Source organism: Sorex fumeus, unplaced genomic scaffold (assembly GCF_029834395.1).
Source record: "Sorex fumeus unplaced genomic scaffold, SorFum_2.1 ptg000232l, whole genome shotgun sequence".
In the NCBI taxonomy this organism is placed as follows: domain Eukaryota; kingdom Metazoa; phylum Chordata; class Mammalia; order Eulipotyphla; family Soricidae; genus Sorex; species Sorex fumeus.
This window is the reverse complement of record NW_026606289.1, coordinates 674,126-740,661: the sequence shown is the minus strand read 5'-3', so window position 1 is coordinate 740,661 and position 66,536 is coordinate 674,126. Positions and strand designations below refer to the sequence as shown.

The 66,536-nt window shown below is 58.8% G+C and overlaps 5 protein-coding genes across 10 annotated transcripts; 3 read left to right on the top strand and 2 right to left on the bottom strand.

Annotated features, from left to right (window-relative positions):
* The first annotated feature begins 12,683 nt into the window (after positions 1–12,683).
* PLXNB3 (plexin B3) lies at positions 12,684–24,001 on the top strand. Of its 3 annotated transcripts, none has more exons than XM_056108675.1 (36): positions 12,695–12,801; positions 14,011–14,069; positions 14,995–16,047; positions 16,205–16,384; positions 16,498–16,626; positions 16,708–16,808; positions 16,897–17,029; positions 17,108–17,264; positions 17,338–17,446; positions 17,519–17,633; positions 17,719–17,844; positions 17,922–18,038; positions 18,171–18,264; positions 18,342–18,511; positions 18,589–18,740; positions 18,836–18,941; positions 19,196–19,326; positions 19,505–19,681; positions 19,765–19,960; positions 20,039–20,278; positions 20,371–20,532; positions 20,642–20,793; positions 20,884–20,984; positions 21,056–21,279; positions 21,367–21,545; positions 21,620–21,686; positions 21,771–22,089; positions 22,181–22,284; positions 22,369–22,462; positions 22,548–22,726; positions 22,823–22,983; positions 23,095–23,242; positions 23,320–23,384; positions 23,449–23,524; positions 23,612–23,686; positions 23,787–24,001. In XM_056108675.1, the coding sequence occupies exons 3-36, from the start codon at positions 15,016–15,018 to the stop codon at positions 23,889–23,891; spliced, it is 5,676 nt and encodes a 1,891-aa protein (XP_055964650.1). In that variant the 5' UTR covers positions 12,695–12,801; positions 14,011–14,069; positions 14,995–15,015; the 3' UTR covers positions 23,892–24,001. The 3 variants fall into 3 exon arrangements, with proteins under 3 accessions (XP_055964652.1, XP_055964650.1, XP_055964651.1); XM_056108676.1 differs by having other exon boundaries at positions 12,703–12,801; positions 14,028–14,069; XM_056108677.1 differs by lacking the exon at positions 14,011–14,069 and having other exon boundaries at positions 12,684–12,801.
* Positions 24,002–25,964: 1,963 nt separating this feature from the next.
* SRPK3 (SRSF protein kinase 3) lies at positions 25,965–29,467 on the top strand. The gene is made up of 15 exons (XM_056108690.1): positions 25,965–26,287; positions 26,360–26,466; positions 26,555–26,663; positions 26,750–26,837; positions 26,977–27,064; positions 27,432–27,538; positions 27,609–27,774; positions 27,867–27,892; positions 27,990–28,134; positions 28,222–28,434; positions 28,515–28,615; positions 28,709–28,816; positions 28,894–28,963; positions 29,048–29,140; positions 29,229–29,467. Exons 1-15 carry the CDS (start codon positions 25,992–25,994, stop codon positions 29,411–29,413), a joined length of 1,902 nt encoding a protein of 633 aa, XP_055964665.1. The 5' UTR covers positions 25,965–25,991; the 3' UTR covers positions 29,414–29,467.
* Positions 29,468–29,582: 115 nt separating this feature from the next.
* On the bottom strand, positions 29,583–36,665 carry IDH3G (isocitrate dehydrogenase (NAD(+)) 3 non-catalytic subunit gamma). Its single transcript, XM_056108716.1, has 13 exons — positions 36,502–36,665; positions 34,308–34,346; positions 34,074–34,085; positions 33,797–33,894; positions 33,567–33,679; positions 31,581–31,641; positions 31,358–31,490; positions 31,127–31,260; positions 30,937–31,039; positions 30,703–30,849; positions 29,948–30,042; positions 29,818–29,878; positions 29,583–29,732 (listed from the first exon to the last, which is right to left on the bottom strand). The coding sequence occupies exons 1-13, from the start codon at positions 36,580–36,582 to the stop codon at positions 29,634–29,636; spliced, it is 1,176 nt and encodes a 391-aa protein (XP_055964691.1). The 5' UTR covers positions 36,583–36,665; the 3' UTR covers positions 29,583–29,633.
* Positions 36,666–36,742: 77 nt separating this feature from the next.
* SSR4 (signal sequence receptor subunit 4) lies at positions 36,743–38,915 on the top strand. Its single transcript, XM_056108713.1, has 6 exons — positions 36,743–36,997; positions 37,786–37,904; positions 38,224–38,298; positions 38,381–38,470; positions 38,553–38,618; positions 38,724–38,915. The coding sequence occupies exons 1-6, from the start codon at positions 36,931–36,933 to the stop codon at positions 38,826–38,828; spliced, it is 522 nt and encodes a 173-aa protein (XP_055964688.1). The 5' UTR covers positions 36,743–36,930; the 3' UTR covers positions 38,829–38,915.
* A 1,593-nt stretch (positions 38,916–40,508) lies between these two features.
* Positions 40,509–63,270, bottom strand: PDZD4 (PDZ domain containing 4). 4 transcript variants are annotated; one of them, XM_056108684.1, is made up of 8 exons: positions 62,835–63,270; positions 44,927–45,180; positions 44,023–44,113; positions 43,497–43,595; positions 43,123–43,185; positions 42,911–43,012; positions 42,561–42,671; positions 40,509–42,476 (listed from the first exon to the last, which is right to left on the bottom strand). In XM_056108684.1, exons 1-8 carry the CDS (start codon positions 62,892–62,894, stop codon positions 40,935–40,937), a joined length of 2,322 nt encoding a protein of 773 aa, XP_055964659.1. In that variant the 5' UTR covers positions 62,895–63,270; the 3' UTR covers positions 40,509–40,934. The 4 variants fall into 4 exon arrangements, with proteins under 4 accessions (XP_055964659.1, XP_055964658.1, XP_055964660.1 ...); XM_056108683.1 differs by having other exon boundaries at positions 44,023–44,221; positions 44,945–45,180; XM_056108685.1 differs by having other exon boundaries at positions 44,945–45,180.
* Between the last annotated feature and the right edge of the window lie 3,266 nt (positions 63,271–66,536).

Sequence of the window (66,536 nt, the reverse complement as noted above, 5' to 3'; positions counted from 1 at the left end):
ACCCTCAAAAACAGAAAGGAAAAAAATTGTGTGTTTTCGGAAATTATCCTACAAAAAATGAACTCTGTGCCTGGATAGCACTGGGGGTGTCAGATTAAGCCAAGTAAGTGAGAGGGGGAAAGACAAATGCCGGCTGTTCTCCCTCATCTATGGGGTACAGAGGACCGAGATGGGGGTGGAAGGGACTGAAGGATAGCCAAACTTGGCCGTGGGTTAGAGGACTAAGGAGGCCAAGAAATTGGGGAATGAAAGTGAGGTGATGAGGTGAACCACAGGTAGACAAGGTCATGGGTCGAGGATCATAAATATCATAACAAATGGGTTTGCTAAGGAGCTGGACGGGGTGAGGGAGGGGGCCTCGTGCCATTGGTGATGAGTTTGGAGCTGAAAATTGTAAACCCCAAATTCTAACAGGACAGAATATGAGAACGAGTGCCTAACCCTTAATACTCAGTTATTTAAATCTTAGAAGAATAACAGAGCACAGCATCGGATTTGGCAATGACTTCACCGAAGTGACAACAAAGGCTCAGGCAAGCGTGAACGCACGGGAGCGGGAGCTACTTACTAAGGGCCTGAGTGTGGCTTCGCGTGAGGGGGTTCATCCCCAGGGTCCCAGCGCCACAAACACCGAAACACACAAAAGGGACCATATCACATGGAAAACCTTCTGCAGCTTCCAAGTCAATCAGCAGAGTGAAAAACACACCTCTGAAGTGAGAGAAAATAACTGCCCATTGATGAGGGGCGGAGCCCTGCCCACACTCCAGACGGGCATCGCCAGACAGCTGCCTGCCCAGAGCCAGCTGGGTCAGGGTGACCTGACATGAGCGAGGAGTGCATTTAGGCCCGCCTGTGGGGGAATCATCGGCTCCCTTGGTAACCTTGGTAACCTGGGACCCATCTCCGAATGCGTTTGTGATCTCGAGGTCATGCAGTACAGGCTTTGCGAAATATCCTGCTTGAGAATTCTGCTTCTGTCTTCTGCCGGCTGCCTTCAAATTCCCCGGCCCCCATCAGATATGCTAGAAAACCCCGACCTCGCCTTTGTTCAGGGCCGAGTCTTTGGAACAATGTGGGAGACCATGCCTCTTACAAAAATCAGCCCTGAGGTGGTTTCTTAGAATATGATTGGGCAAGCAACCATGCAGCCAGGAAAGGCGAGAATAGATAAGGTGGGCAAGAATAGTATAAAACAGCTTAGGGCCTTTTAAATGTACAGGGCCATGTGGGCAAGAATAGGGTAGGAAACCGCCATCCTTTCCTGCCTTCAGGGCGGCTGCTGATTGGCTGTGTGAGATAGCCTCTGTCCTCCATGTCCTCTCTGGATGTTGAGGTGCTCCGTCACTGTCCTTAATGTCTCTGGCTCATACATGGGGAGCCAGGCTGGGGAGCGACATCGTACTGAACAACCAACCAACCAGCCTGTCAGCTCACTTGAGGCTTCCCAGGTGGCCCCAAAGCTTGGACAGTCCTGGTGTGTGTGTCGCCTCATGTGTCTGCCTCGTTCCCGGCCACTGACTCCTGCCTGCTGGATTGAGGTTCAAGGTGCTGATTGGCTTTAAGTGAGCAAGAGCTCTGCGGGTTGGCTGGTCTCAATACAACAGTCCTCCAGGGCCGCAGAGAGAGCACAGTAGGTAGGGTGCTTGCCTTGTGCAGGGCTGACCCAGGTTTGCTCCCTGGGATCCCATTTGTCCCCTGAGCACTGAAGAATGATACCTGAGCACAGAGGCAGGAGTGACTCCTGAGAACTGCTGGGTATGCCTCCCCCTCAATAAAAAGAAAATTGAGTCCTCTCACTTCTCAGAGCATGCCACTTGGTTTCTCGCTGGTTCGCAGTGAGAACTTCCACGACACAGAGTATATCTAATATGGGAACACTCTCCTGAACAAAGAACTAACGCTCACAAGGAAAAATCAAGTAAGGGCCCGAAAGGCCCAGGAGTTCTTACCAGCAAGTGGGCAGGTGCTGGAAACAGAACTCAGGGCACACAAGCCTCTGGCTTGTAAAGCAGGTGCCAAGGAAAAGGTAGAAAGGATTAACACAGTACCATTTGTGGGTCAGAGAGATAGGACAGCAGGGAGGGCATGGGCCTTGCATGTGTCAACTGGGTTGCATCCCCGACACCCAATATGGTCCCCTGAGCCCCGTCAGGAGCGAACCCCAGTGTAGAGCCAGGAGTAAATCCTGAGCACCACCAGGTGTAGCCCCCAAGCAAATAAACAGAACCTCACATGGGGGTTGGAGAGAGGCCATGGTGAGTAAGGTGCATGTGTCACACGCAGTCAAGCCTAGTAGTTTGATCCCCAGTACCACATGCAGTCTCTGGAGCCCTGAGCACAGACCTAGGAGTGAGCCTTAAGCACTGCTCCGTGTGGCCTAAAAGCCAAAAAAAAGGAGGGACTGAGAGCTAGTACAGGGCTTAAACGAGCTTGCTTTACCTACAGCAAGAGGGTTAGATTCAACCCCCCCACCCCACACTTCACATGGTCCCCAAAGCACCACCAGGGGTCACCCTGAAACCCAGAGGCAGGAATAGTCCCTGAGCACTGCCGAGTGAGGCCCAAGCTCCCCCACCCTCTGCCATTCCAGTGGCACAAATGTCAAAGCGATTGAGCAGTGAGAAATCTATGGAGGGCGTGGCAGGAGGCCTTCAAACAAGGGCCTGCAGAAAGTGAATCTTCTGGTACTAATCTCAGCCACTCTTGGGGAAAAGGGAGCTCAGATAGAGAAGAGAGCACCAAATAAAGGAAGGGTGTTGGGAGGATCCTCCCAGGATGGGAGAAACATGCTGAAAGTAGACTATAGACCAAACATGATTGCCACTCAATGCCCCTTTTGCAAACCACAGCACCCAAAAGGAGAGAGAGAACAAGGGGAAATGCCCTGCCACAGAGGCAGGGTGGAATGGCGGGGGGGGGGGGGGGGATAGGGAATGGGAGGGATACTGGGATCCATGGTGGTGGAAAATGGGCACTGGTGGAGGGATGGGTACTTGATCATTGTATAATTGAAATCCAAGCACAAAAATTTGTAAGTCTACAACTGTACCTCATGGTGTTTCACTCATAAAAATTAAAAAAAAAAAAGAAAGTGAATCGTCTTGTCCTGGCTCAGTTACAAGGGAAAGGAAAGGAAGAAACGCTTACCAGCTCGCTGAGTTTACCCTAGAAAACAGGTTGCTTTCGCCAGAGAAGTCAATGATCATCACTTCCCCTTGAGCAGAGGAGAGAACAATGTTGTCCCAGCCACCCAGTGAGTACAATGGGAATTTCCCAGCCATGTAAAAGTAGCCACCGCCCTGAGAGCAAAGGCTGGTCAGGGACATTGAGATCGTGCCCACCCTCTGCTTCCGTTCAGGCATCCTGCCCAGTCTTTAAAAGAATATATCTCGGAGCCAGAGCCACAGTGCAGAGGAGAAGACTTGCATGCAGCCAACTTGGCTGGGATCGATCCCTGGCATCCCATATGGTCACCCGAGCACCACCAGGAGTGATTCCTGAGCACAGATCCAGGAGTAACTCCTGAGCATTGCCAAGTATGGCCCCCGAAACCAAAACAAAACAAAGAATAAATCTGGGCCAGAGAGATATATAGTAGGTAAGGCTACTTGTCTGGTATGCAGCCAACAGGGATTTGATCCCTGGCATCTCATATGGTCCCCTGAGCACAGCCAGGAGTGATTCCTGAGCAGAGACAGAGCCAGGAGTCAACCCTGAGCATTGCTGGGTATGGCCCAATCCCTGCTCCCTCCCCCCAATAAAAGAATAAAGCAGACTGTCATTACTGGCTGGTGATATTATTGTGCAAGGAGTAAACCCCTCATTTGCCCCCAGCTCACTCAGGGTCCCCCAAAGCATTTATTCACTTCATCATATCTCACAGAAAGAATACAACGACCTTCTCATTCTAGTTGTCTATCCACACAATACTCAAGAGTCATCTCTGTGAAAGAGGAGAAACTACAACTGGTCCTTCAGAAATCCAAAATATAATGAGAGGCTACTATGAACAATTTTATGCTCTTCAATTGCAGAACCTAGAAGAAACGGAGAGATTCTTAGAGTCATGTGATCTCCCAAAGCTGAACAAGGAGGAAGTAGAAAGCCTAAGCAGGCTAATTATAAGTAAGGAAATTGAAACAGTAATTAAGAATTCCCCCAAGAACAAAAGTCTCTGTCCAGATGGGTTCACTGGTGAGGTCTATCAAATCTTCAAAGATTTACTGCTTTACTCCTTAAGCTCTTCCAAAATACTGAAGACACAGGAATCCTTCCTAACACCTTCTAGGAAGCTGACATTACACTGATACCCAAAGCAGACAGAGACACTCCCAGAAAAAAAAAAACATTTTCAGGCCAGTTTCCCTGATGAATATCAATCCAAAAATCCTTAACAAAATCTTAGCTAACCAAATCCAACAACATAGCACAAAAAATCATACACCCTGATCAAGTGAGATTCATCCCAGGGATGCTAGGATGGCTCAACATATGCAAATCAGCTAACATAATATACTACATTACCTAAGCTCCTCGTACTCCAGCAACATTAATAAAGGGAAAGATAAAAATCATCATATGACCATATCAATTGATGCAGAAAAAGACTTTGACAAAATCTAACATCCATTCATAATTAAAACCCTCAAGAAAATAGGCATGGAAGGAACCTCAAGATAATAATGACCATCTATAACAGATGTAGGCCATCTAAAGCCTACAGTCAGTATTGTACTTAATGGTGAAAAACTTAAAAGAATTCCCTCTGAGATTAGGTACAAGGCAAAGACGTCCACTCTCTCCACTTATATTTAATATAATACTAGAAGTGCTGGCTACAGCAATCAGGGAAGAAAACAAATCAAAGGGATCCAGATTGGAAAAGAACTCAAATGACCACTATTTGTGGATGACATGTTTATATACACAGAAGATCCTAAAGAGTCCACAAAAAAACTACTAGAAACAATAAGCCAATACAGCAAAGTGGCAGGGTAAAAAGTCAATACACAGAAACCAGTCGCATTCTTACATGCAAACAATGAATCAGAGTCAGCTTAACAAAAGATATGGGAGATCTATACCATGATATCTTTAAATCACTTAGAAAAGAGGTAGAGGAAGACCTTAGGAAGTGGAAAAACATCCCATGCTCATGGATGGGAAGAATAATTATTACTAAAATGACTATCCTACCTAAGTTCTTATATAGGTAAAGTCAAGAGAATAAAAATCGCATTAACTCTCTTCTCAGATCGTAATGCTGTGAAAATAGAAGCTAACTACAAACAGAAACAGAGAAATAACTCAAACATCTGAATATTAGACGACTCACTACTGAACAACCAGTGGATCTGAGAAGACATCAGAGAGGAAATCAAAAGACTTCTGGAAACAAACAATAATGAGGGCACAAGCTACCAGAACTTGTGGGACAGAGCAAAAGTGATGTTAAGAGGAAAATCCATAACTATGAAAGCATTCATCAGGAGGGAATCAAGGGCACATATAAATAACTTAATAGCACAGCTTGAGAAACTGTAAAATAAACAACAAAAGGACCCCAAAGCAGGCAGGAGGAAAGAAATTATAAAACTTAAAGAAGAAATTAGTTAATTAGAATACAAAAAATTCAAATGAGTAACAAATAAGAGCCTGTTCTTTGAAAAAAGAGACAAGGTTGGTAAGCCACTAGCAAGACTCACAAAGAAAGAGAGAGAACCTTAATGAACTGAATCAGAAATGAAAGGGGGATGTCACAACAGATACCACAGAAATTCGAAGGATCATTAGAGATTACTTTGAAAATCTTTATGCCATGAAACGAGAGAATCTTGAAGAAATGGACAAATTCTTGCACTCCTGTAACTTTCCAAGGCTGAACTAAGACGATCTGGAATACCTGAACAGACCTATCACTTGATAGTATGGCACGGTATAGCACGGTCCTCCCGTTGTTCATCGATTTGCTCTACCCAGTAACGTCTCCATTGGACACTTTGTTGTTACTGTGTTTGGCATATCGAAATACCTCACGGTTAGTTTGCCAGGCTCTGCCGTGCGGGCGAGATACTCTCGGTAGCTTGCCGGGCTCTCCGAGAGGGGCGGAGGAATCGAACTCGGGTCGGCCATGTTGGCTGCGTGCAAGGCAAACGCCCTACCGCTCTGCTATCGCTCCAGCCCTTACTTGATAGTAAGGAAATTGAAATGGTAATCAAAAGTCTTCCAGAAACAAAAGCCCATGTGGATTTACTAGTGAGTTCTTCCAAACTTTTAAAGAAGACCTATTGCCAATCCTTTTTAGGCTTTCTCAGGAAATCGAAGAAACAGAAACAAATACTCTCAGTTTGTTTGAAGCAAACATCACCCTGATACCAAAAGCAGACGGAGACTGTACAAAAATAGGAGAATTACAGACTAATATCCCTGATGAATACAGATGCAAAGATCTTCGACAAAATACTAGCAAATAGAATCCAACAATTCATCAAAAACACCATACACCATGACCAAGTGGGATTCATCCCACATATGCAAGGATGGTTTAACATATGCAAGTCAATTAATGTGATGCTCCATATCAATACAAGAAAAATTAAATCCTATGATCATATCAATAGATGCAGAGAAAGTATTTGACAAGATCCAACACCCATTCGTGACAAAAAAAAAAAAACCCTCTCCATAAAATGGGAATTGAAGGAACTGTCCTCAACATAGTCAAAATCTTTGACCACAAACCCAAAGCAAGCACTATATTCAATGGGGAATAACTAAAATCTTCTCTCTTTTTTATAGTTGGCTTTTTTTTAAAGGGAGTCACACCCAACAATGCTCAGGGGTTACTCCTGGCTCTGTGCTCAGGAATTACTCCTGGCGGTGCTTGGGGGACCATATGGGATGCCAGGGATCGAACCCTGGTTGGCCACATACAAGGCAAATGCACTCCTCTCTGTACTATCACTTCGGCCCCAAATCCTTCCTCTTAAAACCAGGCACAAGACAAGGTCACCCACTCTTGCCACTTCGATTCAAAATAGTATTGGATGTGCTTGCCATAGCAATTAGGTAAGGAAAAGATCACAGGTATCCAGATAGGAGAGGCTTTCACTATTTCCAGATGATGTGATACTATGTTAAGAAAATCCTAAAGACTCTACGAAGTGGGTATGGTTGCACCAGCAGGTCAACCTGTACCCGCGGAGTGAGTGTATCAGCAGCCTGATGGTGCCTTCAGGTTTCCTGATACCCTCAAATTGCTGCTGTGCCTTTGGCCGAACCTCAACAACTTGGGGCCAAGTTTACCAAGAAATTAAACAGCCGAAAGTTAGGTATGTGGGAACCATGCCCACAAACCGCCTCGGGCTTCGCTATACAAACTCATTTACTGGTCTTATCTCAGAGACCCATAAATAAATCTTGAACTATATCAAAAGCCACAGTAAACCTCAGACCCACGCATGGCTGGACAGACTGGGGTGGGGCGGGTTAGTCTGGTACCCACCCAATCAGAACCCTGGAAGCCGCTTGCTTCCACAATCCAAAATCGCCACCATACCCCCATCGCCTGACTCAACCATCTCAGGACGGATCTCACCAAGATATAATCTGCTGAAAACTTGGGTATGCAGTTTTTGTGACTGAAATTTCCAGGTTTTCTCAGGGTCTGGATGGGCTACCTCTCCCCACTTTCCAATATTCCTGGAAGCACTGGCACCCCCACGAACCAACTCCAGCACCACCATGTGTAACCTCTACTACCGGTCTTGCTTCAGAAACCCATAAATAAATCTCGAAAGAGATCAAAAGCCTCAATTAATCTTGGACCTGTGCATGGCTGAACAGGCCAGGGTAAGAGGGGGGTGGGTTGTCCTGTGCCTGCCCAATCAGAGCCCCCAGCAGCTGCTTGTTTCCAGTCCCAAATCAACACCATACCCCCAGCTTGACTTCCAACATCTCAGGACAGACATCACCAAGATATAATCTGCTGAAAATTCTGGTATGCAGGTTTTGTGACTGAAATCTCCAGGCTTTTTCAGGGTCAGGATAGGCTACCTTCTTCCACTTCCCTTTATTTCTAAAAGCCTCGGTGGTCACATCCACACCCCAAATCGGCCACCAAATTGAAAAACTACTCCAGCCTTACTGTCCTGATAGAAATGCTGAATGCCCTGAACAAACACCATGACCTCATAGCACCTGTATTGCAAATTGTAATTCACAAAAGGAAAAGGAGAGAGAGAGAGAGAGAGAGAGAGAGAGAGAGAGAGAGAGAGAGCAAGAAGGAAAGTGCCTCCCATAGAGGGAGTCTGGGGAAGGAGGTGGGATGTTGGGGGATGGTGGTAGAAAAATGGGACAATGGGACATTGGTGGTGGGAAATGTATACTGGTGGAGGGATCAGTGCTAGATCATTGTATGACTGAAACACAATTATGAAAAGTTTTGTAATGGTCTATCTCACTGACATTCAATTTAAAAATATTTTTTAAAAGTAATGTGAAGTTCATGCCCAATTCAATCATTGACTATGGCTGAATAAATGACAGTACTCCTATATTAAAAAAAAGACTCTATGAAAAAGCTCCAGGAAACAATAGATTAGTACATTTAAATGGCAGGCTACAAAATTAACACGCGAAATTCCATGGCTTTCTTATATGCAAATAATAAAATAGAAGAGAGAGATTTAAAAGATGCCATTCACAACTGTGCCTCAGAGAATCAAGCACCTAGGAACCGGCTTAACTAAAGAGGTGAAAGGCCTATAGAAAGGAAACTACAAAACACTACTTTAAGAAATAAAAGAGGATACAAATGGAGACACATCCCCTGCTCATAGATTGGAGGATTAATATCGTCCAAATGACAATACTCCCCCAAACATTGTACAGGTCAATGTAGTTCCTATAAGAATACCCATGACACTTTTCAAAGAAATAGATGAAAAACTCCTGAAATTTATATGGAACAATAACATCCCCCTCCTCAGTAGCTAAAATAATCCTAAGGGGGAAAAATCAGACGGGAGGCATCTCTTCCCCCAACTTCAAACTGCACTACAAAGCGGTAGTAATTAAAACAGCATGGTACTGAAATAAGGAAAGACCTTCAGAGAATAGAAGAGAATAGAAAACTCAGAGGTAGACCCTACTGTATGTGGTCAGTTACTCTTCAATAAAGGAGTAAAATGTGAAGAGGGAACAGAAAAGCCTCTTCAACAAGTGGTGTTGGGAAAACTGGTTGACCACATATGAAAAAAGGACTCAGACCTCTTTCTAATGCCATGTGCAAAAATCAAATAAAAATGATTTAAAGATACAAATCCATAATTGCATAGAGGAAAACATAGGCAGAACTCTCCATGGCATCGAAGCTAGATGCATCTTTAAGTATGATATGCCACTGACCAAGCAAGTAGGAGCACATATAAACAAATGGGACTGCATTAAACTAAGAAGATTCTGCATCTCAAAGGAAATGCTAACCAGAATACAAAGACAGCCCACAGACTGGGAGAGATTGTTTGCCCACCATTAATCCAAAAAAGGGTAACTATCCAAGATACGCAAAGCATTGGTAGAACTCTACTAGAAAAAAACAACCAATCCTACCAAAACATGGGAAGAAGAGATGAACAGGAACTTCTGTGAAGAAGAAATACAAATGGTAAAAAAATACGAAAAAAATTCTCTGTATCGTTAGGGAAATGTAAATCAAAGCAATAATGAGCTATCCCCTCACACCACAGAGACTGGCACTCATCAAAAAGAACAACCAGTGCTGGTGAGGATGTGGGGGGAATGAACCTTCATTCACTGATGGTGGTTTATGTCGGTTGATACAGCCTTTTTCAAAGACCCAAAAAGAAAAAAAAACAGGAATTGAGCTTCCATATGACTCAGCAATTCCATTCCTGGGTAGATACCCCAAGAACCCAAAAGCACAAATCAGAGAAGACATCTGAACTCCTACGTTCATTGTGGCACTATATATGATAGTCAATATGTGGAAACAACCCAAATACCCATGAACAGAGGACTGGATAAAGAAGCTCTCATACATATACACAATGGAATAGTATACAGCCTTAAGAAAAGATAAAGTCATTCTATGTGCTGCAATGTGGAGAGGATAAGGAACAGACTCAGAATGATCTCTCTTCTATGTGGGATATGAAGAAACTTCGTAGGAAATATCAAATGCTCAATGACAATAGAAACAAAGAACAGGAGAACAGGTTTTCAGTAGGACGCTTGACCCTGGGGCCTGAGAGAGAGGGATACGGTAGGGAAGGGAACACTGGGATAATGGGGGAGGGGGAAAGTGCCTGCCCCAGAGACAGGCTAGGGGGTCAGAAGGCCTTGGGGCCAGCTCCATTGCAAAGCCCAGGCTTTTACCTGCCAGTACCTCCCTGCTTGCCCCCTGCCATGGACAAATGTGTGTAAGCACCACAACCACATACGCTCCACGTCTGGTCTTCACAACAACCACAAAAGGGAGGGGAGGGTGGAATCCACTTTTTACAAAGAATAAAGTCCGTTGTGGTTTTAGATACCAGCAACCCAGGGAGGCAAATTTCAAAGCATACTCATAATGGCGTGAAAGCAGATGCATCTGCTTTCTGATGCTTCTAACCAACAAAGTGCGTGTTCTTTTGGGGAAAATGCAGTGAAAGGATCTTAATAATTAGATGGTGTACTCATAAATGAAGAAACTCAATATTTTCGAGATGGCTAATCTCCAAAGTGAACCAAAAGTCAACAGACTCGCCCATCTATGGCTTTCAAAATAATCCCAGCAGGATTTTCCCTGGAACTGGACAAGCTGTTTCACAAGCTTATAATGAAAACTGAAAAATTCCTAGAATTGGCAAGACACTTTTGAAAGCTGAGAAGGAACAGCATTGCCAAACAAGTGGGAGAAGGGGAAGGAGAAAAGGGAGAAAGAGAAAAGGAAGCCGTGCCAAGCCGCTGCCCAAGGTAGGAAATAAGGTCAAAGGAGAGAGGAGGGTCTGGCCACATGGGAGCAGTCAGAGGGGTGACTAATGAAGGGGTGGATGTGCAGGTGAGTGTGTGGGCACACACGAGTGCAACCCTACCTCACACTGTTGACAACACTACCCTAATGTAGAGAGATGGATGAAAGACCATTCAACGGGAAATAATACTTACGTGGAGACACAAAAGAAAGTCTGCATGCCTTTGGGTAGGGGAGGACTTCTTGTAGATTTTGTGTGTGGGTGCTTTATTTCGTTTGTATTTGAGGGGAATCTTTTTGTCACACTCAGCAGTGCTCAGGGGCTATTTCTGGCTCTAGAAGTGACCACTGGCAGTACTCAGGGGACCATACGTAGTACCAGGATCAGTCACGTGCCAGGCGAGCACCTTCCCTCCTCTAATTCCTCTCCACCTCCAGGGTAGGATTCTTAAACAAAACAAAGATGGCAAACTACAAGGATGTCTGATTCACGGGCGACAGTCCAATTCAGATGTGTTCATCAAACAGTATCACCAGCTGAGAAGACCAGTCCCAGGCAGGGAGAAGGCACCCAGGCCCAGGGCAGTGGCAAGGACAGAAATTCTCCCTGCAAATAGCAAAGAAAAGAGCCTGCCTTGAAAAACGGCAATGACATGACCTCAGGAGGGGTGAAAAGAAAGTCGGTGCTTCCTGCTCAGAGCACGGCAGGCCATGCCCCAGCAAACCTGTTGACCAACCCCCTGAGGCCCGAGAGCTGGGCTCACCCTGGACCCCCAACAACAGCGCTTGGTTCAGCCCAGTCCTGCAGTGGCATCTGGCGGAGATGGAAAAGGGGCTCAGCGGGGCCACAGGCACTCCTCAATTCAGACAGGTGCGCACCCACTTCTCACAAAACTGTGCTGCCTAGGGACATGGTCTTTGCCCGCTGGGGAGGGCAGTGGAAGTGGTCCTGTGTCCTTCCGGTGCCACCCATGACCTCTGTGGCTAAGGGTGGAGGATTGGTATACCAGTTGGCTTTGGTATGGAGAACCAGCCCGCAGTCCCCACCTCTTTTGATCTCTGCCCCCACCCCGATGAGCCCGCTCTCCCTTCCAGGGAGTTCTCAGTCCCGTATCTGCACCCTGCTCGTGGGGGGTGCTCCTAGAAAGAACCTGGGACCTCCTGCCTCGGGCACTTCGCCCAAAATTGTGGGCCTTAAGAGGGGCGTCTCAGTTCTCCAGCCTGGCTGCCGAGAGATGCTGAAGCAGTGGGTGTGTGGGGGGGGGAGGTCAGGGAGCCAGGACTGAGTTGGACTCGCTGCTCAGCAGCCCAATGACTGGAGCCATTTCCTGCGCCACCTTCGAGTCTCAGTGTCCCCACTGAGATGCGGGGGATCGGTGATCTCCCTCTTCAGTCACCGCAAGGACTGCTGGGGTTTCCAGGCAACAGAAGCGTGGACTGTGTTGGCAGAAACTGCCCACAGCCCTCATCCTCTGCCTGACTCTCCCCTCCTTGGTGCCTTGCCCCACTCTGCGCTCGTGGCAGCGGGCGTGTTTCTGAAGATGCCTGGGGACAGCGCTGCTCTCCTCACCTGCTCCAGCCAGGTGGCCCCGGGGCCAGCCCCCGCCATCCTTGCTGTGGCCAGCAGAGGGCAGCAGCGCCCCGGCCGGCACCGTCGGGTAAAAGGGAGGGCGGGGAGGGGCTGGGCAACGGGCCGGGCCGGGGATGTGTCGGGCTGGGCACGATTGCATTGTGGGGAGGGAGGCTGGGGCTCTGGGCTCTTCAGGGACACACTCCTGGCACCGCCAGCTGCTCCTTGGCCCCTGCGGTGACCCAGCCAGGTAGGCAGGAGCGGGGGCTGGCGTGGGCACGCGGTGCAGGGGTCACTAGGTCAGGGTGAGCTGCTGCAGGCTGTGCTGGGGCCTGGGGGGAGGCCACGGGTCCCTTGGGCGCAGTAGACAGGGTGGAGCATGGACCCCCGAGCCACCACGACGGCCCTCAGACACCCCGTCGAAGCCCAGAGCTGGGGGGTGGAATTGAGGGCTTCACCCCCAATTGGGAGAGCCAGAAATGGCGGGACAGTTGGGGGGAAGGAGGCCGCCTGCCGGCACCCCACCCCCACAGCCACCCAACCGGCCCAGCCAGATGGCAGCCAGCCGCACCATCACTGCTGCCACCTCGCCCTGAAGCCCATACTGCTGTGGCGTGCCACCTGGGAGGACTTGGGGCAGGACCCCGCGCGGATGGTGCCCCATGACGGTGGCCGGGGCGCCAGCTGCTGGCATGGAGGGGGCGCGGGTTCCCCCCTCCCCCCTCCCACCGGGTGGGGGAGCAAGGGAGAGGGCACAGGACATCAGGACATCAGTGGGCAGGCTGAACCTTCTGGCTGGGCTCCTGGGGCCGTGCCCCCAACCATTGCTATGCCCCCCACTGCCTCAGCCGCCTCTGCTGGCACGGCCCGCTGCCACCACGCTGTCCCTGGCACCACTTTGCCAGTGCTAGGGGCGGGGTGGACAGGGACAGCCGGGTCGCTGGTTCTGTAGCCAGTCTTTGGGGTGGGGAGGGGGCGGGGAGGGGGTTCCTGGATGGGCCGCCTTTGTCAGCGTGTCCCCTGCCCCCAGAGCGGACAAAGGCGGGCATTGAGGGCCAGACTGGCACTTGAGCGGGCACTGAGGCTGAGGTTGGCATGCAGGGGCTCGGCACCCCGACCCCCCAGGGGTTCCGCGGCTTACCGTGCCCTTCCAGGGGACCTGGGTGGTGTGGAGCTCCTTGGCTGTCTGGAGGGAGCCCCGTGTGACCCCTCCCCAGACAGCGGTGTCTCCTGGGGGTGCAGAGTGACCAGGAGCCCGAGTGGGGCCAGAACACCATAAAGTGGCTCCCTGGCCAGGGCCTCTGGACAGAGGGGGCATTGTTGGGGTGGGGGCAGGGCGCCCTTGGCCTGGCCACTATTGACAAAGCTGCCAGCTGTGACGGAGCCGGGCCACCAGCCCTTGCCCCCACCGCCCCCCCTGCCAGTGTGAATGGGGCTTCACTCTCTCCCTCCCACTCAGGACAATGCCCCCCACAGCCCCCCGAGCCCTGTCACCACTGTCCTTGGGCTGCTGAGCCGGTAAGTGTCTGGGTCCCGAGTACCGGGCTGGCATGGGCACCCTGGGCCTGGCCCCTGTCCGCACGTGCCACCCCAGCGCCGATAGCGGCCAGAGGAAGTGGCCCTTCCTGTCTGGGGCCTGTGATAAGAGGGTCCGGTGACAGCCAGCTCCACACAGGCTGGCTTCTGGCCCCTCAACTGGGCTCCGGTGTCAGGCCGGTGGAAAGGCCGAGGGGTCCCATGGTGGGTGAGGGCTGGGTGTGGGTGTGTGTCCCTGTGGGGCCTCCCAAGTAGCTGATGGGGAAGGAGGATGCGGCAGCTGCTGCTGGCTGGGCGTCACGACATTCCGGGGTCTTGAACCTTCGCACCTCCTTGGCCCTCTGTCCTCGCCGTCCCCTTCACTGTGCTATTTCTGAGCACCCCTTCCGTACCTCCACTCTGGCTGGCGCCCAGCTCTGTCCGCAGCCGCTCCCTAGCTTAGTCGGGGTCCTCCTGGCCCTCGGGGGGAGAGGTGGGGACATGCCCTGCACCCTGGTTCAAAGCCCACGTTGGTCGTCTTTGGGGGAACCTGGCAGCCTTTCTCCCGGGCCTCCTCAGGGGGCTTGCCCTCCCCTCTCGCATCTCCCCTCTGCCTAGCGTGTGTTCTGGGGGCTTTTCAGAATTCCCCGCACTGACAATGGAGATGCAGTGAAGTCCATTAAAGAAATCCTTTCCTTTGAGCACGTGCGCCTGCACGTGCTTCCCGGCCCTCTGCCCACCCCGGGTCACCCTCTGTGTCCTCCACCCTCTGCTTCTCTCTGCGGCCCTCCACGCAGCCCTCACCCCTGCCCTGCCTCTGCCTTGCTTCTGTTTCTTCCCTCTTGAGCGCCTCGCCTTCCTGGACTCCCACCTGCCCCCCGGGCACCCCCAGCCTTCCCTCCAGCTCCGACCCCCCCCCCCCCCGCAGGTTGTCCTCCAGGTTCCCAGCATGGCTCTCTGGCCACCACCGGGCGCCCACCTCCTGGTCGCCCTGCTGCTGCTTGGTGTGCCGCCGCCCCTGGCCTGGGCCCATCGCTTCCTCGCGCCCAACACCACCTTGAACCGCTTGGCGCTGGCGCCGGGGGGCACGCTGTACGTGGGGGCGGTGAACCGCCTGTTCCAGCTGGACGCCGAGCTGCAGCTGCAGGCCGAGGCCGTGACGGGACCCGTCGTCGACAGTCCCGACTGCGTGCCTTTCCGAGAGCTGGCAGAGTGCCCACAGGCGCGGCTCACCGACAACCCCACCCAGCTGCTGCTAGTGATCAGCGGGGCCCGAGAGCTGGTGGCCTGTGGACAGGTGCGGCAGGGCGTGTGTGAGAAGCGGCGCCTGGGCGACGTGGCCACCGTGCTGTACCAGGCCGAGGACCCCGGCGACGGGCAGTTCGTAGCCGCCAACAGCCCCGGCGTGACCACGGTGGGTCTGGTGGTGGCTGCACAGGGCCGGGACCTCCTGCTGGTGGCCCGAGGCCTGGCGGGCAAGCTGTCGGGGGGAGTGCCGCCCTTGACAGTGCGCCAGCTGACAGGCCCGCAGCCCTTCTCCAGTGAAGGCCTGGGCCGCCTGGTGGTGGGCGACTTCTCCGACTACAACAGCAGCTACGTGGCCGCCTTGGCCGATGCCCACGCCGCCTACTTCATCTTCCGGCGCCGCGGGGCCCGGGCGCAGGCAGAATACCGCTCGTACGTGGCACGTGTCTGCCTGGGGGACCCCAACCTCTACTCCTATGTGGAGGTGCCCCTCAACTGCCGGGGCCAGGGTCTCATCCAGGCGGCCTTCCTGGCCCCGGGCATGCTGCTGGGGGCATTCGCCTCCAGCCTGCCAGGGACCCAGGCGGCGCTATGTGCCTTCCCCCTGGCCGAGCTGGAGGCACACATGGAGCGGGCCCGGCGCCTCTGCTACACCGCGGCTGGCCGGGGCCCCAGTGGCGAGGAGGAGGCGGCTGTGGAATACGGCGTCACGTCGCGCTGCGTCACCCTGCCCGAGGTCAGTGGCCCCTGGGACCTCGTTTCCAGCCCTGTTTCCGGGTTGCAGGTGGCCAGACCCTCTTGTGGGACACCCACCCGTGACCATGTCACAGCATCTGAGTACTCTGTCCCCTGCGCCAGGGCTCCCCTCAGTCCCACCTCTCTCCCCGGCCCAGGACTCCCCTGAGTCATACCCCTGTGGCGATGAGCACACCCCCAGCCCCATTGCGGGCCGCCAGCCCCTGGAGGCGGAGCCGGTGCTGCAGCTGGACCAGCCCATCAGCGCAGTGGCAGCCCTTCAGGCGGACGGACACACCATCGTCTTCTTGGGGGACGTCCAAGGCCAGTTGCATAAGGTGAAGCTGTGTGCCCGCTGCTTGGGCCCTGCCATCGTTGTTGGGAACCTGACAGTGGCTAGGCAGGAAGGGTGCCGGGTCCCAGGAGACGCAGCTTGTCCCTGGGCCCCCAGGCCTTCCTCAATGGCTCCGAGGCCCAGGTGTACCACTCCCAGCAAGTGGGACCTCCGGGCTCGGCCATCAGCCCTGACCTGCTTCTGGACGCCAGTGGCCACCACCTCTATGTGCTGACAGCCCAGCAGGTGAGCACTGTCCCGGGAGGGGTGCAGACCGTGCTGTGCAGGGGCCCGCACACACCGCCTCTGTCCCCGGCCACTGCGCAGGTAGATCGCATCCTGGTGGCCGCCTGCCCCCATTTCGCCAACTGCACCAGCTGCCTGCAGGCCCGGGACCCGCTCTGCGGCTGGTGTGTCCTCCAGGGCAGGTGAGCAGCTGCACTGCCCGCTCCTGCCCACGGCTCTCCCGCGGGGCTGTCCTCCTCAGCTCCTGGCTGCCGGGGTCCCTGCCTGCAGGTGCACCCGCAGAGAGCAGTGCAGGCGGGCCGCGCAGCCCCAGCAGTGGCTATGGAGCCGGGAGCAGGAGGGCGGCTGCCCGCACATCCAGGGCCTCCAGCCCGCCCACCGCCCCCGCCAGGAGCAGGGCCAGGTGAGGCATCCCTGGGGGCGGCTGGGGGGGGGGGTCCTCCTCCCTGCCTCCCCACTCAGCCCACCTCCTCGCCCCCAGATCACCTTGTTTGTGGCCCGGCTGCCTGCACTGGTGACTGATGAGTATTTCCATTGTGCCTTCGGAGAGTACGAAAGCCTCGCACACGTCGAAGGGCCCCGTGTGGCCTGCCTCGCCCCTCCGCCGGACCAGCTGCCACCCAACCCTGCAGGCGCAGGTGGGCCCCAGCTGGTTGGGCGAGGCATAGATGAGCAGGGCAGCAGCCACCTGACCCGACCTGCCCTTTCCAGACCACGTCACATTGCCCCTGGCCCTGATGTTTGAGGATGTAGCTGTGGCCACCACCAATTTCTCCTTCTACGACTGCAGTGCTGTGGCAGCATTGGAGGCCGCTGCCCCGTGAGTGCCGTGGCTGGGGGCAGGGGTGGGTGGGGGCCCCGGACCGCCCCCTGAGCAGCTCCCTGCCCCCAGGTGCCGGGCGTGTGTGGGTAGCATATGGAGCTGCCACTGGTGCCCCCAGAGCAGCCGATGCGTGTCTGGGGAGCAGTGCCCGGAGGCGGAGGTGACCATATACAGCTCTCAGGAGGTGAGTGGCTCCCCCCGCGCGGTGTCTGCTTGCCCCTGGGCCGGCACCCATGCTTTCGAAGGACAGAGGAGTCTCTTTTCTCCAGGTGGATGTCCCACTGCGGGGCCCTGCGGCTTGCCCGCAGGTGGAGGGCCTGGCAGGGCCACTCCTGGTACCCGTGGGTTGGGAGAACCGTTTGGCCCTACGCGTGCGGAACCTTCGACTCTTCCGAGTGAGCAGCCGTGGGAGGCGGGGTGTGTGTGTGGGGGGGTGCGAACAGAGGTGGGTCCTCACAACGCCTCCCTGCAGGGCCTGCCTGCACCCTACCACTGCTGGCTGCAGCTGCCGGGGGAACTGCGGAGACTGACTGCCTCCCTGGAGGAGGGGGCTGGGGACACAGGCCTCATCTCCTGCCAGGCCCAGCAGGTGGGCAGTCCCTCGGCATTCACACTCTCACTCCTGCCATCATTCATTCCCAGAACAACGGGGCCCATTCTGGGAGCAGGGGTCAGGGGTGTCCGGCTTGGAGCCAGCCTGACCCCCTCCCATCCCATCCAGCTCCACCCCTTCATGGCCCAGAGGGAGCTCCTGGTGCCCATCTACGTGACCCGGGGCGAGGGCCAGCGGCTGGACAATGCCCACAGTCTTCACGGTGAGGGGCGGACTGGGTGCGGGGGTTGGGGGCGGGCTGGTGGGAGGAGCCTCACGGGTCTGTGCGGCTTTCCCCAGTGACCCTGTATGACTGCTCCGTGGGCCGCCCCGACTGCAGTCACTGCCAGGCGGCGCCCTCGAGCCTGGGCTGCCAGTGGTGCAGCCATGGCTCCCCCGCCTGCCGCTACGGGCCCCTGTGTCCGCCCGACGCCGTGGAGCCCCTTTGTCCCCAGCCCAGCATCTACATGGTGAGTGCCCTGACTGCCTCTCCCTCCTGGCCTCTGCGTGTGCGGGGGGTCTCCACCGCCTTTCTTCCCTGCTGCAGGTGGAGCCCCTGACAGGCCCCCCAGAGGGCGGCTTGGCCCTGACCATCCTGGGCTCCGACCTGGGCCGGAGCTTCGCTGACGTGCAGGACGCGGTGAGTGTGGCCGGCCGGCCCTGCAGCCCTGATGCCTCTCTCTACCGCACCTCCGCACGGTGAGCACCACTGGCCCAGCGTGGGGCGCCCAGGCTACGGCTGGGGTTGGCGCCTGGCTCCCCCAGGGGCCAACAGCTGCTGTGCTCTGCTCCAGGATTGTGTGTGTCACATCCCCCGCCCCCAACGGCACTGCAGGACCCGTCCTTGTGGCCATTCCGAGCCGACCCCCAAGCGTCTCCACGCAGCATTTCACCTACCAGGTGAGTGCGGGCAGAGTTTAAAGGAGGGCCAGCAGGGCACACTTGGAGGTCTGGGCTGTGACAGTGATGGCTGGGGCTGTGTGACGGGGGACTGGGGCCGCGGGGGACAGTTGAAAGGGGCTGCCTTGCTGGCCTGGCAGAGACCTGAGACGAGAAGAGTGCCCCCTTGTGGAGAAGTGGGTGGGAGGAGCAGGGGGCTGCAGAGCTGGGTGCGAGATCTGCGGGTGCCCACCCCAGCCTGCCCTATTCCTCAGGACCCCATCCTGCTGAGCCTGAGCCCCCAACGGGGTCCCCGGGCAGGAGGCACCCAGCTCACCATCCATGGCCGCCACCTCCAGACAGGTGGCAACATTAGTGCCTTCGTGGGCGGCCAACCCTGTCCCGTGTGAGTACGGGCCCTGTCCCCACCTGCTGCTGGCCATGGTGTACCCCTGGTGGGGGCGGGGGGCGGGGGGCGACTTTTGTCAGCACCATCAGATTGCAAGAGGAGCCAGTGGCCGTGCGCTGTCCCTGATGGACTCTACAGAGGTGATGGTGCAGATAACCTCTCCCGCTTCCTGCAGCCAGGGACCGGTGTGCCCTGAGGCCATTGTGTGCCACACCATGCCCCAGGCCACCCCGGGAGCAGCTGAGGTGCGTGTGACCTTTGGCCATGCCCAGCGCACGTTACCTGCCAGCCCCTTCCACTACACCGAGGACCCGCAGCTCACCGCGGCTGAGCCTAGCGTTAGCTTCCAGGGGTGAGGAACAGCTGTGGGGAGGCAGGGGAGGGGGGCCAGGGGGCGCTGCCCTGTGCCACCCTGCTGACCGCAGACCCGTGCAGGGGCGGGCGGCTGATCCGAGTCAGGGGCACAGGTCTGGACGTGGTGCGGCGGCCGCTGCTGTCGGTGACGCTGGAGGCTAAGGAGCAGGTGCCAGCCGAAGTGGCTGGGCCCCGGGACCCCCACCCGAGCCGGAGCTGCGCAGGCCCCGCCGAGCCACCCCCTGCTTGTATCGAGCTGGGTGGGGGCCAGCTGCAGGTAGGTGGTACCCGGCATGACAAGGGCGGCGGGGGTGAACGAGGCAGGGGACTCATCCCAGCTGGCCTGGCCTTGCAGTGCTCCACCGCCTGCTCCGTCAACTCGTCCAGTCTCCTCCTGTGCCACAGCCCCGCGGTGCCCGATGGCGCACACCCCCTGCGGGTCTTCTTCACTCTGGACAACGTGCATGTCGACTTCGCCAACGCCAGTGGGGGCCAGGCCTTCCTGTACCAGCCCAATCCCCGTCTGGCCCCCCTCAGCCGTGACGGGCCTTTCCGTCCCTACCGCCTGAAGCCCGGCAATGTCCTGGACGTGGAGGTGAGCCAACCTGTGCCAGCTCGCCGCTCTGGCCCTGTTGCCCAGCCACGCAGACAGCTGGTGGCAGCTCCGGCCGCGGTGCTCTCTCCCAGGGCGAGGGACTGAATCTGGGCATCAGCAAGGAGGAGGTCCGCGTGCACATCGGGGATGGCGAGTGCCTGGTGAAGACCCTGACACTCACCCACCTGTACTGCGAGCCCCCTGCGCGCGTCCCGCAGCCTGCTAATGGATCAGGCGCGCTGCTGCAGTTCGTGGTGAGGCCTGGCCTGGCGCTGAGAACGGTGGGCAGAGGAGGCGGCGGGGCGTCAGGGCCTCGGCTCAGGGCCTGACACAGCTCTCCAACCTGCCCCGTCCCTGCCCCAGGTGCAGATGGGCAACGTGCGGCTGGCCCTGGGCCCTGTGCAGTACGAGGCGGAGCCGGCAGGGCCTGCGTTTCCCGTTGCGGCGCAGGTGGGCCTGGGCCTGGGCGCTGCAGTCCTGATCGCGGCGGTTCTCCTGCTCACCCTCATGTACAGGTGAGCCGCGCGCCAGCGCCATCCTGGCTTTGCCGCCTTGGCTGCCGCGGGCCTGTGGCTTGTAGCTGATCCCCAGTTCCCGGCCCGCAGGCACAAGAGCAGGCAGGCCCTGCGGGACTACCAGAAGGTCCTGGTGCAGCTGGAGAACCTGGAGATTGGCGTGGGGGATCAGTGTCGCAAGGAGTTCACAGGTGGGGGCCAGAGCGGGCTGGGGGCGCGGGGGAGGAGGCTCCGGCCCACACCCGCTGGCTCCCGCCCACAGACCTCATGACGGAGATGCTGGACCTCAGCAGCGACCTGGAGGCCAGCGGGATCCCCTTCCTGGACTACCGCACCTACGCCGAACGCGCCTTTTTCCCTGGTCACGGTGCCTGCGCGCTGCAGCCCTTGGCCGAGGGGCCGGGGCCGGAGGGCCGCCGCGCCCCCGCGCACCAGGGTCTGACACAGCTCTCCAACCTGCTCAACAGCAAGCTCTTCCTCCTCACAGTGAGGCCCGGCGGGGCGGGCGGTGCCGCGGGAGCCCCGTGAGGGGGGCAGGGTGGGCCCTGTGTGAGCTGCAGCCCTTGCGCCTAGCTCATCCACACGCTGGAGAAGCAGCCCAGCTTCTCCCAGCGCGACCGCTGCCACGTGGCTTCGTTGCTGTCCCTGGCGCTGCATGGCAAGCTGGAGTACCTGACCGACATCATGAGGACGCTGCTCGGGGACCTGGCTGCCCAGTGTGTACGCAAGAACCCCAAGCTCATGCTGCGCAGGTGAGCCTTGGCTGGACTGGGGCCCTCGGGCACGGGAGACCCGGCGCCCCTCCAACTAGGCCTGCCACCTGTAGGACGGAGACCATGGTGGAGAAGCTGCTGACCAACTGGCTGTCCATCTGTCTCTACGCCTTCCTGAAGGTGAGTGCGCCCCGTGGCACCTCCCCAGCCAGCAGCCCTGCTGCCCAGGACCGCCCTGCTTATGCCAGCGCCCCCTGCTTACAGGAGGTAGCTGGTGAGCCCCTGTACCTGCTCCTAAGGGCCATCCAGTACCAGGTGGACAAGGGCCCGGTGGATGCCGTGACGGGCAAGGCCAAGCGAACCCTGAACGACAGCCGCCTGCTGCGGGAGGATGTGGACTTCCGGCCACTGACGCTGGTGGTGCTGGCGGGGCCTGGTTCGGCGGGAAGCAGCACAGCGCAGCGCGTGCCCACCCGGGTACTCGACACAGACACCATTACCCAGGTCAAGGAGAAGGTGCTGGAGCAGGTCTACAAGGGCACCCCATTCTCACAGAGGCCCTCGGTGCATGCTCTCGACCTGGGTGAGACGCCCCGCAGTGGAGCTGCCGGAGCCCTGGGGCTGCCCCGCTCTGTCTGTGTGCCAGCTGACTCTCCCTGCCCCGGGTCCCCCAGAGTGGCGCTCAGGCGTGGCGGGTCACTTGACCCTTTCAGACGAGGACCTGACCTCAGTGACCCAGAACCACTGGAAGAGGCTCAACACCCTGCAACACTACAAGGTAGGAGGCGGGGCGGGGCCCGTGGTGGGGCAGCTCCGCCTGGGCGGCAGGGAGGTGGCCAGCCTCTGCTCTCCTCTTTGCCAGGTCCCGGATGGAGCCACCGTGCGGCTCATACCCCAGATGCACAACGGAGGCACTGTGTCACAGAGCCCGGCCTCCAGCTGCCTGGCAGGGGAGAGTGAGTCCGGGAGAAAGTGAGGGCGCAGGGGAGGGCCGAGGCGCTCCCCGGTCTCCCACGCCAGGGTGACCATCCGTGCTTGCAGGCACTCCCATGCTGGAGGAGGGTGAGGAGGGCGGGATGCGTGTCTGGCACCTGGTCAAGGCCCCTGAGGAGTCCGAAGGGGCCCGGGCCCGGCGCAGCAGTCTGCGGGAGCGGGAGCGGGAACGTGCACGGGCCAAGGCCATCCCGGAAATCTACCTCACCCGCCTGCTGTCCATGAAGGTTCGTGTCGCGGCGCCCACACGGGCCCTGTGAGCTGGGCGAGGGACGGGTCCCCGCCTGCTGGCCCCTGATGGTGGTGTCCACCCACCCTCCCAGGGCACGCTGCAGAAGTTTGTCGACGACACGTTCCAGGCCATCCTAAGTGTGAACCGGCCACTGCCCATCGCCATCAAGTACCTGTTTGATTTCCTGGATGAGCTGGCTGAGAAGCACGGCATCGAGGACCCCGAGACCCTGCACATCTGGAAGACCAACAGGTGTCTGGAGGACCTGGGGGTGGGGGTGGGCAAAGGCATCCCCTGGCCTTCTGGGGAGCACAGACGTTGGAGCGGGGCGCCCTGCTTCCCTGAGCTCTGCATCTGCCACAGCCTGTTACTGCGCTTCTGGGTGAACACGCTGAAGAACCCCCAGCTCATCTTCGACGTGCGCGTGTCGGACAATGCGGACGCCATCCTCGCCGTCATCGCCCAGACCTTCATCGACTCCTGCACCGTGTCAGAGCACAAAGTGGGCCGGGTGAGCCTCGAACTGCGAGCAGGATGGGCGGAAGGCTGGAGGAGGGTCCCCGCTCATGCGCCCCTGCCCCTGAGCAGGACTCGCCGGTGAACAAGCTGCTGTACGCTCGGGAGATCCCTCGCTACAAGCAGATGGTGGAGAGGTACGTGTCGCCATGGCATGGTGGGGCCCGAGGGCGGGCCGTGCCTCACCGTGCTCCCCCTCAGGTACTATGCTGACATCCGCCAGAGCTCCCCCGTGAGCTTCCAGGAGATGAACTCGGCGCTGGCGGAGCTCTCAGGGGTGAGCTGGCCCAGGGGTCCAGGGGAGCGGGCGCTGGGATCTGGCGCCCAGGTCGATGCCTCACTGTGGCCCCCACCCCATGCCCAGAACTACACGTCTACACCCCACTGCCTGGAGGCACTGCAGGGCCTTTACAACCACATCCACAGATACTATGACCAGGTGAAGTCCTCCCCTGGGGAGGGGGTCTGGCTTTCCCAGGGGGTTCTCAGGGTGCCCCTGTGGGCAGAGATGGTCATCAGGGGCGCCCTCCCCTCTGCAGATCATTGGTGCCCTGGAGGAAGACCCTGTGGGCCAGAAGATGCAGCTGGCCTGCCGCCTGCAGCAGGTGGCCGCGCTGGTGGAAAACAAGGTGACAGACCTGTAAGGGACCCTGGGCGGGGCCCCTCTAATTTATAGCCCCGCCCTCACTGTATTTATTTGCTTGCTGAAGAATCGCGTTTGGAAATAAAATAGAAATATGTCTTTGTAAGAAAAGTGAATTCCTCTAGGAGTCGGCTTGGGGCTCTCGAGCAAGGGGGGTGGCACCAGGCTCCCCAGCCCTGGCTCTCTCCCTCCGAGCCCACCCTGTGGGCACAGGAACACAAGATCAATGTCTCCCATCCTCATCTGACTCCCCGGCAGTCTCCCGGTGAACTCCTGATCCCCATCTTTTTTTTAAGGGGGTTGGGGCCAACCTAGCAGTGCTCGAGAGCTCTGGCTGGCGCTGTGCTCGGGAGTGACCCCTGGTGGTGCTGGCAGGACCCTCTTTGGCTCTGACCCAGTGGGCCACGTGGAAGGCACGCGTGCCTTACTCCCTGTAGCCTCAGGCCAAGAGCCGAGTCTGTGTGCGTTTCATTCACTAACATGCCTGTTGTATTTGCAAACCTTCAATAGTCCTGTGCTTATATAGAGCTTACTGTTTGCCAAGGTCTCTTTTGCAACTTTTTTTTCTTGCTTTGGGAAGCCCCACCTGGCAGTGCTCGGTGCTTACTCCTGGCTCTGTGCTCTGGGATTTCTTCTGGCAAGGTCCAGGAAGGATGCTCCCTTTCTTCTGTGGCACCTCCCTGGCACTGTGGGTGTCCACATGCTCTCCAACTGCAGCCACTCTAGGCCAGGGAAATGCCAGAGTTTCTGAGCCCCCCCCTTCCTTGACTGCCAGTTCTCCTTTGGAGGGACACAAAAAGAGGTGCCCAGGGGTCGGTTCTGGTGATGGCAGCCGGGCTCAGACCCAGCCTGGACTCAAGTTTGCACAGTGCCCAGTGAGCTGTGTCTTGGGTCCTGGCTACCAGTTCTTGCCACTTCCTTGAGGGTTGGATGTCCCTTGGTCGCCACCAGTGGGAAGCTGGAGGAGGGAGCCCACAGATGTAGCCTGGGCTCAGCTCGCCGCACCTCCCAGGGTGCCCGTGAGGCCTGTGGCATGGCAGGGATGGTAGCGGGGAGGTCAGTGAAGCAGGTCTGCACCCCAGTTTCTGCCCCGTATCTTTGCGGTCACTGAACCCCAGCACCCAGGTGAGGGCACCTGCAAGGGCCGAGGTGGGTGCAAATTGTGTTGCCAGTAGCCTGCAGCAGGATGTCTTTCTGATTGCTTGGTGTGCAGGTTAGTGCCATATTCCCAGTGGGTTCTGATGCCCATGGCTCTGGCATCACTCCACCACTCTTTCCCCATTGGATTATGCCCACTGACATGATTGCAATGGTCTTAACAGCTGTGGTTTTGGGGTGCAGTTCACCCGGCCACTGCTCCCCCATGCTCTTGTGTCCTTTCAGTCCCCCTCACCCCACACCCCCAAAGCAGGAACTCTGAACACTTTCCCACCTGTGATCTGTCATTCCCCGGAGGTGCAACCCCAGTGAGTATCGCCAGAGGCACCTGTGGACCGTGGTCCAATTGCTTTTGTCTTTTCATTTGTGTTCCAGTCTTTCTTCCGGGAGGTCTCGTGGAGACACAGTCGCGGGCCTCATGCTGAGCCTCCTCAGGGTTGATCTTCAATTTTTTGTTTGTCTCGAAGGCACCCCCCACAGTACCCAGGGGCTGCTCTAGATTCTGTTTGGGGCTCAGTCCCGGCCACACTGAGGGACCATGCAGTGCTGGCGATGGAACCCGGATCAGCAGGGGCAAGGCCGGAGCTGCAATCCCTGTGTTCTGTCCCCGCCCCCAGCGCCATTGATTTTTTGTTTATTTCTGCTTGTCGCGTTTTCAGAAACTGTGTGCTGCCGATATTTTCATCCTTCCCCCTCCCCGCCCTGTTAGAGACCCCACGGGATGCCAGCCCGCTTTTCCAAAGCTAATGTTTAGGGTACGGGCTGGGGGGAAGCACATCCTTCTAATCCTTGTGTGACTGCTGGAATAAGCGGCTGCGCTGAGGACCAGGTGACAGCCACATTCCATGCAGAGCCCCCCTTCCCCGCCGCGCCCCCCCTCCCCGTGGCACGGGGGCTCAGCCTGGGAGAGCGGCCACACAGCGTCACCGTGTGGGTGGGCCTCATGGGGGCCAGCCTGGGGGCCGTCATCTCTCAGCGGTGGGGGCAGGGGCCTCAGGGCGCAGGGCGGGCGGTCCAGGGCCTCGGGCCGCGCCGCCCCCTCCCGGCCTCATACCTTGCCCACAGCCGAGCAGCTGGGAGGCTATTTATAAAGGCGGGTGAGATCAGCGGCCGAGGCTATAAATGTGAGGGCCGCGGCCGGGCCCAGAGAGCAGCCGCCCGGGGCGCTGGAGCTGCGAGCCGGGCCACGATGAGCGCCAGCGCCGGCGGCGGTGGGGACTGCGGCGGCAGCAGCAGCAGGTAGGGCTCGGCCAGGCCCCGGGGCCCCGGCGCCCCAAGTGCGTGCTCACCGCCCGCCCGCCCCGCCCGCAGCTCGCCGGCCTCCGCGTCCGCCGGGGCCGCGTCGGCGCCGCCGATGCTGCAGGGTCCCCTGGGCTCCGACGATGAGGAGCAGGAGGACCCCAAGGACTACTGCAAGGGTGAGGCCGGGCCCGGAGCGCCCGCGCAGGGCCGGGCGGGGGCAGGGCGCGGGCCGGCACGCCCCCACCGTTCTCGGCCCCTTCGCAGGCGGCTACTACCCCGTGAAGATCGGAGACCTGTTCAATGGGAGGTACCACGTGGTGCGCAAGCTGGGCTGGGGCCACTTCTCCACCGTCTGGCTGTGCTGGGACATCCAGTGAGCGACCCCTCCGCCCCGGGCCTAGGGTCTCCTGGGAGGGCGGCCCTGCGCCGGCGGCTGCCCAAGCGCTCCCTGTGCTGCAGGCGCAAGCGCTTGGTGGCCCTGAAAGTGGTGAAGAGTGGCGGGCATTACACGGAGACAGCTGTGGATGAGATCAAGCTCCTGAAATGTGTGAGGCCCCTCCCCACCCGCTCCCCCAGCCGCCGACCCCACTGCCTCTCAGCTGCCCGCTGCTGAGGACTGGTGGGCAGGGGTGGGATCGCAGGCGAGCTGGTTGGATCCACGGGTGGCCCCTTGCCCTTTGTTTCAGGTCCGAGACAGTGACCCGAGTGACCCCAAAAGAGAGACCATTGTCCAGCTCATCGATGACTTCAAGATCTCGGGGGTTAACGGGGTCCGTATCCTTTGAGGGAGTAGTGAATCAGCCCGGCAGAGTGTAGCAGTGTGTGTTTGTGCGTGTGCGTGTGCGAGACAGACAGACAGACAGAGATCTGGTGCCTGTGGTTTAGACCTGCCCCTCCACAAGCCCAGATCTGTGGTGAGCTGGGGGCGGGTCTCCAGGTTGGCGTCTGGATGGAGACGCTCCCTCCGGGAGGCTAGGCCTTCCCAAACCACATTCGCATGGGAGCATGGCCCTCTCCCCAGGATGCCCAGGGACACTGGGATGGCAGGGCTGGTGACCTCCAGGACCATCCAGTCTGCCCTGCTGCCCCTCTGAACTGCCCAGCCGTGTGCCGCCCACTTGCCCTTCACTCCCTGCCCCAGATGTCTGCATGGTGCTGGAGGTCCTGGGCCACCAGCTGCTCAAGTGGATCATCAAGTCCAACTACCAGGGCCTGCCAGTACCCTGTGTGAAGAGCATCGTGCGGCAGGTGAGCGTCGGGGCCGCGGGCTTCGGGCATGTGGTTGCCACAGGGCGGCTCAGGAGCGCACGGCCCACAGGTGCTGCACGGCTTGGACTACCTGCACACCAAGTGCAAAATCATCCACACGGACATCAAGCCTGAGAACATCCTTCTGTGCGTGGGGGATGCCTACATCCGCCGCCTGGCCACCGAGGCCACCGAGTGGCAGCAGTCCGGGGCCCCGCCCCCGTCCCGCTCCACAGGTACCAGCTGCTGGGCGGCGCCGCGGGCCTGCGGGCAGGCTGGGTGTGGGCCACCCCTGAGTCCCTTCCTTTCTCTCTCCGCCTGCCCCCAGTCAGCACAGCCCCTGAGGAGGTCACGGTGAGTCAGGACCCCCCTCCCGGGGCCCCACCACCGTTGAGGCGGTCAGAAGTGGGGCAGGGGGCGGTCCCCGGGGTGAGCCCGGCTGTGTCAGCAGGTGGGGAAACTGTCCAAAAACAAGAAGAAGAAGCTGCGCCGCAAGCGGAGGCAGCAGAAGCTGCTGCTGGAGGAGCGGCTGCGAGACCTGCGGCAGCTGGATGCCATGGACGAGGCGGCGGCGGCGGCGGAGGCCCGGGCTGAGGGTGCGAGCTCGCGGGCCGGGTCGGGGCCGTCGAGCCGGAGCGGTGCTTCGGGGCCGCGGCTCACCGCTGCCCCCGCTGCTTCCCCAGATGCTGGCTCCACGTCTTCCTCGGGCTGCCACCCTGGGGGGGCACAGGGCGGCCGCTCGCCAGCGTCATCGCCCGGGCCTGGCGGGGAGCGCAGCCCCAGCCCCGGCTCGCAAACGTCGGGCTTCTCGGGCTCCCTCTTCTCGGCCGCCTCCTGCTCGGTGCTGTCCAGCGCGTCCAACCAGCGGGAGGCAGGGGGCCTCCTCTCTCCCAGCAGTAAGTGGGGGCGGGGCGGGGGCAGGGCAGGGGCCCGAGGAGCAGGCGGGCCCGGCGACTCCCCACTCATCCTTCTTCAGCACCATTTGGGGCCTCGAACCTCCTGGTGAACCCCCTAGAACCCCAGAACGCAGACAAGATCAAGATCAAGATTGCGGACCTGGGCAATGCCTGCTGGGTGGTATGAGCCGGGCGCCCCAACCTGGTGCATGCGGCAGCAGGGGTGGGGCCTGGGGCCGTAGAGGCGACTCCCCAAGGCTGCCCTTGCCTGCAGCACAAGCACTTCACGGAGGATATCCAGACTCGGCAGTACCGGGCCGTGGAGGTGCTGATCGGCGCCGAGTACGGGCCCCCGGCCGACATCTGGAGTACGGCGTGCATGGTAGGTCATGTGCTGGGGCGCCGGCCACCACCCACGCATCTCAGCCCCTTCCCCCTCACCCCCCACCCCTCCCACAGGCCTTCGAGCTGGCCACCGGAGACTACTTGTTCGAGCCCCACTCTGGAGAAGACTACAGTCGAGATGAGGGTACAGGGCACTCCTTGGGCTGGGCTGGGCCGGGCCGGGCCCCCGGGCCTCCCAGCCGCCTCCCAGCCTCCCCTCTTTCCACAGACCACATCGCCCACATCGTGGAGCTCCTGGGAGACATCCCCCCAGCCTTTGCCCTCTCGGGCCGCTATTCTCGCGAGTTCTTCAACCGCCGAGGTGGGGCTCGCCGTCTTGCCCAGTGGCCCTGGGGAGGGGGCCCTGGGGCGTGAGGGCTGCACCCACAGCCTCCCGTGCCGGCCTGCAGGGGAGCTGCGGCACATCCACAACCTCAAGCACTGGGGCCTGTATGAAGTGCTCATGGAGAAGTACGAGTGGCCTCTGGAGCAGGCCACGCAGTTCAGCGCCTTCCTGCTGCCCATGATGGAGTACATCCCCGAGAAGCGCGCCAGTGCCGCCGACTGCCTGCAGCACCCATGGCTCAACCCCTAGGCCCGGGAGGGGCGCCCGACGAGCCCGCCGCCGCCGCCCACCTGCAGCGCACACCCCGCAGCCCCAGCCCGCCCCCTCACTAGCTCTGCTCCCACACGGGTTTGTGCTAAAATAAAGGCCGCAGCTGACACGCGTTCGGAGTGCCTGAAGCTGCTTTATTGGGCCCACCTGCCGAGCTGGCTGGGTGTGGGGGAGCCGGGGGACCGGGGCAGGGGGACTCTCACAGGACAGCCCGCCCGTTGATGACGCGGATATTGCGGATGATGTCCTGGATGGCCTCCGAGGTGGTGCCCTGGCCTCCGATGTCCGGGGTATGGATCTGCGGAGATGGGCCGCTGGAGCACTCCCTCCGCGCTGCACGCAACGGGGGGCCTGCCCCAGGGAGGGGGTGGGGGGAACCTCACGTGCTCATTGTCCATGGACGCCAGGACGGCCTTGCGGATGGACTTGGCGTAGGAGTGGAGCCTAAAGGGGAACAGCTGTCTTCAGCGGGGGAGCAGCAAGGGGGCTGGGGCCCGCCGGGACGCCACTTACTTGAGGTGGTCAAGCATCATGCAGCTGGCCAGCAGCGTGGCTGTGGGGTTGGCGATGTTCTTGTTGGCAATGCTCTTGCCAGTGTTCCGTGTGGCCTGGAGAGGCAAGAGGGCGCACGTGTGCGTTGGTGTGGTCCTTGCGGAGCGGCGCCTATGCACGCGTATGCACACCGCCTCTGGTTCCATGCACGCTCACGCGTATGCACAATGCCTCTGGTTTTGTGCACACGCACGTGCACTGCCTCGGGTTTCGTGCACGTGCACGCTTCGTCTGGTGCCAGGCATCTGGGTGCACGTGCACATGCTTCTTTGCAAACAGTCTCACTCTGCCACGTGCATTTGACCTGGTTCGGGCTTGTTTGGGGGCCACAGCCCAGCTGTGCTCAGGGGCTGAACCAGGGTCGGCCATGTGCCAGGAGAGCGCCTTCCCTGCTGTACCATCTCTCCGGCCCAACCTTAAGTTTTCAAACAAACAACCTAAGGAGAGCGCAGAGGTGGGCGGCCTAGCACTGCCATGTGCGTGGGGAAATAAGCAGGCACAGGACACAGCTCCGGTCTAACTGCGAGACACAGAACCCATGTCCTGCCAAGGCAAAGCCAGAGACGGGGAGCAAAGGCACAGCGGTGATACCTCCAATCGGGTCGGGTGCCTTCCGGGCAATGAAAATACCCCCACAGCTACACCACTCGTCTGCTGCCAAGAAGAGGACAGGGCAGGGCAGGGCAGGGCGAGCAGGCATGGCTGAGGGCACTCACCGTCTCAAATACCGCGTATGCGTGGCCGTAGTTGGCACCCGCCACAAGCCCGGGGCCCCCCACCAGGCCTGCACACACATTGTTGACAATGTTGCCGTAGAGATTGGGCATGACCATGACGTCAAACTGCTGGGGCCGTGACACCAGCTGTGGGGCAGGAGGGCAGACAGGAGTCAAGGCCTGGGAGGCCCGGGCCTGGGCCTGGGCCTGGGGGCAGGCAGCCCCGCTCATTACCTGCATGGTGGTGTTATCCACAATCATGCTCTCGAAGGTGATCTGTGGGTAGCGGGCCGCCACCTCCTTGCAGCACTGTAGGAAGAGCCCATCGCCCAGCTTCCTAAGGGGCAAACAAGCCTGGTCACCCTCCAGCATGCGCCAGCAGGGCCCAAGGGCACAGGCACAGCTGAGGGGATGGGGGACGTACATGATGTTGGCCTTGTGCACAGCAGTCACTTTCTTGCGCCCGCTCTCATGGGCCAATTTGAAGGCGTACTCGGCAATGCGCAAGGACTTGGCCTTGGTGATGATCTTCAGGCTCTCCACTACACCCGCCACACTCTGAGGACGGAACAAGGAGCGGTGAAGCCCAGCCTGCCTGCACCCCTCCCCAACAACCACATGCACACACGGACACACACATGCCCGGCGCACGCACCTCATGCTCCAGGCTGCTGTACTCCCCCTCCGTGTTCTCCCGCACGATCAGGATGTCTATGTCCCTGTGTCGGGTCACCACGCCGGGCAGACTCTTACAGTGGATCACATTGGCATAGAGGTCCAAGCTGGTGCTGAGGGCAGAGAGGCAATGAGAGGCAATGACCAGTGCCCTCATCCTGCTGGCATACCAGTCCACTCCCGCCCTGGGCACCGGCGCTCACCGGAGGATGTTGTTCCGGGACTTGTACGAAGGGGGCAGGTTGTGGTTCGTTTCAATGTTGCCTACGGGACGAAAGAGGTCAGAGGAGCTGGCAGCAACCCAGGCTCAGGGGCGGTAGGCAAAGGCCGCTCCTTTGCCACTAGAGGGGCCTCTCCCAGAGAGCAGCACGAGTGCCTCGCAGGGCTCCGTGGATTTCAGGGAGCTGTGGGAGCTTCCAGCGTGCTGGTAGCTTCATGGACTGGGAGCTCGACGATGCTCACTGTTGGCGCTTACTGATCATCTGTGCTATCTTGCTGGAGTGTTTTGCACTGCCAGTGTGCTCAACTGATGTTGTGTACGTGTTTCACTGACTGTTGTGATTCACTGCTGATCTGTTTCCCTGGCGGATGTGTTTCACTGATGGTATGCGTTTCCTGCCTCTACTGTGGACTGATGTTTCACCAGTGCTATGTATATCCACCGGTGGTGTTTCAGGGATACACCTGACCCAGGGTGCAGTATTTCGCAGATATCTGTTGATACTGTGTGCCTTAAACGGATATGGGTGTGTATGTTCCATTGATGTTTCACCGATGGGAGTGTTTTTCAGTGATGTGTGTGCGTTTGCTCTGATGTGCTTCATTTACGGTGCATTTCACTCGTGTGTTTCACTGAGATGTTTCACCAGTGGCTGCTTCACTGATGTGCATTTCTCTGAAGTTGTTTTCATGATGCTGCATTTCACTGATGTGCATGTTTCACTGATGTCTTGCTTTTCACGAACTGTGTATTTTACTGTTGAGAATTTTCACACTGATGCTCTTTGACAACACGCATTTTACTGAAGGTATATTCCACATATGATGCATTTCACTGATGTGTTTAAAGCATCCATAATGGTTGTGTGTGCATTTCACCCATGCCGTGTTTCTCTGATACGTGCTTTTCACTGACATGTGCATTTCACCCATGCAGTGTGTTTCTGATGGTGTGTGCCTTTCACTGACGACATGTGTGCATTTCACCATGCTGTGTTTCTCGGACGTTGTGTGCCTTTCTCCTGTGTTTCTGATCGTGTCTGCCTTTCACCGACTAATGCATTTCACCAATAGTGAGCTTATTACTGCCTAGTTTCTCTGAAGGTGTTTCATGATGGTGACCTGTTCACTCGGCTGTATTTTACAGAAGACTGTTTGGTTGACTGACGTGCTTCACTGATCATGTGTGTTTGCACTGATGGGGTATGTTATTCACTGATGGTGTCTGTGATTCACTGGTGTGTGTGTACATGTATATCTCATTCCGACGGGGAGTATGTATATGTGTGAGTGTCTCCCTGATAGTTTGTTTCACTGGTGTGTTTGTGTGTGTACATGTCAGTGTTTCACTGACAGGCTCTAAAATCCTAGACGAGCCTTGGAACATAGCTACTTTTTGGGAAGTAGGAAGGACTGAAGGGACTAAGGAAGGAGTGGATAAGGATTGTCAGTCAACCAGGAGGAACAGCCAGAGCCTGGGCAGGGAAGGTGTGGCTGGTGTCTGGACAGAAAGTGACTGTTCCCAACTGGCACTGGGCTGACCAGCCAAGCTGGCACCAACAATGTGACCTTGACCACTTCCGGCCTGGCTCAGCACGAGATGCCACACAAGCCCCAGCAGATGCTGAGAGGCGAGAGAAGGTGGCCAGAGGGTGTGACATGTTGCGTTCCGGCCGTGAGTCCCACCCTGCCTGGACAGGTGCCCACAGAAGGCCTCTGTGCCGTCTGGCTGGCTGGCAGTCTGTCCACTTGATTCCAGAGCTGGGCTCATCGTTGCCCTCCTGCTCTCTGCACAGAGCAGGCGATGAGCAAGAGTTTGCACAGGAAGTGATGGAACCATTCCAGAACTCAACAGCGGCAGACAGACTCTGCTCTAACAGCCCAAGCCCCCACCCCACCTCCCTAGCCAAGCCAGGCCTGAGTCAAGTGTGCGAGGTTCGGGGAGGGAGACATGCTGGCCCAGCACTCACCCTTCAGGGCCACGCGGTTCCGGCGGATGGCCATGATGGCGTTCTGCACATCTTCCTCGTCTGTGTTGGAGCTCACGTGCACCTCTTCAAAGTCCACGGGCACACACGCATGCCTGTGGCAGAGCCAGGTCATGCACCTCCACCGGGATGCCTCTCTGGCCGCTGCCCACCCTACCATGGCTCAGACTGGAGGACACACTCGGGGCCACGCGGGGTCAGGGGTGCCATACCTGAACACCGACTTGACGTGTAACATGAGCTCCGGCCCGATGCCGTCCCCAGGGATCATGGTGACTGTGTGCCGCCCACCATATTTAGCTGATGGAGGCTGGAGGAGGGGCAGGGTGGTGCTTCAATTCCATCCTCCCCCAGGATGGGCCCCCAGGGCTGGCCGATCGAATGGAGCCCGAACCTTGGCCCACCCACTCCTGACAGGGCTGCTCTCGAGGTGCCGGGGCAGAGGCACTCCGAGCCCCAACCTAACCTTCAGATGGAAAGTATACTCACAATCGTCTGCTGCTAGAGAGACAAGAAGGAAGAGAACACGGTCAGCTGCGGTGGGAGCCGAGCTCAGGGGGACCCACCGCCGAACCTGGACACTGCCACAGGAAAGGCGCCCAACGAGTGCAGAGCACAGGAGCAGCCCACACGCGTGCACGCATGCCCATGGGCCAGCGTGCACAGACCCCAACCCCCACACACCCGCGCACACGCACACGCACACGCCAGGCAGCTACTTACTGAGACGTTCCTCCGGGAGGCCTCCCGTGCACCCAGAACCTGACCGAGAGAGCCTCTGTGTCAGCTGCTGTGATCCTGCCACGGCTCCCAAGCAGGGGCCGGACACCAGCCACTCACCCTCTCCCCTCATAGAGCCTCCCCCGGAGGGGCCCACGGAGCGCCAGCCGGAGCATCACAAGCCAGGTGGCGTCCAGCTCTGGAGACGGCTTCCTCCCAATGCCCGCCACTGCCCCTAGCGCCTGCTGCTCCTGTGTCTCCTCCCCCACCCTCGCCGCTTCCAGCCCTTATGTGCACGGTACCGGCCCTAGGAAAGCTCAGGGAACTGGACTGGCCACACAGGAGGCCACAGGGACCTGGTGGATTTCTCCCTTGGGCCTTTTTCCTGGCCACGAGATCAATATCCACCAACCCGGGAAAGTCAGCTGGAAACAGCCAGTTTGGCTTCGATGGCAGCAAGAGCCCCAGCCAAGTGGACCAGGTGTTAAAGGAGGGGAGGGCATCTGCAGGAAGACACGGGGGACCCAGCTCCCCCTGCCAGGGAGACAGTCTACCCAATGCTCACTGCAACAGGGGACCTAGGTTCCCCCACCAGGGAGATGGTCCGCCCATTGCTCACTGCAACGCCCCCCCCCCCCCCGGGAGCCTCTGTGAGGGGAGAGGGTGAGTGGCTTGTGTCTGGGTCCTGCTTGGGAGCCGCAGCAGGATCACAACAGCTGACACAGAGGCTCTCTTGGTCTCAGGTTCCAGGCTCCATGGGACACATGGAACACTTCTTGAATGATGAGCATATCAGCTAAGGGGAAGTGGGGGCTGTGGAAGCTCGGTGCAAAGCCACTGTCACTGGCTCCTGGAGCCTGACAGTCTGACCTTGCTGAGCTGTCCCCGGGGATACAGGGGCTGACTGGTTGTGCCCTTGGAAGGACTGTGTGAGGGGAGGGGCACACTCGCCCCATCCCAAGAAGGGTTTCCTGGATTGTGTAAGACCCTTGAGTGAGGGTGCCGCCCAATGGGAGCGGTGGGGGACGAGTCCTGTCACTGGCCTCTGAAGCCCCCCTGGGCCCCTCAGCTCAGCATGGTGTAGCACTTTCCTGGACTCTGGCCAAAGTGCCCAACAGCCTCCAGGTCAGAGAGTGGTCTGCTCATATCTTTGCAAAAGGCAGATATGCTGGGCGCTCCCCAGGCCTCACTGTACCCCTGCTTCTGAGATTCAGCTCGATCGAGAGGCAACAGAGGCAGAATCCCTCCTCCCCGACCCCCACTCCCGGAACCAAAGCTTTGAGTTCATTTCTAAAGGTTCCCCGAGCCCAGGCAGGGCAAAGCCCAGGCCAGCACCCTGCTTGTACTGCACCATGAAGACGCCGATGCCACAGCTCCAGACGACCCAGCAGCCCCTTAGCAGAGCCAGGCCAGCCTAAGTGCTGGCAAGGTAGGTAGGCTGTCCCTGGAGTGGGGTCCCCAGGAAGTGACCTGTGTGCCCACGTGGAGCTCGGGCAAAGTTGGGAGTTCTGAAAGGTCAGAGCCGGCGGGGTCCCTTGAGAACATGAAGTTCCCTCCCCTCAGTGTGGCCAGAGGAAAGACCACACAGGGGTCAGTGAAAGAGCCGGTCGTAGAGGTCACATCGGCTCTCTGTCCAGGGACCGTCCTAGCTTCTAGCGCGACACCCGCCAGGGCCGCAATCGTCTTCCCACGAAGGCTTAAGCCTGCGCGGGGAGATGAATCGGACCCGAAGACCCAGGATCCCGGTGGGAGAACGGGGGCAAACCGCCCCCAGACGCGACTGCCTCCGGCGCCAGCGGGGCTCTGGGGATGCCCGAGGCAACAGGAGGGCCGGCCACGGCGCGACCCCCGGGGAAGACGGTCCCCAGACGTTCCGGGAAAGGCGAGGCGGGGCGGGTGGCCGCCCCCGGGGTGTCCCGCAAGGTCGCGAGGGAAGCGACACGGCCACTCTCCCCTCCCGCCCGGGTTCCCACAGCCCGCGCTGCAGACCCCGGGGCAGCCGCAGCCGGGCCAACTTCGGCCCGACCCCTCGCTTGACAGCAGGGGCGTCCAATCAGCCCCCGCGCCTGGCCCTCTCTCCGCCCCCCTCGGGGCCGGCGGCCAATCGGGACCGGGACGCTCCGGGCGCGCCGGCCCCGCCGCGAGGGGAAGTGCGAGGCGCCCCTGGCGCACCCCGCGGCCCGCGGCGCCCTCTCACCTCCCAAGGACGGCAGAGGAGGGCCGGCCGGAGCATGGCCTTCGCAGCGCCGCCCGCAGCTGCTGCCACCTTCAGCGCCATGGCGGAAAGTGAGGCTCCGAACGTCCGAACACGCAGACAGTGCTCTCGCGAGAACTCGGCGGAACACGAAGTTCTGCGGCAAGCGGGCCCCCGCCCTGCGCACGCGCGCCACCGCAGCGGCGACCACACCCCCTTCCGGCGCCGGGAGCGCAGCCGCCATGTTGGGGGGGGCCGCCAGCTGCGCCCCTGGTCCAGGGAGGGGACACGTCGGTGTCGCCAGCGACGTCACGGGCTCGCCCGGCCCGCTGGCCTGTCATTGGCCACCGTGGCTGCTGACGCGTCGCGCTTCCTCGTCGGCCCCGCGTGTTTAGGGGAGCCCGTTCTCTTTCCCTCGCCGGAGAAGAGGCGATGGCGGCGCTGGCGTCTCTCGCTCCCCTGGCGCTGCTCTTGCTGGCCGGCCTGTCCTGCTGCTCAGGTAGCGGCCTGCAGGGGCTCGTCTCGGGTCGACCCTTCCCGCGGCAGGTGGTGCGTGGGGGAGGGAGCAGGGGTGCGGGCGAAGTGGGGCTCCGGGCCTGCCTCTGAGAGGCAGGAGCGCACAGTGCAGGGTCACGCTGGCCCAGCGAGGCCACTGCGCGCCCCTGCATCAGCGACGTCTGTGCAATAGCCACGGCCCTTCCCCGCCGCCCGCCCCTGCCGGGAAATGCTGCACTCCTGCAGCCCCCAGCCCGGGCAGGGCAGGTGACACGCGGCCCGGCTCCCTGTCCCTGGCGATCCGGGCTGGCCGAGATGCAGCACGCCCCGGCCAGTGATCCGAGCGGACGTGCGGGGACGATTGGGGCCCGCGGGGGCTGGCTGGGCTGGAGCCCAGAAGAGGCATGGTGCTGCACCTTCGCCCTACCTGCAGCTTCCGGCGCCACCCAGTGCCACGAGGGCGCCTGTCCAACCTCGGGGAGCAGCGCGGGGAGATGTCACCCTCTCCAGCGTCTGTGGCATGTGTGCGGACATTGTGTCCCCTCCTTTCTGAGGGCAGCACTGAACCCTTCTCTGTGGGAGGGCAGGGGGTACCCTGTCGGGAGTGCACGGTGCAGGGTCACACTGACCCCAGCCTTGTGTGCTGCCTGCAGGGCCCCCTTCTGGTGGCTCTCTGACACTGCATGGGAAAGCCACCTGGCAGGACCCAGAGGGCTCTGACTGCTGGGCTCGGGGCTGGCTGGTGTCGTCTGCCCAGGCTCAGCACTCATAGCCCCAGGTCCTTCCCCGCAGCAGAGGCCTGTGTGGAGCCACAGATCAGCCCGTCATACTATACCACCTCAGACGCCGTCATCTCTACGGAGACAGTCTTCATCGTGGAGCTCTCCCTAACCTGCAAGAACAGAGCCCAGGTGAGGCTGTGGGCTGACTGCTTTCTAGAGTACCTGGGGCCCAGGGGCCGAAAGCAGGAAGTTAGACGTTTTGGGGTCTAGTGCTCGTGGGGTACCCACCTGTTCTCATGCATTTTCTTCCTGGCTCAGTTGTAATGGGGTTCCCCCACCTCAGATTTGGAGAAGGCAGTGGCAGGAGGGTAGGTTGGCTTTCTGGCATGGGACTTAGGGCTGTCAGATTTGCTGCTGTAGTTCTCCGGAGGTCCCCCTGCTGCCTCACCCCCACTCTGGGCCAGCCCTAGACTGGCCATCAAAGGAAGCCAGTGACTGTCTCCCCCAGAACATGGCTCTCTATGCCGACGTCAGTGGAAAGCAGTTCCCTGTCACACGGGGCCAGGATGTAGGACGGTACCAGGTAAGTAAGGTACAGTGGCCCGGGCTGTGGGTGGAGGATTTAGGGATTCAGCACTGGGAGGGGGGTTCCTGCTGTCTCCCAGGTATCCTGGAGTTTGGAGCACAAGAGTGCGCACGCGGGGACCTATGAAGTTCGGTTCTTCGACGAGGAGTCATACAGCCTGCTGAGGAAGGTGGGTCCCGGGGGCCTTGCTGCGGCCACCCCTGCCTCTCCGGCGGCCCTCAGAACATCCTGACTCCTGTCCTCGCTTTCAGGCTCAGAGAAATAATGAAGATGTTTCCGCCATCCCACCCCTTTTCACAGTCAATGTCGACCACCGGGTGAGTGGCTGAAGGTGGCCCCGTACCTGGAAGCAGGGGGATACAACCTCCTACGGCGGGGTGGGACTGGGTCACTCCATCCTGAGTCTGCACCCTTCCTTACAGGGTACTTGGAATGGACCGTGGGTGTCCACTGAAGTGCTGGCTGCAGCCATCGGCCTGGTCATCTACTACCTGGCCTTCAGTGCCAAGAGCCACATCCAGGCCTGAGGGGCGGCCTGCCTGGTGCATTCAATAAACCTCTACTGGCTCCTGCTTGTGTCACCCGCCTCCGGCCTGGGCAAAGCCAGGCCACCAGCACACAGTGTGGATCTCAGTCGCTGGGCTCCTCTCAACACCCTCCTTACCCCCAGAGAGGCGCATGCGCCTTGCTTCTCCCCCCCCCCCCAGCCTGATTGGGGGTGGGCCCGGGAAGGGCTCCTAGAGAGTAATGTGGAAAGGCCAGCACAGCAGCACTGGACAGCCCTTCCCATGCCCGGGTGTTGCTTCTGGGAAGAAAGGAAACCGTGGTAGCCTCTTCTGGCGGCACATGTCCCTGAGCAGTCCCCCTTTCAGCAGTGACAGTCTCCAGGGAACTTGGGGTTCATGGGAAATGGCGTCCACCTTGCTAATGACCCCGCTGGCCCTCAGTGGCTTCGAGAATCTTGGGAACTTGGCAAGCTCTGCCCTGTAGCTCCCAGCCTCTCACGCAGCCATGGTGTGCTGCCAGCAGAGGGCGCTGCTTCAGGCCAGAGATCCCCTGGGAAGCACCCGCTTCTGCTGGGAGGGTCTGTGCAGCGTGAGCACACAGCCCCCCAGAGCCAGGCCAGTCGACCCTGCAGCTGCAGAGTTTTGGCACTGCCTTGCCCTACAGCAGCCCAGGTGTCGACTGTGGAAGGGCCTGTCCTATGTCTTGGGACTGCTAGGACTCAGCCACCAAAATGGGGTGCTTTTAGAATCCTCCGGCCCCCAGGCAGCTCAAGGAGGTGCCACCCAGTTCTCTGCAGCAAGGAAAGGGTTTCTTCACGGGTGCACAGGGCCTACGCCTTGGCCCAGGCTTCCTGGCAACACTGAGCATTGGGAACACACCCTCAGGACCCCACCCTGCCCACTGACCCAGCTCTGCCCTGCTTTTTCAGGGGCACCTGCCCCATTCACCCCACTTTCGCAGCTGACTGGGCCTTGTCTGGGACTGAGCTTTGCCACACTGCTGGCTCCAGGGGGCGTTGTGCCCCATCAGCACTGAGCACAGAGCCCATGTGACAAACCTATGTGCTTGTCTAGGTGGTCCCCAGCTTCCCAGCACCCATCCATCTGCCACAGCTCTGCCTCTCGTTCTGAGCTGGGGAAGCAGAAGACCGCTCCTCTGGCTTTAGGATGAAATGGGCAGGGGCTGGTGCTAGTTCCGTGTTTGACTTCTACAAGGCTGTCTGTGGTTTGGTTCCCAAGCAAAGGAGTGATGTGTGGGCCCCACAGGGTATGGCCCCCAAACATCCTTGCTGTTGGGAATGGCATGCAGGCTTGGAGAGACTCAGCACCCCATTGTCCCTACCCTGTGCCCCCGCAGAAAGAACTAGCAAAGGAAAAGAAGGTCACCGAGTAGAAAGGCAGCTTTATTCTCACAATGCCACACTGGTGCGTGGGGTGGGCAGCTATGGGGGATGCCGGCTTGCTCCCCCAGCTCTGAGGATGAAGCGCTGCCTCACCACATGGGGCTTCTTTGGGGTCCCCTCCCCAGCCAATGGAGCCCACTCTAGGCGAGGCTCTTCGGACAGTTCCGCTCCCTTCGATGAGCCCTCAGGGGGAAGCCTTCCCAGTCACATAAGTGACAACCTGTCCCCACACCTTGGCTGCTTCCCATCTGCCTGTTTTCCCCCCTCCCTCCCCAGGCCCCTCCTCCCCCCTCCCCCCTCTCCCCGGCCATCACTGGGGGCTCCACCTTGGGTCAGGCTGCCAGCCCCAGGCAGGGCCACAAAACAAAAACAAGGGTTGGCAAGCACAGAAAGGGAGAAAAATTCCACAAAAATCAGGGTTCCTCTGTCTACAAATCACAGGCTCCGGCAGCGGTGAGGCTATGTGGCCCATTGGCCCCAGATGTCCTCTTGTGCTTCAGACAGTCCTCTGCAGCCTCTCCCCTGGCTCCAGGCCCTGGGCATGTGCTTGTGCGCGCAGCCGGAGGGGTGCCTCTAAGCTGACTAGCCAAGTGCTCACAGCGCCAATGGCAGGAGAAAGGTCCTTTTGGAGGACCTCTTGGGCCACCAGTCCTGCGCGCACACAGCCGCTGGATTCTACGGGGCACAGGGCAGGCGGACGGTCCGGCAGCTCCCCGCGGACACCTCATACAGTGGTGACGGACAGCAGCGGGTTGTATACCCGCTTGCCGTCGGCCGAGCGCGTGCCGTGAGCCAGCATCTCCTGGATGGTGATCCAGTTGTCCAGAATCTTCTTGTTCCGCTTCTTCATGGTCTTGCGGTGGCTGAGCGCGATGATGTTGAGCTCGGCCCGGCTGTCCCCGCTCTGCTGCTCGCGCAGGCACTCGAGGCGGCTCTGCATCATGAACTCGCGCCGCTTCCGCTGCTCGCGGGCGCGGATCAGGTGCTGCTTGCGCTCCTCCTTGCTCCAGTAGCGGCCCATCTTCATCTCGCTCACGGCGTCGTCGTCCGTGGTCATGCCGCTGCGCTCCTCGCGGATCTTCAGCGCGCGCGCCTTCAGCAGCCGGTCGCGCACGGGCCGTTTGGCCACGTAGCGGGTGCCGTCGCTGCGCACCTTCACCTTCCACTCCATGCGGGGCGCCTCGGGGGCTGCAGCGGCTGCGCCCCCGACCCGGGCGCCACTGGCCAAGCCCAGGGGCCCGGGGCCCAGCTCCTCCAGGCCGCGTGGCGGGGCCAGCTGCACACAGCTGTGGTAGTGCTCGCTCTCCGCGCCCCGGTGGCGCCGGGACAGGTAAGGGCTGCCTTCGGGGCCCACGCGCTCGAGGGTTCCCCCTGCCTTGGGGCTGCGGGGCATGCGCTCCTCCGAGTGCTGTCTCCGGCCCTCGGGATCGCGGGAGAGGGAGCGGAACTTGGCCGGGCTCCCGGGCGCCGCCTTGGCGTGAGTGGCGCCGGCAGGGCCGCAGGGGGTCCGGTTCAAGTTGGAGTTGCCGGTGGCCGCCCCCCGGCGCAGGGGGCTGTCGGGCAGGGGCTCGGCCAGCAGCGGGGTGCTGCGGCAGCTCTCGCCCGTGTTGTAGGCGCTGGTGCTGTCCTTGTCGGACTTCTCAGGCAGCTCGGAGATGTCAGGCAGCTCGTGCTTCTTGGGCTCGCTGGCCGCCAGCTCATACAGGCTCTCCTCGTCGCGCAGCCACGCCTTCATGCAGCGCTCGCGGAGCTGCTGCATCTTCTGCGCGCGCAGGATGTTGCGGCACTTGAACTCCAGGTGCCGCAGCTCCTCCTCCAGCATGGCCATCTCGTGGCCCAGGCTCTCGTTGCGGTTCACGTCCAGGGCGCTGTGGCCGCCCGCGGCACGCGGGAACAGGAGCCCCAGCGGGTTGCCGTTCTCCAGGTGGCACTTGATCTCCAGCAGCTCCCGGTAGCGCTCGGACTCCTCGTCTGTGAGGCCCGGCACGTCCCCCACACCCAGCCCCGCGCCCTCGGCCAGCAGGGAGTCCATGCTGAAGTGGAAGTCGCGGCTCTGCAGTGGCGGCGCCTCCCCCTGCGGACCGAACTTGCGCAGGGTCCCGGGGGTGTTGGTGGTGCTGGGCGGCTCGTCGCCCAGCAGGTCGTGCTCCGAGCTCTCCTCGTTGCGCGTGCTCTCGTCGGTCCGGCCCACGCCACTGTCCAGCTCCTGGCTGTTGCTCAGGCCCGAGCCCGCCTCGGGGGCCCCTTTCTCCTCCTTGTTTCCAGGCTGCGACAGACAGTTGCCACCTCAGTCCCCCTGCTTCTCCAGGCCTCCCGCCACCCCACGGCACCTGCGCCCCTCCTGTCTCACCTGCTGGCCCAGGGGGGATTTCAGCTTCCGCACACGCAGGTCCGCCTCATTCTCCGAGCCAAAGTCATCCAGAAAGTCATCCCGGTCACTGTCCTTCCAACGCTTGGCCAGCTGCACACACAAGGCGGGGGGGGGGGAGGGAACCCCAGCCTGAAGGGCCTGCCCTGCCTCTCCCTGTGGCCTGCTCTCAGGGAGGTGACCTGCTCAGAGGGGTGACCCCAGCCCACTCAGCCACCGGAGGCCAGGGAACCTGCCCACCCTTCGCCATGGCCAGTGGGTGGACCCAAGTCCTGATAGGCGCCCTCACAGCCTGAGGGCAGAGGGCTCAGGGCACCGTACAGGGCACACACCTGGCTCTCGGGTCGGGCCACCAGCAGGGAGATGTTGGTATTCTCTTCCTGGCTCAGAATGGCCACTGCCTCTTCCCGGTTCTGGACGTCCACACCATTAATCTGTGGGACAAGCAACAGGGAAGTGGGTTCAGGGCACTGACGCGGGAAGCGCTGGAGCAGGAGCAGCTCAGGAGAGATGTGGAGGGGGCCTCGCACGCCTACTCACTCACCTGGACTATGCGGTCCCCCTCGCGGATCCTGCCATCTTTGGCTGCAATGCTGTTGGGGTTCACCTGCAAGGAAGGGCAGCTTCACTAAGGGATCCCAGAAGTACACTGTGGGCCAGTCCCCAGAACCAGCTGCCAACGTGCTTTCCCCGCCCCCAAAGCCATCCACCCCCTCCAGAAGCCAGGAAGCCTCATCTTCTGCAGGTCCGAGGGCAGACAGGCAGTAGCAGGGATGGTCCCTGCTGGACGGGGGCACTGGTCCCAAATGATGAGAGAGGGAACCAGGCAAGGACCCATTTCAGTCTTCCCTGCTGCCCCCCAAGCCACAGTCCCACAGAAGTCCAGGCCCCCCGTCTGACGTCAGTCCCGCCTCCTACCTCTCCGACGTAGATGCCCAGGTCCTCCTCGTCGTCCGTGCGGTAGCAGACCATGAGGCCCAGCTTGTCCCGGTGGCTGGCTTTATAGAGCTCCACCTCCTGCGCACGGCAGCCAAGCCCGGGGACAGAGGCACAGGAGGCCCCCAGTGAGCCAGGCCATGACAGGGAGGCAGCCAGCCCGGCCCGAGACCTCCCCTGCCCACACCCTGCCCACAGCTGGTGCCAGCCCCGGCTTTCTCTTACCATCCCCACCGGCGCCCGTGGGATGCAGTGTCCCTACCAGGAAGTGCCCGAGACGCACACAAGACACATGGGTCGCACAGGACACACATGCATGGGACACAGACTCCCCAACACACGCTCCCCACCCGCCCGAACTCCACCTGTGTTGGTGGAGAACTGGAGTCGGGGCCACACGTTGGTGCAGAGCGCAGGCCTGGTCACCCCGTGGCCGCAGGCGACAGGCCCCAGCAAGGCAGCTGAGAGCCAGGCCCAGCCCCAGCTCTGTCCTGGCCACCTGGCTCACCTCATACTCCAGCTCGTCCAAACGGTCTGCCTCCTGCGGGCCGCCCTCCATGAAATCCGCTGGGTCATAATACTCATGGCTGATGGGGGGGCTGCCCAGGAGAAGGGGGATCAGCAGGCCGTTTCCTCTCCTGGCCTCGCCCCAGCTTCCAGGCTGGCTGGACCCAGTACACTCAGCAGGGAGCCATTCTCGGGCTGGCCTGGGTGCAGGCACCAGGCTCCTTGGCACTACATGCAGCTTGTCCAGAGCACCAACCCCTCCCAACTCCGGGTGCCCATGCATGCAACGCCCCCAGGAGTTACCCAGGCCCTGAGGGTGGCCGGGGAACGCTGGATGCCCCACTCTACCTCCAGGGGGGCCCTCCTTGCCCGAGGCTAAGCTTGGCCGCTGGCGGAGGAGGGTGTACCAGCCCGTGTCCCTGCAGCCCAGCTGGGACGACCGGAAAGAGCCGGCGCTCACGGAGCGCGGAGCCCAGAGCCCAGAGCCTGGAGCCACGGGGCCGGCCGAGAAAGAAAGAAGTCGCAGAGATGGAGACAGGGAGGGGGCAGACAGGGTGCAAGAAGGCGCAAGTGAGATGCTGGGGAGGCAGAGACGATGGGGCGGCAGAGGACAGGATGGATGAGGAGGAGCTGAGGCCCGGCCTCCCAGCAGCGCAGACAGGACGGGGCGGCCGCCCTCAGCCTGGGGGTAGAGACGCGGGCAGGCTGCAGGTCCAACGGCCCAGCCCCATCCAAGGCTAGAGGCCCAGAGCCCACGGAGCCCCTGGGTGCCAGGCAGCTCTGGAGGTCAAGAAGCCTGCTGCCCGCCCTGGAGGGCAGCCAGCCGGGCCCTGCCTTGCCTCTGGGGGTGCAGGAGGCCAGCCCTCTCAGAGGCAGGGCCCGGGGCCCTCCTGAGGGCGACTCACAGCTCAGAGAGGACGTACGGCTCCAGGATGACTGCGGGTGGGGTGGGTGGGCGCAGCTGGCCCAGCGCCATGATGTGCTCGAAGGTGACATCGGTCTGAGTGCCACTGTCCACCAGCTGCAGGTCATGGCAGGAGCCAGCCCCCCGGAGGCGGGGGCTGCGTCTCAGCACCTGGATCACCAGGGGCTCCTTGGAGGAGCGCAGGGCCTCCAGGGTTTGCTCCTGAGACAGCCGGGAGAGCTCCTTCCCGTTCACCTGCAGAGACACGGCCGTGAGACCCTGCGCCCCAGGCGGTGCCACCGAGGAATCTGCAGCCCACACACAACCTGGCCTGAGCTCCAGGCTGGCCCCCTGGTGGCCTTGCCCCCGAACACTGGCAGAGCTCTGCGTCGCGCTGGGGCCACGTCTGGGCTCGCCCAGCAGACAGAGCCCGGAAAGGGAAGATGCAGCCGACAGGCCCATCCTCCAGGGCACCCAGCAACCCGATCTACAAGGAAGACTCGAGGGGGTGCCAAAGGAGGGGTCCCTGGTGCGGCGACCTCAAATTCTGACCCTCAACGAGCCTCTTGGCAGCTGAGAAAGCCCAGGTTCAGCAAGACAAAGGGCACAGGCCAGAGAGGGCGGCGGGACAGAAGGGCAGCCTGGCGGGACAGCAGCTGGGGCTCCAGCGTGTGTGAGGCCAGCAAGCGCCGTGACTGGAAAATCCTCACTGGTGGACAGGTGAGTGGAGAAGGGCAGGGTGAGCAGCCCATCTCGGTCCAGGTTCTGGTGTCTGCTGACAGATCACACCTACAAGCAGGTCTGCGGCAAAGGGTCTCCAGCACCTGCAGCCAGGTGCCTGTATGCACCACGGCTGAGGGCTACAGCCTCCTGTGAGCACAACTCCAAGATGTGCAAGCAGTACTGCAGAAATTGGAGTCCCTTCCTGGCAAGCGCCACAGCCTAAGGATGGCCCCAACCTGACGCACGGTCTCTGGGGGCCCTCACGAGGGTCTACGCCCCCTCGTCATCACCGCAACAACACAAGAAGCTGGTTGGAAGGTGCAGTGGGGAGAAGTGCCCTGTGGGGAGTGTTGGATAACAATGGTTTGTCCTTTCTCTTTGCCGAAGGGAGCTTAGGGTTACTGAGTAATGCCCACCGCAGTGCTCCCAAAGCACTCCCATTCCTGTTTATCTTTAATGGCTCTTCGGTGCTCAGCTTCCCCTCTCTGTTGATCCCTATCTCCCCAAATCAGACCCTTTGACTTATGAGGTCAGATTCTTCTGAGGACTCAGGATTTTGTATATGCAAGTGAAATGTTGCTTTTCTCTCTCCCTTATGTCCTTTGCATAGTTCCCTTTAGAGCAATGTCCTTTTTGTATAGACGCAGGAAGACAGTCAATGCTACGCTTTCATAACCTGGGAGTTAATTGACTCCGAACAATATTTACTCCTGTGCATCTGTCATATTTTCTTGACTGAAGACTCAGTTGCCCTTAGTTCCTAACACCCCAAAAGATGGTTCCTGATGAGGGATTGGATGGACCCAGGGCAAGCCGTAAGCTACCCTAGCATCAAAAAGAGACAAGGTGTCAGTAGATACACGGGACAGATAGATTGCTCCATAGCTGGAAGCCTGCCTCATGAGCAAAGGGGAGAAGGCAGCTGGAACAGAGAAGGGATTGCTAAGAAAAAGATGGCTGGAGAAACTGGTCGGCATGGGAGATGTATGCAGAAAGTAGATAAAGGACCAAACATGATAGCCTCTCAGGATCTGTACTGCAAACCATAATGCCCAAAAGTAGAGAGAGATTATGGAGAATCATGTCTGCCATGGAGGCAGAGGGAGGGTGGGAAAGGGGGGTATACCAGGGATATTGGTGGTGGGGAATGTGCACTGATGGAGGGATGGGCGTTTGATCCTTGTGTGATCGTAACCCAAACGTGACAGCTTATAACTATCTCACGGTGATTCAATAGATTTAATAAGGAAAAAAAAGAGATAAGGTGTGAGCTACCCTGGCATCAAAAAGGGACAGGCCAAGCACAATAAAACTTATAACTAATGGGGCTGGAGAGATAGCACAGCGGGTAGGGCATTTGCCTTGCACGCGGCTGACCCGGGTTCGATTCCCAGCATCCCATATGGTTCCCTGAGCACCGCCAGGAGTAACTCCTGAGTGCAGAGCCAGGAGTAACCCCTGTGCATCTCCAGGTGTGACCCAAAAAGCAAAAAAAAAAAATAAAACCACTTATAACTAAGAGCACAGTCACAGACAAACTGTCATGGCCCAACAAGAAGTAACTGGATAAGGACCCTGCTGGGGTTAGGAAGGACTAATCTGGCCTGAGGACTGTAGTCTGGGATCTATAATGAGATGTCCCCAGGAGAGCCACCCTTTAAGCTTAAGATATCTCTTACTGTGTTCATACAAAAAGACTAGAAAGATTATTAAGAGGTAAATGTAAGATAACTGTTTAAATGGATAATGGCCAAGGAAAGGGGAAAGTACTAAGCCTTAGATAGAATCCCACCCTTGGGCGTATCTCCTAGAAGGATGAGATTTTGTCCTAGAAGAAGCCTCCCCTGAGGGAAGGGCTTTCATATGTTGATTGTGCTGCCACACCTAAGGGTAATTGCTACCCTTCAGGATTTCTCCATAACTAATGCTGTGAGACTGTAAAGAGGACCAGCGGGAGACTGGTGTGGGGGACAGTGTGAGTCTGGAATGTGGACAATGTGTATAAATGGCAACTGATTACCAACCAGCCTGGCCCCCACTTCCTCCTTCGGTCGCCCATCACTGTCAGCCAGCCAGGGTGGGGAGGCGGCTCTTGGCCATCAAATGCACACGTCGAGCACCTCCAGAGGGCCCAGGGGTGGGGGCAGACACAAGCCCCACTCTGTTTGCTGAGCTATCTCCTGCTCACTGTCGGGAGGACTGGCCAGCCCCTGGAGGCTCCGGGAAGAGACGGACTCAGGCCAGCCAAGTGTGGCCGGGACAGTCTGGCTCAGCCAGTCCTGGAGCCTCATCACCCAACCAGCCCTGTCCTGCTCCTTGGTTATATCCTCAGGGACGATAATTTCCATCTCCCGATGCTCAGAAATGACAGTTTTGAATTCGTCTTGTCCAGTTAGAATGGAAATGCGGAGAAGAGAGAAAACCAGGACCAGCACTGACCAAAAGGAAACTTCCGGGGCTGAGGTAATAGCACACGAGGCTGGATTCCTGACACTGCCTGGTCGCCCAGCACCACCAGGAATGCCTCCCTGCAGTTTCCCCCCAGAAAACCACAGGGAAGAAAACAAAACTCACTCTTGCTCACAAGGCCTGAGAGGTGTGACTGTGTTGGCAATTGCCCTTACCCTCCTGCCAAGCCCATTACAGGCTCTGCATAGCATTTGCACCCTTCTGGCCACCCCCCCGAAAGTGTCCTGTTAGATCTCATCAAAAAGGCTGCAGACGACCCAACTGTGTATGCTCTATACCACCTACGTTTGACATGCATCCCTATGTAATCTAGAACTGGAACATTAGAAAACATTCTAGAAGTGTATCAGAGCACGGAGGAGGAGCCCGGAACACCAAGTGTCAGTGTCACAGACGGTCAGTGTTCAGTGTGAGGCCTTCGGGCTGCGGTTCCTGGTGGGGAGCAGAGGGCTGGGGGCGGATAGCAGAAGATCAACTCAGTTTGGGGCCAAGAAAATGTGCACTTCATGGGGCCGTGTGACATAGTATGACAATACACAGGGAAGGGTGCTTGTCCTGCACAGGGACGACTCGGGTTCCATCCCTGGCACCCCATATGGTTCCCTGAGCACCGCACAGAGTCAGGAGTACTGGGTGTGTCCTCCCAAAGAGGGCAAGAACTTCTGGGAGCTCCTGGCTTCCTAGCGTGTGCCACACTCCTGTCAGCCATGCTCCCGTTCCTTCTTTGTAGCCTTTCTGTCTGTCACTGACAGTCGCTGACTGCTTAGGAAAGCGACAAAGCCCCACACCTGGCTTCTGGTCTCAGAATATCTGCCAGCTCTTTTGAGCAGCTCCAGTCAATGGTTTCCTTAACAACCTCAGGATCTGTGTGTGCGCGCGTGCGTGCACACTCCCCTAAACTCCTGGGGCAGCGCGACAAGTGCGCAGTGGGACGCTCAGGTGACACTGAGGAATGCAGGGATGTCTTTCTCCCCGGATTCGTTACCCAGCAGCAGCGTTGCTATGGAAACCGGGCCCAGGCAGTGGGAGGGGAGTGTGAGGAGGCTGGGATGTCAAGAGGGGGATGGGCGCACAGCCTCAGCCCCTCAGCAGGGGCCATCAGCGTGATGCTTGTGACAGTCGGGCCGCCTGGCCCTCTGCCGCCCGGCGCCATGCAATGCAGAGGCCGGTGCGCAGGTTTGGAGTGCCTTGACCGCAGCCCCCACCTCATCAGTGGGGGGGGTGGTGTGGGGGTGGGAGGCAGACGAGTCCTGCAAAGCAGAAACAAGCCCCCTGGAGCAAGAGCACCTCCAAGATGGGCAATATGGGGCAAAGAGCCAAGACCACCAGGCTCTGGTTGTGATGCCACGTTTTGATGGCAGCTGTCCTTGGCAAGGGAAGACTCTGGCAGTGCCACCGCGTCTTGGACCCAACCTGACGGCGACACCCCCGGGGCTCTCAGGACCAACCTAAAAGGACCCCAGCAGGCAGCCCTACAATGCATCTCTCATCACCTTTTTCCTGTTTCCCATTCTTTCCACTCAGCAAGAAGCCAACAGAAAGGCTGCGTCACCAGGTCGGTCACCAGGGGGCAGCACTGAGATTATGCCCTCGCGCTGGCTGGACCGTTTCCAGAATCTTTCAAAATGGAGGGGCCACCAGGGAGGGCCGCCAGCTGGACAGCCTGTGGCCACTCTGTGGGACATGACTGGGTAATGCCGCGACTGTCTAGATGCAATGGAGACGGTTTCAGTATTAATCGGGCCACAGAGCAGTAATGACATGGCTTACCAATGGCAACTGTCAGGGCTAGGCGCCAAGTGCAGAGAGGGCAGCGAGGTCATGCCAGGGCCAGCTGGGGGATGCACGATGACATGACCCCTGTGGACTCTGGCTCTGGGCTGCGCAGTGTCAAAGGTGGCCCAACCGTCTGCCCTGCGCACAGCTTTCCTCCCCTTCTCGAAGCTCATGTAGCCCAGGGGCTGGGGCTCACCACCCTGCTGTCCTGCAGGGCCTGGCAAACAGTGTGGGCATTGCTCCCAGCCTCCGTGAAGCTGCCGGGCCGCCCCTGATCACCATCCTAGAAACCCTGTTCCGAGCTGACCTGACAGTGGCCTCCTTGGGACAGCACACACAGGCCTCTGCTTGCCATGGGGGCTGGAATGATGTGTGTCCATTGCACAGATGCCACTTCAGAAAAGAAGGCACCACTCCCCATGCCCCTCGGCTCACTGTGAGCCCTTTCTTGGGGTCCCAAGAACCCTTGGCACCAAAGACCCATATTTGGGCTTCCAGGCTTTGTGGAGAAGCAGAAGAGCATTGTCACAATAAAACATGCTTGTCATTGATCAGTGACACCTGGCACCATGGCAAGTACAAGGTCCTGAGCTTCAGCCCCAGTGTCACCCAAGCCCTGACATGATCCTGACCATCCCAAGTTCCATCCCAAGTTCTGCAGTCCCCAATAAGGGAGAAAAAACATTCATCCTAGGGTCCAGGGAGATAGTACAGTGGGGAAGGTGTTTGCCTTGCACAAGGACAACGCGGGTTCGATCCTGAGTATCTCACATGGTCCCTTGAGCACCACCAGGAGTGAGCCATGGGCATTGTGGGTGTAGCCCAAGCCTCGCCCTCAAAAAATATTCATCGAACCCTTTGACTAACTCATTTTGCTCGCAGTAGCTGTTAACACAGCGAGTGACCAAGTACATGGCCAGGCCACTCAGAGCAGCGTGGCTCATGCGCCCAGTGTCCTTCAGTCATTGCCTCTGTCCAGTTCTGGAATACCCACCCTGACCATCCCCCCCCTTGCCCAATCCTCACCAGTCTCTGGCTGTGAATATTGGATCATAGCAGATGCATGCCATATCCGTCCTCTTCCCTTTCATGGCTGAATACTATTTCAGTGTGTTCTGGAATGTTCCATTGCATGGAGACCACATCATGTGTCTACTCATGATTTACTTGTGACTGTTAAGAATCATGCCCCTCAGGCCCCATTTCCTCAGACACTCTTTACACATTCACATGCCAGCTTGGCTGTCCCACCAGAAATGGGGATCAGCGGCACAAGAGTCGAGGTGCTAATATCCAGTCACTGTCCCTACCCAGCCCATTTCTAATTTTGTAATTGAATCACCGTGAGAACAGCCACAAAGCCTTTCAGTTTAAGTCTCAGTAATTCATACAATGATCAAGCACCCATCCCTTCACCAGTGCACATTTTCCACCACCAAGAATTCCAGTATACCCCTCTCCCACCCCTCCCCTGCCTGTGTGGCAGATTTCCACTTTACTCTCTTTCTCTACACTGATCACATTGAATATTACGACAAAAGACCCACCATTATTATTTGGAATTTCCCCCCAAAATCAGACCTACCAAAAAGACAGCATTAGATCATTTGTTTTCTGTTGCTGATTATGAAGACCATATGATGTTCTGCGGCCACTATCGTGGCCACGCAATTTTGGATTTCTGATATTTTAGTAATAAGTCTGGAGGGATTACTGACAAAAGCCGCTGGGTTCTGAGATTGGTTTGTGTGCCTCTGGGATCATGGTCATTCAGGAGCCGGAGGAGGCATTCGTGGGTGGCAACTCAGGGCCTCATCAGGGCGGGGAGCAGGGCCGGTTCCACCCCCATCCCATGAGGCCCCGCGTGCCTTGTCACTGCAGTCTCATACCTGGCTGTCCGTTAGGCTCTGAAAGATGGTGGCCATAATGCCACCGCCACCAGGGGGGAAAGGTGGAGGGAGGGACAAACACACTTCCCCTCCCGGGGCATCATGGCACTGTAGTTTATTGCACAGTCCAGATGCATTTCTGTTGGGCATTATATTTTGCTCAAATTTTCCCACCACCATTCAAGCCTGCTTTCCAGGGACAGAAAGCTAGATCATTTACTTTCCATCGCTCACTTTGTTTACATGGCCGTGCGGTTCAGAAGCATAGTCCTGGTGCCCACATACCGGAGCATGCTTGTAGAAGCTCATGGTTGCCGGGATTCCATCTGGAGAAGGCAGGGAGACTGCAACTGCCCCATCTGGGACCTCTCAGTGATATCAGCTCAGTATGGCCAGTCCATTTCTAAGGCCCAATGACAATCACCCTGAACTACAGCAATGATAGTAGTCATCGTGCTGGTGCCAGGGAGCCAAGAATGGGAGGGATTCAGGAAGCAGAGACTGGCTAATCCGAACTTGACAGAACATAGCCATCTTGTTCTTTGGGTCGGGCGCTCAGAGGTCCTTCTTGAGGATGCTTGGGGACCCATGTGATACTGGGGATCAAACCCAGGCCGTTTGACATATCTGTTCAGCCCCTGGAAAGCATTAAATTGTCTTGCATGCAGCTTATCCTGGTTCAGTCCCTGGCCCTTCCTATGGTCCCCTAAGCAGCACTGGAACTGATTCCTGAGCACAGAAACAGAAGTCCTGAGCACCTCTGGGTGTGGCCCTCAAACAAGCAAAAACCATTAAAATTTTTTTTTGTTTGTTACACCCGGTGGTGCTCAGAAGTTCCTCCTGGCTCTGTGCTCATGAATCACTGCTGGTGGGCTCAAAGGACCATATAGGATGCTGGGCATCGAACACGGGTTGGCTACATGGAAGGCCAACACCCTCCCTATTACACGATTGTTCTGGCCCCACAAAAAACATTTGAAAATATTCCAAAAAACAACAGAGCTCGAGGACATACTTTGCATGCAGGAGGCCTGGGTTCCATCCTGAACGCACTAAGGTCCCCGTAGCAATGCCAGGAGTTACCCCTGAGTACTGAGTCCAAAATCAAAACAAAAGAAAAGACTTGTGGGCTGGAGATGAAACTCAAGGCAGGGGCCCTGAGCCACACACACAGGGGCGGCACTGGACTAGTCTCAAGATGCAACAATGCAGTGATCTGAGAGCCTTGCTGTGTAGGGGTGTCGAACTGCCTTCCCCATCTGTGTCTAGCAGGGGCCAGACCTGGGGCCAATGGTGAGTGACAGACAGCTCAAGGCCGCTGAGTGATTCCCTCCCAATTCTTCCTGCATTTCCTGGGAGTGACTTCTACAGCCTGGGTGTGGCCCAAGTGTTTGCTCTGGGCGCCAGGGCTTGGTGGCTACTGTCAGTGTGACCCTCTGCACCTGTCATCAGCTGACAGTGGCAGCACGTAGAATGGAGCTGGAAGGGAGTGGAGGTGCCATTGGGATGGGCTGCACAGGCCACAGCTCCTCCCAGGTCACAAATGTGCCTTAGTGGACTGCTGGGACCAAGTGCTGGGAACTGAGTGCTTAGACTCAGTGCTGGGGGAGCAAGTGCTAGAACCTAGTGTTGGGACATGAATGTGTTGAGACTGAGTGCTGGGATTAAGTGCTGGGAACCAAGCACTTAGATCAAGTGCTGGAAATTAAGTGATGGGGATTGAGTGCTGGGGGCTGAGTGCCAGGAACATGTGTTAGGGACTGAGCGAGCACTGTTGCTGAGTGCCAGGACCGAATGTTGGGGACCAAATGCTCGGAATGAATTCTGGAACCCAGTGCTGAGACCAAGTGCTGTGGACAATGCTGGGGGATGAGTGCTAGGACCTAGTGCTGAGACCTAGTGCTGGGGTTTGAGTGCTGGAACCAAGTATTGGGACCTGAGTACTGGGGTCGAGTACTGGGACTGAGTGCTGGAGACCAAGTGCTGAGACTCAATGCTGGGGACTGAGTGCTTTGTTTCTTTCAGGGGGGCCACACCTGGCTGTGCTCAAGGATCACTCCTGGGACAATCTGGGGTGCTGGGGATCAAACCTGGGTCAGCTAAGTGCAAGTGCAAGTACCAAGTGCTGGGACCGAGTGCTGAGGACTCACGTGTAAGGGATTGAGTGGTGCTCACTACTCAGGACACGTGTGCACAGGGAGCTAACCCTGAATGGCCAGGGACCAAAGACCAGCAGCCCAGGCGGGGACAAGGACAGGGAGAGGTGAACACAGCATGGCACAGGAGAAGGTGCCTCTGTCGACCACCAGCAGAGGCAGGTGAGGGCAAATAGAAGTGCGCACCCCCCAGTCTGCAGGCTCCAGGGCGGAGCTGGGGGATTCCCACATACTCATGGGAACAGGAAGGAGGATCCTCCCAGTCGGCAGTGCCAAGGGGAACCCAGACCCTAAGTGCTATGGGCAGAATTAGAGGTTACTGATGAAATGCGGGGACACCCGGGACTGGGGCATGTCTGTTTGTGGCATCACGTTCCCTTGTCGAGGTGCTGGAATGTTTGCAAACCAGAGTGCAGGAATGGTTGCATGGCACAGAATGTCAGGAATGGGTCTGCTGCCGTCGTGTGTTTCCCCACAATAAACAAAACTGCCACCCACAGCCAGAGACCCTCCGGGCCTTCTAGAAAGTGAGGACACAATTGTGAGCCACTCCCCTGAAACAACAGAATGAGGGCACCTGGGCCCGGGGTTAAGTAGTCCCAGCACATGCTAAGGACCTGAAGCTCCCGGTAGGGCGCACATGCCCAGGGCCCAACTACCTACTTGTGTCTCAAACTCAGGCCACCAACCCAAGTGACCTGCAAGTACTGTCACTGATCTCAATCAGCAGTTTGATTCCCAGGAGCACATGAACCCTAGCACTTCAGGGCTACCAAACGGAGAGTAGCTCTAAGCATCCCTGGGTGTGCCCCTACGGAGTCCCACTGAGAGCTGGAGCGTGGACGGACAGGGGCATGAAATGCAGGGGCCTCAGTGCACGGGCTCTGTCTTGGGGGTCTCTTGAAGACAGAGGCTAGGGAAGATAGGGGTTTGCAGGAGAGAGCTGGGGGCCTTGAAATGACAATGGAGTGTAGAGGGGTGCGGGGACGCTCAACAGGCACCAGGGATGGGCAGAGGCCATGGCCCCCAGCTAGGGGTGGTCTGTGGGGAGTGCGGGGAAGGCTGGAGGCAGGCCAGCAGGCTGATGGGGAGGCGTGCTCTTTCCTCACTGGAATCTACCCTGAGCCCTCTCCAGCGGTACCTGAAGGCCCTCTATTTGGTTTCCAGCGTCTGAATCCATTCCAGGTCAAGTGTTGCATCTGTGTTAGGTCTTCAGCTCCCTTTCATCTAGAACATTCTGTCTCAGCATTCATTGCCTTGGTAAGGCCAGGGCAGATGCCTGGCACAAAGTCCAGAGACCCAGGGTCCCGTGAGACTCCCCTCAGACCCTGCCCCACCACCCCCTCATGAAGAGCCCGCAGACCGTCTACTCTTGGAGAACTCATGCACTGTGATCACGGGGCCAAGCCCGGGGCTGCTAGATCTCCTCCACTTGTAAAACTGCAGTTTCCCCTCCTGACACAAGAAATCAAGGGGAAACGCCTTGAGATCCAGTTCTTTTTTTTTTTAACTTTTAAGATTTATTTAAATTTTTTTAAATTGAGTCACCAGGAGATAGCCCATTACAAAGCTGTTCATGATCGGGTTTCAGTCATACAGTGTTCCCACAGCCATCCATCCATCAGGGGACACTTCCCAGCACCAACGTCCCCAGTTTCCCTCCTGCCACCCCCAACTCACTCCCCTCTCTCTTTCTCCCTCCCTTTCTCCCTCTCCTCCCTCCCCCCTCATTTTCTCCTTTTGAACACTGTGGTTTGCAATACAGATACTGAAAGGTTATCATGCATATCCCTTTACCTACTTGCAATACTCAATTCTTATCCAGCATGGTCATTTCCAGCTATTATTGTCATACTGGTTCCTTCTCTGTCCTACCTATCCTCCGCCCCCATCCCCAGTTTTGCAATGGCTAAGGTGCTTTATTTGCACTTGCACAGCCTGGGTTCGATTCCCAGAACCCTATATGGTCCTCCGAGCCTGCCAGGAGTGACCCCTGAGTGTATAGCCAGGATTAAGTCCTGAGCATCGCCATGTGGGCCCAACAAAGAAACAAAAATGCAACTTTTCAAACACCTTGTTGCCCAGCAGCCCTCTGTTTGGCTGTGCCTGTGCTGTGTGGAATTCCAGCAGGGTCTCGGCACAAGCCCCGGCAGACAGTGGCCAGTCCAGGCACTCACTGCACCTCCTTGTCCACAGCTGGGAGTCAGAGGAGTAGCTGGGCAACAATGTTTCTGTCAGTGCAGCTGTTGGTGATGGCAAAGGAGACTGCAATAGAAATGGCCCCCGGCTTCCTCTGTAAAAATCTCCCTTCCTAAGTGGACATGATCTTGGCTTCTCCTCCCGGAGTCCAAGCTCCTCCCGGAGCCTTGGGCTAAGGCTCTGCATGGTGAGCTCTGCAGCCTCAGAAGCCCACTGGGGGCTCCCGAAAATTACAAATGACCTTTTCAGAGTGTGCTCCAAGGCCCAGCAGGCAGAGAAAGGTCCAATCTCGGGCCCCAGGAGCTGCACACACACACACCCTGTGCCCTGTGCTTGAATAAAGGCTTGGGTGGGGGGGTGTTGGCACTGGCCCACAGCGCCCCTGGCGGAACCTGGAGGGCTGGCACACAAGTGAGCAGGGCACAGCGCCCCGCAGCCTCTCCAGGGCCTGCTGCCTTTCTAGGAGCTCTGGCTTTGCTGGTGCCTCCAAAAATCCTGCCTCGGCGGGAAAGGGGAGGAAGACCCTGATTCCTGATGCTGCGGCGATCGCTGCTCATGGACGCCCACCTCCCATCTGGCAGACCCGGCAGACCTGAAAATGCCATTCCTGAGGCTGTGCTGTGTCCTGAGCAGGCTGGGGAAAGGGGTACAGCAAGTGGGGTAGGAAAATCACCTGCAGCGTGTGGGGGCTGGGTGGGGGTGGGCTCTGCAAGAAGGTGCGAGTGGACAGGGGTAGGGCAGGGGCTTGAAGAAGAGCAGAGGCTGCACAGGCCCAATCGGGACAGGGCATGGGCTAAGGTGCCAGGCTCCTTCCTGGAGTTTAGTCACTGAGGTACCTCTAGGTGCTTAGCCCCCACACGAGGAGCTGAGAGCAGGGAGATAGGGCGGCAGGGGGAGGAAAAAGGTGAAGAGGTGATGTGAAGGGAGCAGGGAGCCGCGGAGGACCCCTGGGCCCCGCCAGGTGCTTTGTGCCTCCCCCTGGTCCGTTTCTAAGGGAGCTCACATAACCCCATTCTTAGGGTCATCTGCAAGTTTTCCAAGCTTACTCCCAGCCCCACCACCACACATACTTGGTTAACTGGGTGCTAGACACAGTCAGAGTTCTGTCAGGCTGCATCAAAAGAGGTTGAGAGAGACTAGATCAATAGAATCCACATCCAAATGGTGTGACGGTCTCCACTGGCCCAGAAAGCAGTGGCCTGTTATGCTAAACTGGCAGCACGTCATGCTAACCCAGCAGCCATTCATGCAAAAGCCAGCAGCCTGTCATGTTAAACCCAGCAGCACTTCATGCTAAAGCCAGCAACCCATCATGCTAAAATCCCCACAGTCCTTTATGCGAACACCCCCACAGTCCTTCATGCTAAAACCCACTCTGGGGCTGGAGGTACAGTGGGTAGACACTTGCCTTGCATGCAGTTGGCCTAGATTCTAGCCCACCAGGGGTGATTTTTGAGTGCAGAGCCAGGAGTAACCCCTGAGCACCACCGGGTATGGCCTCCAAGCCAAAATATATAAGTAAACCCATTCCCTGGGAATAGAAGGGGCCTTTCTCTGCCTGACAAAGGGCACATGTGAAAAAGCTGCTAACTTCCTACAGGATGAAGGGTGGAAGGTCTTTTCCAAGAAAACCAACCAGACCTACTGTCTGCTCTCCTCACTCCTAATTAATGGACTAGAGGTGCTAGCCAGAGCAATGAGGCAAGAAAAAGAAATGAGATACTACAATTAGAAAGTAAAACTATCTCAATTTGCCCAGTAACCCAATCTGTTATGGAGGAAATCCTGAATGTGTGACTAAAAACCCAATGGAACAAGCAAGTTTTATACAACAGCAGGATACAGAATCAACATACAAAGGTAAGTCAAATTTCTATACAGTGACAATGAAAAGACAAGAAGGAAAGGAGAACGGGCCAGTCTGAACAGCATCCTAAAACAGAAACCACTCAGCATAACCTTACCTGAACAAAGTGGAAAGAAACGAAAGGCCCACATAGAAAGACAGTTCTTGTTTACCTGTAATAATGGCCCAAATGGACTAGGGATTCAGTGCAATTACTATAAAATGCCAGCTGGCTTCTTTCGGTAATTGACAAGCAGATCATAAAATTCACAGAGAAACTCAAGGAGTCCAGAATAGCGAACATGATCTCTGTGGGTTTTCTTTTTCATTTTTGTTGTTCTGGGTCACATCTGGTGATGCTCAGGGGTTCCTCCTGGCCCTGCACTCAGGAATCACTCCCGCAGCACTCAGGGGACCCAATAGGATGCCAGAGACTGAATCTGGTTTGGCCCTGTGCACGGCAAACCCCCCTACTCACTGTCCTATCGCTCTGCCACTCCAGCCCCAATCCCAGAGGTCTTGACACTGAGTTCAAAATGGTTTTCTGACCAAGACTGAGTGCAAAGTTGAAGGACTCGTGCTTGCTGGTTTCAAAATGTACCATAAAGCTACAGTCAAAGCAGCCTGCTCCTGGCATAAAGAAAAACATTTTCCCAGAAAAGATATGCAAATGACAATAAGCACATGAAAAGGTACTCAACAGCATTTAGCTACTAGGAAATGCAAATCAATAGCACAAGGAGACAGGAGAGGAGGCAGGCTTTAATCAGAAGCGAGTGCTGGGGAGGGTCCGGCGGAGGGCCCAGTACTGAGAAGGACCCTCTTACCTTTCAGATGGGGGCGAAATGCTGCATCCCCGATGGAAATCAATCCAGGCAGCTCATCAAGAAATGACACAAGCAAACACCAGATGATGCAGAAATCCATTTTGTGATATACACCCAAAGGAAGTGAAGACAGGGATTCCGGGGGAGATCAGGTCTGAACACTGCTGTCCATAGCACCTTTGCTGACAAGCCAATGGTGCATGCAACCTGATGGATGAGGGCAGAAAGGAAATGCGCTTGGGCCACTAAAGGAAGAAAAGGAAACGCAGCCCCAATCCATGCTAGAGGCTGGATGGCCCTTCGAAGCAGGACAATCAATGACAGAGCCAGACACACAGGCCTGGACGGTTCCATTTATATGAACTGCCTGTGCACCATGTCAGGCTCACTGAGCTGCAGCACCTGCCTGAGGTGTACATAGCCCAGGGTCCACCCCAGCATTGCATGGTCCCCTGTAGGATGACATTGGTTTTTCCCTTCTCCCTTGCCGCGGGGAGCTTAGGCTTATTGGTTACACCCATCACAGTGCTCCCGAGGCACTCCCATTCCTGTGTTTATCTTTAACCTCTTCTCTGTGCTCTGCTTCCCCTAAAATCACCATGATCCCCAAATCAGACCCTTATAAAGTCAGATTCTTCAGAGATCTCTGGATTTGTTTTGTAAGTGAAATATTGCTCTTCTCTTTCCCATATGTCCTTTGCATAGTTTACTTCAGAGCAATGTCCTTTCTGTAGAGACACAGGAAGACAGTCAATGCTATGCTTTCGTAACTTGGGAGTTAACTGACTTCGAACAATTTTACTCCTGGGCATCTGTTATATTTATTCGACTTAAGCCTCAGTTGCCCTTAGCTCCTAGCACCCCAAAAGCAGGGTCCCGACGAAGGGACTGGATGGACCCAGGACAAGTGGTAAGCTACCCTGGCATGGAAATGGGACAGGCCAAATACCATAAAACTTATAATAAGAGCATGGTCGTGGACAAATTCTGTCATGACCCAAAGAGAAGTGACTGGACAAGAACCCTCCCAGGGTTAAGAAGGACCAATCTGGCCTGAGAAATATAGTCTGGGATCTATAGTGAGATGTCCCCAGGAGAGATACATTATAAGTTTAATGTATCTCTTACTATGTCCATACAAAATGACTCGAAAGATTATTAAGAAGTAAATAAATTGAAGATGATTTTTTATGGACTAAGGAAAGGAGAAGTATGTCCTTAGATGAAAACACGCCCTTGAGTGGATCTCCTGGCAGGAGGAGATCTTGTCTTGGAGGAGCTTCCCCAGAAGGAAGGGGCGGGCTTTACATCTGTTGGTTGTGCTATCTGACCAAGGGGTAATTGCTACCCAAACTTTGGAGGGTGAGGACTAGACTAAGGCTGCGAGACTGAGCAGGGAGAGCAGCCTGGGGCATACGAGAAGGAATGAGGGCCAGTGTGAGACTGGACTGGGCACTTAGTGAGACTGGAACAGGTGCATGGGGAGAATGGAAGAAATGGCGACTGTTCCCTCCATGCGTCTGCTGGTGGCGGCTGAAGGCTGGGGTGGGCAAGAGACAGAAGAGTGTGTACCTACTTCTTTTGTGATTACATAGCCCCCGAGCATCAGCCAGTGTATCTGGAACAGGCAAACCCATGAAAAGCATTGAGTAGATTAGCGCAAAGGGCTGGCACCTGCGGGGACCGGATAGGTGATTGCTAGTGAGTACAGGGTTTCTGTTCACTTACAAGGGCTGGGTCACCCCAGGAATGACTCAATCACCTTAGTCCAGTCCTACGTCTCCAGTTCCCCTGGCTTCTTTTAAAAGTGAGGAAATGTGCTGGAATTAGATAGTGGTGAGGAATGCACAACTCTTGGAATAGTCTAGAAATCACTGAATTAATTCGACCCTCCACAAAGGTATGTGAATTTTATCATCTTGCTAAAGCTTAAGGTGGCTTTAATTTCAGGGTTTTCGAGTTTCTGGGGAAAAGGCTGTGAACACCAGGCTAGCACAGATCCAAAGGTCCCCTGCTACGTGGCAGTCACATGTCCAGTGCACTGTCTCAAGGGTCCCTCCCTCTAGTGACAGTCTCTAGCCAAGGGCAGCTGTGGGTGCTTCTGAGAGCCACATGCCCCGGAAGGTGGACAGGTGGGGGACAAGCTGACCAGCACTCTGGTGAATGTGTCCTTTTCATCCAAACAAAGGCATGGGTCAGGTGACATCAGGTATGACAGGAGGCTTCTGGGAAAGTTAACATAACACTAATTCTTTCATTTTCTCCACCCTAAATCTTAAAGGCAGGCTCTTATTTTCTGGAGGGGCGGTGGTAGTAGGCCAGAGTCATTGGTGATCAGGGCTTAGTCCTGGCTCTGAGCTCCAGAATCACTCATGGCACTGTGAGTGTGTGTGTGTGTGTGGGGGGGGGCTACGCAGCATCAGGGATGGTACCAGTCGGCCACATGCAAGGTAAGTGTCTTCCCTCTGGAATGTCCAACCCAGCACTATTTTCTTGGGAAAGTGCAGGCATGGGGGCAGAGCAACCGTACAGCAGGCAGGGAGTTTGCCTTGCATGCAGCTGACTTGGGCCTGCCAGGAGCGATCCCAGAATACAGAGCCAGGAATAAGCTCTAAGCACCGTGGGTGTGGCCCAAAACCCCAAAAATAAAACAAAATCTTTTTTAAAAGACAAGGAGCCAAGCGCAGGCTCGAAGGCCAGGCGAGGGAGGCTTCAGAGTCGCTTCCCTATGGCCATGGGAACCCCGCGCACTGCCGGCAGCCCTGTGAAAGTCGGGAGTAGCCTCCAGCTCGAGGTGCTCAAGGTCTACACTAACTTCTGCAGGAGCTTTCAAGGAGAGCCACGGCCTCGGTGTGGTCAGCGCGGCGGCAGCCCAGGTCAGGAAGGAGGCTCCAGAACATTCCTGCCCAGGGGGCCTCAAGCCCGCTCCAGCGGGGAGCCCCGTCACTTACACTTGGAGCCGAGGGGGCTCCACCATGAAACGGTCCACACCCATTTCGGGCTGCCCCCAGGAGTGACCAGGAGCCTGCATGGCAGCCGCCAGTGGCAAAGGAAGTGAGGCTGAGAGGCACCGCTGCCCCGGGCTGGGACTGCCATGAGCTCACTCCCCAAGCAGACACCACTGAGACCCGGGGGCAGCATCTCCAAGTGGCCGGTGAGGCCAGAGGTGGCATGCGCGAGGTGAGGGGGCAGAAGGCAGGCAGCGGGGCAGCCGCAGGCAGGGGCGGCCAGTAGGTTGGGCCCAGGCTCACCTGGGACTGCTGGGCCATCCTTGCCCTCATGCTCCGGGCCCACACCTCCGGGTCTGCACTTGCTCCCCAGTCCGGCCCGAGGTGCGAGGAGCTGAAGGGCCTACCTGTCTGCGCCCCTTCTCACCTGGTTCCTGACTCCCTCGGGCCATCATCACCCCCCTCCTCATGGCGCTGAGGTGGGGGGTCCCCGTTTCTTCAGACAGAACGCACACAGAACGCACAAACGCGCGGGCGCACACGCAGACGGGGCACAGGCACGCACTCACGAAGTCACGGCACGCACAAGAAGGCAGCCCCTGGGGCGCGGGGACCCCGAGCGCGGCCGGGACGCCGGCTCGCTCCCTCCGCGTGGTGGCCGGGCCGATCCACGCCCCCCCGCTGCTGGGGCACTCGAGGGCTGCTGCGGTAGCCCAGGTCTGGGGGCCGGGTCGAGGGGGGATGTTGACCGCCCGGGCCGCTCGCTCGTGGCCGGGGGCGGCCAGTTGCCTCTCCCTCGCTGGCTCGAGCGCGCGAGAGCGTGGGAGCACCGGGCCCGCAGCCGGAGCCCTGGGGCCGGCGTGCCTGCCGCGGGCCGGGCCCAACTTCCCGGGCTCTGCTCCTCACCCCCACCCCACGCACCTGCCCCCTCCGGGACGGGTCCCCGCGGAGCTCCGCGCCCCCCGGCCCCGGAGCGGAGGGCGAGGACGGCGCCCTACCTCCGGCGCCGCGAGCCGGCCAGGCCGCTCCCCCTCGTGGCCAGGCGGCGCCCACGCCCCCCGCGCCGCGCGCCCTACCTGCAGCATCACTTTGTACTGCTCCTCCGGTTTCTGGACCACGCACATATTACATCCCATGGTGCTGGCGGGCGAGCGAAGGAGGCACGCGCGGGAAACGCCTTTCACTGGCCGCCGCGCGGGACCCGGGGTCCCGGGCCCGGGCCGGGGGCCATCGCCGAGCGCGCGGGGCGGGGGAGGGGCGGCCGCACGCCCCTCGGGGTCACTGGGCACTGGCGGCGGCCAGGCGCGGGCATGCTCCCTCGCACCCGGCCAGGAGAGAAAGGCGGCGGGGGAGGGGCGGGCGCGCCGGGCGTTGCTGGGCTACGGCCCCCCACGAGGCGCGGGGGCGCGCCGGGACGCCGGGGGCCGTCAGGGGCCGGGGGCTGCGCGCCTCCCCGCCCGCGGGGCCCGCCGCTGCCGCTGCCGCCTCCGGCTCCCGCCCATGGCCGCCGGCCCCGGGGGCCCGGCCCTCGCGCTCGGCGCAGCGGCCCGGCCGGCCGACGGGGGGCGGCGGCGTGGCGGGGCCCCCGCCCGCGCTCCCGGCGCTCCCGGCGCTCCCGCGGCCGCTCTCCGGCCCGTGGCCGGCCCGGCGTCTCCCGCTCCCTCCCGCCCGCCCGGGACGACCGACGGGCACGCGCGTGCGCCCGCGGCGGCGGCGGGGGAGGGGCGCGGGGACGGGGCGCACGCGCGCGGGGGAGAGGCGGGGAGGGGCGGGCGGCGCGGGAGCCGGCGCGGGAGGCCGCGAGCGGGGACCCGGCGAGGGCGGGGCGGAGCGGGGCGGGGGGCGGGGCGCCCGCCCGACGTGGGGTCCCCGCTCCCGGCCGGAAGGAGGGGTCCGGCGGGCGGGAGCGCCCCGCCCGGGGTTCCCAGGGGAGCGGGGCCGGGCGCCTCGGGAGGGGACGCGGTCCCCCACCCCCTTCCCCGGGTCCTGCGCGCAGCCCCAAAGCCTCTCCCCCTCCTCCCCCCGGCGTCCCCAAGGATGGCTCCTCTCCTTCGGCTCGCGTCCCGCCGGCGCGAACACGGACACCTTTGTTTATGGAGAGCCGGGCGACGGAAGGAAGGGGTGAGGGCTGGGTGTGGGAGAGGCGGCGAGCGCGCGCCCAAGCCCCGGGCGCTGCCTACCTGCGGGCCGCCGGACGAGGGGAGGCGAGGGCTGGGTTCCCCTGGGGGCCGGGCAGAGCTGCGGGGATCGCTTGATTAAATTGCTGCGCGCTTCATTTCCAGGCTTTGGCAAGTGACGGAATCATTAGCCACACTGGGCTGTTTAATTAGGCGCGGTGCTGGGGACAGCACTCGGGTGCCCCAAAGGCCTGGCATCCCAGCACAGCGCCCCTTGAGCCAAGCGGGCTGCCCCCGTCACCCAGTGCGAGAGTCTGTTCTGCAGTGGCTGGTCACCAGGAGGGCCTGGTACCGCTCCTGCTGGGGGCTCCACACTGGACGCTTGGGAACTGTCAGCCCTACACCGCAAGATGGGACGCTCGCACCACACCCCCAAGCACAGTGGCCCGATGCAACAGATGCGCAAACCTCCATTTCTGGGGTTCCAAGAGCCGCCCGAGGGCACAGGTGCTGGGGGAGGCTCCCAGCCTTGTGGCTCATTTCCCCCTTGGGTCGGCTCAGTGCTGGCCACGGAGCCCCAGACTCCCACACGTAACCCATGTGGCCCCTGGCATGACCCGTGAGGCCCCTCGGTGCCTTTCCGGACACTGCGCGGAGCCGAGTCCAGCTCCCAGGTCTGCAGGCACATGTTTTGCTTGGGGCCATACCCGGCTGTGCTAGTCGGGACCACACCCTGCCCACCCTGATCCCAGATGGGAGGAGTGCAGAACACATGTTGCCAGGAAGGGGGCACACGGGCATACCAGCAGCTGGCTTCCATGTGCTGGCCCCTCCCCGTCACCCACCCCCAGAGCTCTCTTATTCTCGTAAAGCATCCGTGCTACTTCTGGTGGGCTTCCTGGAGGGGCGCGCCTGCCCTGGCTTTCCTCTTCGATGCTACAACTAGCAGGGTGGCGTACATGCTTCCTGCTTCCCCAGAGCTCCAGGCACTGCCTCCAAAGGGCCTCGGGGTCACGGCCCCCTCATAACCCAGTACCCTCCTCCTGGTCAGCACCTCTGTGGATCTCCGTGGTGACTGGGGGTGACAGCATGCACCTCCAATCTCAGTCCGGGGAAGGGCAGGCCAGAGCTTCTCAGGGAGGGGTGCATGCAGCTAGACCAGGGTTCTGGAAGTCCTGAGAGACCTGTGCAGATGGTCCTCCCCAGAGGACCGACAGGAAGTGCAACCCTCATCTCTGACCTTCTGGGTCACCATAGCTCAGGCATCCCTCCCACCCCCAAGGGCCGCCATTGGTCACCAGTCCATGGTGCTGACAAGGCCGCCTGATGGGGTCTCCGTGTTTCTCATGAGTCCACAGGGGCGAGCTAGGACTAGCGGAGTGGTGGTGACAAGTGACCTGGGGACCATCTGCTTGTCTTTATCCCTGCCTGGGCCTGAGGCTGCCACTGTGGCCGCCGATACTCAGCTCTCGCTGCCCTGCGTGTGAACCTGCTGGTGGCCCTGCCCCAGGAAGGACGCTCCGTGGCAAGCACTGCTACTGAGGGCAGGTTCCTGGCTCTGTCCAGCACATTGGCACCATGGACAGAGCCCTCCCAGCCACTTGGCTGGCAGGTTGCCCCGCTGGCCTTCCGCAGGTCTTGCCCACTTTGGTCTGGTGCGTCCACGTGATGAGACGTATTGGTGTCAGACACCAGTGAAGCTGTCGAACAGTGGACCCAGAGGCAGCACCTCTGAGCATAGCCGAGCGTTGGGGGGCACAGCCCAGCCTGGCAGGGGTGGGGCTCATTGCCATGGCAGCCAGACCAGAGCAGACGCATGATCACTGTACCCTGTGTCAGTCATTTTGTGTTTACTCTGGGGGCCACACCTAGGGGTGCTCATGCGGTGGGGCTTGAATGGAACCTGTGTCGGCTCCACACAAGGCCGGCAGTGCCTTGGCCTCCGTGCTCTCCCTCCCGCCCCTTCAGTGGTGTTCCGTGACCAATCATGTGGTATCAGGAAACCAACCAGGACCCCTAGTTTGCAGAGCCTGTGCCCCTGCCCTTTGGATCACCTCCCGATCCTACCACCCCTTTATGTTCCTAGGGGTCACCCCTGTGAGACTCAGGGCTCAGGGCCCCTGACAGTTCACAGCCAGCAGAGGTAGAGGTCCCTCGTGAGGCTGGGGACTCCCCTAAGACATGTGGCCAGCCCCTGTGCCCACGAGTACCCTGCCCAGGCCTTCTCTGGACCGATCCTGTCTGGAGCAGCTGCTCTCTTGCATTGCTGAGGGTGCCACATCATGCCCAGAAGGTTCTGAGCCCATCCTGGTCGCCGGCAAAGGCCCAGGAATCCACTATTCTGTTTTGCCATTGGGCTAGTGGGTCCCAGTCTCTCACAGTTGGGCACAAGTGCGTCCCCAGACCCCATAGGCAGCATCTCTCCTATCGTAGCCCTGACCTTGGGGCCTCTGCTCGTCTGTCTGTGAGTGTGAGATTGGTCTTAGCATCCCCAAGCCCAGGGCCACTCAGACTTTCCCTTAGAGCTTTTTTGGAGGGAGCTGGGTCACTACCTTCATTCATTGCTCACGTGTTTCTCCTGGGTTCTGCACTCAGAGATCACTCCTGGAGCAGTCCAGAGGACCCTTTGGTTGCTGGGGATGAAACCCCAGTTTTGGGGTC

Excerpts from the sequence above, each read along its gene's own strand:
- PLXNB3 (XM_056108677.1), top strand. The coding sequence starts at position 15,016 with ATGGCTCTCTGGCCACCACCGGGCGCCCACCTCCTGGTCGCCCTGCTG. Across the intron at positions 19,961-20,038 it reads TGGGTGGGGGCCAGCTGCAG|TGCTCCACCGCCTGCTCCGT; the intron begins GTAGGTGGTACC and ends CTGGCCTTGCAG. Across the intron at positions 22,090-22,180 it reads GGTGCATGCTCTCGACCTGG|AGTGGCGCTCAGGCGTGGCG; the intron begins GTGAGACGCCCC and ends CGGGTCCCCCAG.
- SRPK3 (XM_056108690.1), top strand. The coding sequence starts at position 25,992 with ATGGGGGCCAGCCTGGGGGCCGTCATCTCTCAGCGGTGGGGGCAGGGG. Across the intron at positions 26,467-26,554 it reads CCCCAAGGACTACTGCAAGG|GCGGCTACTACCCCGTGAAG; the intron begins GTGAGGCCGGGC and ends GCCCCTTCGCAG. Across the intron at positions 27,775-27,866 it reads GCCCCCGTCCCGCTCCACAG|TCAGCACAGCCCCTGAGGAG; the intron begins GTACCAGCTGCT and ends GCCTGCCCCCAG.
- IDH3G (XM_056108716.1), bottom strand. The coding sequence starts at position 36,582 with ATGGCGCTGAAGGTGGCAGCAGCTGCGGGCGGCGCTGCGAAGGCCATG. Across the intron at positions 31,261-31,357 it reads ACAGCAGCCTGGAGCATGAG|AGTGTGGCGGGTGTAGTGGA; the intron begins GTGCGTGCGCCG and ends TTCCGTCCTCAG. Across the intron at positions 29,733-29,817 it reads CGTCCATGGACAATGAGCAC|ATCCATACCCCGGACATCGG; the intron begins GTGAGGTTCCCC and ends CCATCTCCGCAG.
- SSR4 (XM_056108713.1), top strand. The coding sequence starts at position 36,931 with ATGGCGGCGCTGGCGTCTCTCGCTCCCCTGGCGCTGCTCTTGCTGGCC. Across the intron at positions 36,998-37,785 it reads CGGCCTGTCCTGCTGCTCAG|CAGAGGCCTGTGTGGAGCCA; the intron begins GTAGCGGCCTGC and ends CCTTCCCCGCAG. Across the intron at positions 38,299-38,380 it reads AGGATGTAGGACGGTACCAG|GTATCCTGGAGTTTGGAGCA; the intron begins GTAAGTAAGGTA and ends GCTGTCTCCCAG.
- PDZD4 (XM_056108683.1), bottom strand. The coding sequence starts at position 62,894 with ATGGGATGTAATATGTGCGTGGTCCAGAAACCGGAGGAGCAGTACAAA. Across the intron at positions 43,186-43,496 it reads TGGGCATCTACGTCGGAGAG|GTGAACCCCAACAGCATTGC; the intron begins GTAGGAGGCGGG and ends CCTTCCTTGCAG. Across the intron at positions 42,477-42,560 it reads AATCCCCCCTGGGCCAGCAG|CCTGGAAACAAGGAGGAGAA; the intron begins GTGAGACAGGAG and ends TGTCTGTCGCAG.